We start from the raw sequence: 72,089 nt of genomic DNA on the forward strand, positions 1-72,089 counted from the left end.
TGCATACACGCCAAACAAGAGGAAACCAGAGAATGCCCAAGGAGGGGCGATCATATGTAAACATAGTCGTAATGAAAACTAATGACATGATAATTAAGGGTTGACATATCCTACAAAGGAGAGGAACAAAAAATACAAATTTGGTGTAATCATTGTTCATCTAAATATGGAAGTTTTCATGCTCTGTGGTAGCCTCCTTCATGCAAAGCCAAAACTTGTACCTGAGGCCGGGTTTGCTAAAATCCCACATAGCTCAGTATTCTACTCAAAAGGTGCTTCCTTCAATCCTTGCTACTGATGCGTTACAAGATTCAAAATCCCTTCTCTGTTAGTTTTACAGTGGGAGATACTTATGGGGATATCCAACACTGCATAAACTCCACAACCAAGTTCTTCTTAATAGCCTCGAAACCAAGCTTCTAAGCTTGTACCTTACCAACTCGTGTTCCCAAGAACCAGCACTGTAACCAAGCTCTACATCCACTCTCGTTACCCCAAGGGCTCGTAACTCTTTGAAATTCCAATTCTAAAACCTTATGGGATTCTGGCCTCCAGACTATGGCTGAACTTCCAATAGCGTCACTCCTTAATAGTCCTTCCTTTATAAAATCTTCCCTGGGTACCTTTTTACGTTATAACTGGAAATATTTACATTTATTCCTTTCTCCTTATGGGCCCCTTCAAGTACCCTGACTTGCTATTTAAATGAATCCAACACAGTTCTGAGGTTTCGACCTTCGAGATTTTTCTTCCCCGCAATCTCAAATCCTGACGCTCTATTTAAATTCAAATTCACAAATGGTTACAGGCTTACAATCATTTGGAACTTCTAAGCTTCTAGGACTTTTGACCTTCCAACTTGAAAAACTTAGGTAACGGGAAAATCCCTGTCACTTGACACTTTGTTAACTAACAATCCCTAGTCCCTAACGCTCTTTGTCTTCCTTCTCAACACTATCAATGCTCAATTTGTTTCCTCTCAACTTAGATCTGAGTTTGCACTGTTCCTTCTAAGCCTTGGGTTCTGAAAGTCAATCTAATTTAGCTCTCCTCCTCTATAGAATGCCTTTTTGTCTCCTCTTGCTCCTATTGTGCTCTATTTGTGGCCCTCTAGAAATATTTCCAATGTCTTTGCGTGACCCTTCTATCATTAATTAATCATTGATCCTTGTTGATAAACGATCAACACATATCTCTCGAGAGATTTAATTATCGCAAATTCACCACTATTCAGATTCAACTCTCTCGTGAATATGAAGACATATATTCCTCTTCAGTTTGGTTTCCTTTGCAACGATTATAAAATATAAGAGCATACAAGTTAATATGTTAGAAATATATATATATATATCTCTGTGTGTGTGTGCGTGATTTGCAGAAGGCCCTTTCTACCCTGATTTACATCACTGGGCCAATTCTGGCACTAAGCCAAGTTTTGGCTTCAACCGTCTCACTTCTAGACTTTGTCTCTACTTTATCGCACCCTTCCATCTCTATTCTAACTATTATTTACATAAAAGTGGATTTTGAACTGATTTAGTTTTGATCCAAAGAATCTTCACCTGAACCTCTAATATAAGACTCTTAGTTTAGATCCAAACAATCCTCACTTGAACCTCTAATATAAGACTCTTAGATCCACAAATCTCTCATTATCTAAATTCCCTCATTTTTCTCTAACTCTCACAAATATTCCTAAGATTTATCCTCGGAATAGATCTGATTACAATTTCTATACATATTCTCTAAAATATTCTTACAAACTTAGAAAAATACAATAATTAAATTAATTACACTCAATTACATAAATTAAGGAACTAACTCCCTTGGTAAATGAAACAACCCCTAAGTCTAGACAAAAAAAGTTTGTCTTGGAGGCAAGATGCTCCGGCATCACTCCTACTTGCAATTCAAGGGGTCAATCCATGCCATTATAATTGATCATCATTTCCCTATAATCCAAAGCCATGTGAGTGTACCTTCCCACTAAATCCATTAATTCCCACAGACTATGAGGAGTTATCATATTGTACTTGTGCATTGAGACGCGCATGTGACAGGTGACTAGAATCGCCATTCAAGTTGATCATTGGCATGCCATTTGGCATGTACTTGCACCTGCTTTGGGGGACAAATTTCACATAGATTATTATCTTATATTGCCATGAGATGAAGTATTGTGTAAATTAAAATATCCAAGGTTCAAATTTCCTAGAGTAATCTAGTCTATGTAGAGGAAGACTACTAAATTTGACTCGGTATCATGCAAGTACAAGACTGACCAAATTGCTAATTTCTACAGTGTATATATATAATTTATAAACTAAACTAGATTTATAAATAGTTTAAATTTATAAATAAATTTTAAATTACTAATTTCTTCGCTTTAAATGTATAATATCATGTTTGAAATAGCATAACCTAATAAGAGGCAAGTTAGAGTTAAATTTATAAATTCAAACCATTACACAAATTTAAACATAATTATAAAATTAAGTTAGCTAAAAAGAAAATGCATATACATAATTGTGAGAATGAACATAAAACATGTAATAACTAAAAATAAAAACTATAGATAAATGTGTAATTCAAAGAATCACACAAACTTAAATAAAATTTTGAAATTAACTTAAGTAAAGAGAAAATGCCTATACATAATTTTGAAAATGAACATATAAAAACATTTAAAAGCCAAAAATAAAAGCCTCAAACCATTTTATACTCTAAATTTTTATTTTTATAAATTTTTTATTTAAAAAAATAATAATAATATTAATAATTTATTTTTTAATTTCATAAATAATCCAAATAACTTCTCTAAAAAAGCACTTGTCAGGAATAATCATACCTACTACTCATATGAAAAATGAATGGTAGATTATGTATCGCATATATCTGCATGATACCTGAAACGTCACGAACTATCGTTTCGAATCCTTCTAATAAAAGCTGGGTATAGACAATGCTATCGTGTCATACGAACGTGGTCGGCATTTCTGAATAGATTTCAGGGTCACATGGTCGGACGAGTGTGACAATTAACATTTTAATTGCCATTATCCCATTAACATTTTAATTGTCATTTTCCCTAGCAGCGCACCACTTCACAGCTATGTGTCGTGGTTATTTATATGGGAGGCAGAGGAATTGTTTAGAGGTTAAAAGTTAGTTGGAATCTAAAAAACAAATTCAAAATTCAAAAAGTTTGTAATAGAAGCTTTTGAATCATGTTTTTAATGGTGGAAATGGATTCAGCACCATTAAAATTTTTGCGATACCCAAAATATTGAAGTTTAACAGTTTTAATTTGAATTTAAAAAAATTTCTACCAAATTTTATAAAATATGACCAAAATTTACATAATTTTTAAAGAAAAAAACAGTTTAACAGTTTAACTAAACAATTTGAATAATGAACTCACTACTTTTTTTATTCTTATTAAGTCATGATTGGTTTAATAATGAATGATGGACTCACTAGTTTTCTTTCATTCTGTTAATTGAATTATTGACTAAAAAGTACTAAATATTTATTCTCATTAAAAATTGTTATTTTATCTGCCGGTCACATAATTTTATTTTTTTCCACTATCATTGACTGTGACGTATGAACGCAGTTAAAATGTCATAATAGGTTGCTTCTTCTCAACCGAATTTGATAGATTTGGATTAATTGAAGACTCAATAAAGTGGATTTGGATTATTTGAAGAACTCTCAAGCTTATCTGATTATATAGATTTGAATTATTGAAGCCCAGCGAAGTTTATTTGGATTATTTCAAACCTCTCAACGACCTCTCTATCTGATTTGACTATGGTTTTGGATTATTTAAATAACCAACAAAGACAATAATCAAACGTTGTTGTTAAACCTTTTCGTTAAGCCCTTCAATGACTCATATTGACTCAAATTTACACATCCTTAAGTTTTCTGGTTAAGCCCATACACTTCTAATCTTTAGAATTAAATTGAAAATAACATTTATCAACCTGGAATGGAGTTTTCTGTGTTGATGCAGGGTACAAACGAGTTAGAATTCAGAATCGTAACAAAACGTCAAATCAAATGAAGGTCTTTTTCAACGGAATCTAATCTCCTTTTGAATGGTGCAAAATATTTGTTTTCCTCAAAATACTTGAATGGGCCAAAAGAATTTTTTTCCTCAAATTGATTTATTTACAAAGGCATTTTCATATTTTTTTTGTCTAGGCTTTATTTTTCTCTCGGTAAGAAAATGAATTAATAGATTAATCAACTTATTTGATTTGTAGTGTCAACAATGTTTATTTTAGGGGTTAAAATATTTATCCTAGGGTTTATAATTATTATTTATTTACAAAATTTATGGTTTTTTAGTTTGGATTTATTATTCTTTGGGTTTATTTTTTGTTGAGTTTATTAATCCATTGGGATTATTATCTCTTGGGTTTATATTCCTATGGTATAATATTGTTCATAATATTTCTAATTAATATTCATCGCTAGGGTTTAATATTATTCCCTTGGTTTTAAAGTTTGTTGGGTTTTTAGTATTAATCCATTGCATTTATTATGCCTTGGGTTAATCTTAATCCCTTCGATTAATATTATTCCCTTGGGTTTATAATTCTTTGTGGTTTTAGTATATAACTATTAGGGTAATTCATCCCTATGCTTCTATTTTGTTCCCTTGAGTTTATAGTTTTTTGGTTTTTCGTTTTAATCCATTGGGTTTATTATTCCATGGGTTTATTTTCCCTTGGGTTTATTAATGCATTGGGTTTATTACCACTTTGGTTCATATTCCTAGTGTATAGTATTGTTCATAGGATTTGGAATTAATACTCATCCCTACGGTTGAATATTATTCTATTGGGTTTATAGTTCATTGAGTTTTCAGTATTAATGAAATTAGCGAGCGTCAATGTAGGTCAACAATGTCTTTTTTAGGGGTTAAATATTTATCTTTGAGTTTCTATATCTTGGGTTTATTGTTCCTTTTGGTTTACAATATCAATTCATTGGGTTTATTAATGTTAGGGTTCTTATTCCTAGGGTTTATTATTATTCCGTTATATTTATCAATTCCTTGAGTTTTTTAATCCAGTGGTTCATAATATTCATAGCTTTTGCAATTAAAATTCATCCCAAGAGTTGAATATTGTTCCCTTAGGTTTATAGTTCTTTTTGTATTTGGTTTTAACCCATTGGGTTTAATATTGTTCATAAGGTTTGCAATCAATTCTCACCCCTACGGTTCAATATTATTCGCTTGGGTTTGTAATTCATTGGGTTTTTAGTATTAATGCAATCACCCATGTTGAACGTTGGTTAACCATGTTTTTCTAGGGGTTAAAAAATTGATCTTTGGTTTTCTATACCTTGGGTTTATAACTTTTTTCCCTTGGCTTTATTGTTCCTTTTGGTTTATAGTATCAAGTCCTTGGGTTTACTAATGTTAGGGTTTACATTCCTATGGTTTATTATTATTCCATTATGTTTATCAATTTCTTGGGTTTATTAATCTAAGGGTTCATATTCCTAGGGTGTAATATTATTCATAGGGTTTGCAATTAATATTCATCCCTAGGGTTTAATATTGTTCCCTTGGGTTTATAGTCTTTTAGGTTTTTAGTATTAATCCATTGGGTTTATTATTCCATGGGTTTATTTTCCCTTGCGTTTATTAATGGATTGGATTTATTATCCATTGGGTTCATATTCGTAGGGTATAATATTGTTCATAGGCTTTGCAATTAATACTCATCCCTATGGCTTAATATTATTCCCTTGAGTTTATAGTTCATTATGGTAGTAGTGTATATTAGTATAGATTAATGTACATTTTTCAGTTTACATTATTGTATGTTAATATGCATTGTTATACATCAATGTACATTAATTAATATACATTAATGTGCCTTTAATGAACATTGACATGTGTTGATATAGACTAAAGTGTGTTAATGCATAAAAATGTACATTTAAGTTGATAAATGTGGTTATTTACATTTAAATAAATTCATATATCATTATGCACAATAATATACATTTCATATATATATATGCACATTATTATATATGAATGTTCATGTAAATATATAGTAATGTAAATTTATAAATGTTGTTGATATACGCCCATCAACATATATAAACCACATATAATAATGTGGTTGTGCTAGTAAACTTATTTGATTTATGCTATCTTTTCATATTTCATTTGTTTTAATATATATATATATATATATATATTATTATCTGTTATTAAGTTTTATTACAAAATTATTTTCTTATTTTCTAATTAATATAAATATTATTTGATTTATGGATTCTTGTTCCTACTTCATTTATTTTCAACAAAGGAAATATATTTTTTTGGCTAGGTTTTATTTTCATTTGGTATGAAAACGGATTAATAAATAAATTATTTTTAAATTTATGGGAATTTTTTAATTAATACACGCGTAGGATTTAAAACATATTTCTTTCAACACTATTAATAATTTATTTCAATTAACTATAATTTAGCTTTTGTGTAAATATGATTATTTAACCCTTAAAATAAAAAAATATTAATAAAAAATAATTAGATTATATTTTGAAATTAATTAAATAAAATATCCTTATAAACGTTTTAAATTTTTATAATTTAAATTATCTTCTAAAATCAATTAAATATAATATTGTTATAAAAGTTTTAAATTTTTATAATTAAATATTTACTAGAATTAGATTTACAAACAATAAATATATTTCAACGATAGATTTCATGTAAATTTACAACTTTAAATATTAATAAAATAATTGAACATATTACAAATATTATAAATTTATATATATTTTTATTTCGTAGGTTTACGTATGTCATATCCCTCTCGTAAATAACCCAAGGTAAAATCAAAAGTTATGAATAAGTTATAAAATTGATTCTTGATATTTGTAAAACTAATTAAGGGAAATCATGGAAGGGATCTTGGTAAAAGAGGAAACACTTCTTTGATGGGGTGTCAAGTAAATTCGGGGCAACTCAATGCTATCACTGCCGGAGTGAAGGGTCAATCCACTGTATTTCTGGGTGATTTTTCCACCCAAGTTGCAACATTCATATTGTTTTTCATGGTTTGCACAGTTCATTCTTTTGCCGCTTGGTTCTGCCAACGGTTTCGATCTTGTCGCCTCTTCAAGTCTTTGAAAGGTTTGGAATGCTTAACGGTACGGGTATCAAGCTTCACTGCTGGGAGAAAGCAGTGACTCTGGACTGAAGTCTTGAGGACAGAATCTTAGTTTTAGAAATTACGAAACCATGTAGTTTCACGTCTATTGATCTTGTTGCAACTACTATAATGGTTAGTGGTTTAAACATATAAATTACTGAAGGTTCTTACCCTCGGCGTGGTTGCCACTTGAAGGATTACTTCCACCGAGGTTTCGAATGGAAACTTCTAGGTTTCGATATCCAACCTTCCAGGCTCTTCTTTAACCTCCCTTGCCATTTGGCAGACTCCAAATAAAGTCAGGTCGCACAGCTATATAAGTATATAGCTTCCCCAGAGTTACATAGAGCCAATCTTGATATAACTTGTATCATATCTGCCCTATTATTCATATTGGCAGAGTAGCTCTTCGCTGCAGCCGAGCTATCACCACCATTATGTTCCGTGTTGAAAACTCTAGGCCGTCATTCAATTATGTTGACCGCACTCAGAAAGCGCTGCCAAGAGCCGGAGGCTCTTCCAGACTCCTCTGATGTCCGGGAGTCCAAATGCTCTTTCAATGGCATTGTGAAGAAACGGATCTGTTTCGGCATTTGCCACTGTTAGACAAAACCGTAGCAGAAAATCAAGAACTTACTGTTTTAGGCTGCATTGCCTTCACTGTTGGATGCTCAATCCCATGAAGAGATAAGTATCTATGCCAAATCTTGGAAAATATAGGAGTTTGTGTTAGTATTTGAAATGAATATATGTTTATTTTGACATAGAAATAGCTATTTTGGGTAAGGATAACCCATATTCAAACAATAGTTATTGCATTTATGGAAAAGAGAATGCATATAAAAGAAATAGTAGTTAAGTTGGATTTTATTGAAAAGGGGTACATGCTTTATTGCAATGGGATGCTAGCTAATTTCTAAGCTTCTTGTGAAATATTTATGCATTACATGCATGATAGAAATAGCTAATGATGTGCTTCTAGGCACATAGATATTCATTCCTACGGTTTCTTTTTAGAAAAAGAGTGCATTCTTCATGCATGAAAATAATGACTTTATGCAAGATTTCTTGAAAACAAAGATAGAGATTCTTTCCTTAAAAGACACATATGAATAGTGTTCATAAAAGAACTAGAATCCATATTTGTTTCATGAAAAGACTATGTGCAATGAAGTAAAAGTAATTGTGTTAGGAAAAACACATGTTGCTTAGGGGTAGCTATTGTGACATTGAAAGTATGGTTTTGGGTGTACGTAGAGAAAGTATTATGTTGACTTTCTTGGAAATAGTACTCGATGTTAACTTTCTTGAAAATATTAATCTCTTGACAAGATTGTCTTGCTCGATGAGTTGGGTCGTTTTCTTGATTCTGGTGCATAAATGGGTAAGTTAACCTTGTTATTGTTTCTTTATTCTTTAAGCATAAAGATGGGTATCAATAACATTTTCTTGAAAAGGAAGCATGAGGAACTTACATATAGGAAGATAGAGAAATGAGGTTATAATGACTTCCTTTAAGAAAGAAGTATGTGATACGTTACATGAAATGATGGTAGTATTCTAGTGAAGGGAATATGTGTTGCATACATTAAAGAAGGGCTATTATGATAAGATATTGTATGCACAAGAATAGTCATTGTGATATAGATTTATGTTCTTTGTATGTTAGAGAAACTATGTTGAGTTCTCGAAAAATAACTATGTGAAAAGAATGCATGTACATAAGCATAGAAACAACAGTTTATTACATGTATAAAGATATCACGACTGTGTTATACATTTTAGTAGAACTAATGGGTTAGATCTCTTAAAGAGAATTATGCATTAGTGTAAATAACATTGTGAAAGTAAAACAAGTATTTACTTGAACATATGTACTAGTTAATTAGTATGTCATGCTTACTCATGCACATGAGTAGATGTTAAAAGATCATTTTTAGAGGTTGATTATTGATTGATTAATAGTGTATGTAATCTTGTTGCCAAAGCCTACTGATGACAACATTGACAGGAAACGATGGCGGATGGTGCCAAAGAAAAGTGATGTTTAACATTGTGGCAGGAAAATGATTAATGGTCCATGCAGATGGGTACGAGTTGCGGAATCATACATTGATGGAACAATCATGCCACAAGGATGTTGCATGTGGCGATATGTAGCTAGAGATTTTCATGGAAAATGTAATAGCTTTTAGCTAGTTATGGGACATTTTGATGATATTTCATTGTAATAATTTATAGCAATGGATAAGGGATGGAATCCCTCATAAGCCATTGAGTGAGGGGTGAAAACCCTCACGAACATTTAATAATAAGATTAAACGTTTGCTGGTTTTCACCCTACGGGGTTTCTAGGGTATATCAGTGTTCAATGGTGTGATTGTCTTTTGTGTCAGTTGGATGATGTTGAATCCTTGATTATGATGTTTCTTTATTTGATGTGATAACCATAATGTCCTAGTATGTGATTATTTAATATGGTTAAGTAAAATCATAAAATGGACGAAAGGTTCATGAGACAGTTTATGTTATTACACTACCATAGTGGTGGTTAATCATTATGCAACTTACTATCTTCTATTGCAATTTACTTCATGTGCTAATGAACATTATATTTAATGGTTAATGAAGAATGTACAGTTTTGAATTGGATGATTACTTGTGGGTAATTTGTATAAAAAAATTCTAACTCCCTGCTTTTACATGTGAGGTTACCGAGGTACGTTACAAAGTATTAATAAAATAATTGAACATATTTTTTTTTTCTCGGTAAAGACTAATTCTATTAAGTGAAATATAGTACAATCAGGATAAGCAAAAAACCGGCAGACCGGAAATGATGGATCCATCAACCTCGGTCCCGGAGGAAAGATTCAAACTCATAGCTACATCAGATGACAAGATATCACAGACTACCTAATTACCCCATAGGGCCAGAGATTACAACACATTGTTTTTTCCCTTTCTTTTTGTTGACGTTTGTCCAGCCATCATGGGGAGAATGAGCTAGGACAACTTGGAGACTAGAATTCCCTTCCATCTGGAAATCCTTTTCTGATTCAGAGGAGGTCTCATGGGCGCGTTTTTGGGCTATCGCTGAGTCATGGGTGCCCCCCATAGGGTCCGTAGGCGGATCCATCGGCTGAGGTGCCTGGTCCGAATCTGAATCGCTTTCCCCTTTCTCCGAACTGGGGGGGCTGGATCTTCGAGCTGGCTGCTAAGTACAGGGAGCCCAACGCTTGGGTTTGGGTTTTGCGAAGGTTCCCTTTTTCGATCTTGCTGGCAGCGAAGGGCATGAGGACTGTAGATGCCCTGTTAGGTGACAATGGCGGCATCGGAAGGCAGTGTTTTCGTAATCTAGAAACTGGGTCCAAACAGTGTCATTAATCTTGAGATTGATTTGCTCTGGCAAACCCTTGCTTAGATCTAGCTCTACACAAATTCTGGCATAAGTGTAGAGACCTTGTATTTCCCTCACGTAATCTCCCATTAGAAAGCAGCCCAAAGCGTTGCCTATTTGCCTGTATACTTCTGTGCACCATAGATTTATTGGGAGATTTGGAAGTCTGATCCATACAGGGGCTTTTGTGATAACTGCGGAGGCTGGGTCAAAGTCTGGGAACCATGGAGTTAGGAAGAGGCCTGCCTCTCCCATAAACCAAGGGCCTTCCTCTAAGGCGTCTTCGTAGTGCTCGAGGTTGTCGAACAACACTATGAAATATCCCTTTGCACAGAAGTAGATCTTGCAGCTGCGCGTCCAGTTATCATAGATCCAGTCCATAAGATCTTTTGTACGCGGCCAGAGTCCATTGAATCTACATATGATGGCTCTTTCAGCGAATTTTTGTGTGTCGTCTGCCAGGTTTGAGTAGGAGATCTCCACAGAGGGAATCTCCTCCACTTTGTCAACCAGGAAAGGCTTGGGTGAAGCCTGAACTGGTGGAGCTGTCTTTTCAGGCTTCTTGGCATGGACGGCATCTTTATATGAAAAAGCATTAGCTGAGGATGGCTCTCCCACAACTCCTCCTCTCAAACGAAGGGTTAAAATGATAGTTGCATCTTTCTTAATTCCATAATAAGAAATAGGAAAGAGATCCTCAAGTTGTTTACCTTCGTAGAGAAGCCGTTGAGCTGCAGAGGGGATCCCCAGTTTGATGTCCAGTGCATGCGTGAGATTCTGCACTAGATCCGTCTGGCTTACCCATTGAAGCATGGTTTTGCCTGTAATGAGCTTTATTTGTACCTGGAATGGTGAAGAAGATTCTGAAAGCCCCTTTCCCCTGCAGATCAGTGGAGAGGGTAGGCATATGCCTAGATTGTTATTCGATTCCTGGATTTGTCTCATGAGCAGGAGAGGCGCACAGTTATTCGGTGCCTGCCCTTCCTTTCCGGAAGCTATGGTCGGAGGGAAAGCTAAGGGATCTGAATGATCGTCCTTGGCCTCTGCGCCGTCAATCTGAAGAGGGTTGTAAACGCGCTCTGTGGAAGCAGGGGGACGGGGCCAAGCTTCCCCTGAGCTCTCGGCGACGAGGTTTACAGGAGCTTTTGAGTCTGCGGCGCCAGTTTTCTTGGCGTGACCATCTTTCGCACTTGCAGCTGAGAGACAAATACTTAATCCTTGCCCCGATCTTTCTAGCCCCTTCGCAGCCGGATCGATCAGAGACCCAACGGCGATCGGGGGCATGGAGGCCGCAGCAATAGGGTTCGAGCCGGAGTTCTTGGCATGGCTATCTCGCGGACCTGCGGCTGAGAGCCGGGGCCTTAATCTTTGCCCTGATTTATCGAGCCCCTGCGCAGCCAAAGCGATCTGAGACCCGACTTTGGCCGAGGGCATGGGGACGGCGGAACTAGGGTTCATTCTTGGAGCCGAAGGAGCCAGAAATCGCATCTTCGTTTGTTGGCTCTATTAACAAACAAGCCACTTGGCTAATTAAAATAATTGAACATATTACAAATATTATAAATCTATATATATTTTCGTTTCGCGATTTTAAGTACTAATAAAATAATTGAACATATTACAAATATATATATATATATATATATATATATATATATATATATATATATATATATATATATTATTTTCCATTTTGCAAGGTTTATGTAATTGAGATTGATAATAAAATGTGGTTTGTAATGTATGTTGCTTTTAGAAACAAATGGATTTCTTGGCATAACGTAGAAAACAAGTTGAATAAAGTGAAAGAAGAGACAATGAGATAGTGACCCGTGAGCATTCGCTACTTTATTAGAGTGTGAAATAGCCACTCTCGAGCATTCACTATGCTACACTATTTATGCAATTTAAATTTATATATTTTTATTTCACAGGTTTATGTAATTGAGATTAATAATAAAATGTGGTCTGTAATGTATGTTGTTTTTAAAAGCAAATATATTTCTTAGCATAATCTAGAAAACAATTTGAATAAAGTGAAAGAAGAGATAATGAGATAGTGACCCGTTAGCATTCCCTACTCTAATAAAATTAAAGTGTGCAATAGTCACTCTCGAGCATTCACTATACTATTTATGCAATTTAAATTGATAATAAAATGTGTTTTATGCAGTGCCATATAAATGTTAAACAAATTAGAAAGTTTGTAATATATATTGTTTTAGAAAAAAATATATTTCTATGGGAGATAGTTACCTCTTCACTATAAAATTTAAAGAATTATTCTTTAAAAATGCATTTATAAAATTAGGAATAATAAGATGTTAGAGTTAATCGCAGGAATGCATTGTGCCAATCTATTTTTTTATATTAATTTAATTAATGTTGTTAGTTTGTAGTATTAATTTATAGTTATATCATCATTATCTTTTATGTTGATACCATTGTCATAAAACGATACTCAATTATGTGGTATATGTATGTGCTCCAATTAATAAAATCTCTTAGTTGCATACTTATTCTATTTCTCTATGTTGTATTTGCTTTTCTTGTTTTGTTAGAGGTGGCGTGACATGTGAGAAACAATATTGAAGCATTGTCCATTGGAGGTTGTGCAAGTTGGACTTTCTATGTTATAGCCATAGGTTCATAGGATCTACTGCATGAAGTACAGGACCAACATATGAGGCAAGTTATGTATGTTGCTACATGGAATGGTTTTAGAAAGCTCATCTAGTGCTTCCTACAACTCCTACAGCTACATGGAGTACTTGGTGATAGTACTATTGTAGCCATTAAGAAATTATCCTCCACGTATATCTTTACGCATTTCCCCGCTTTCTCTTTTAGATCTAGGAGATTTATGAGGAAATCTAGATTACATATCAACTTGAAATCTGCAACCAAATTATATAGCTCATAGTGAACGATCTACTCTTGAATCTCTATTTCCAATTCTATCTGATGGGGAAAATAATCAATGAGGGAATTAATTTCTTTTGCATTAATCAACAAGGATTAATTTGTAATGGGGATCATGAGATTCTCATCCCGCAAAGGGATTGCATCACACTAAAAATCAACCCTAGTGTAGAACTTGTAATGGGGATCGACACACAGACCGATGGGTGAGCTATCATTCTTAGCTCCGAGATAATTTATTGTTATTTTGTTAAGATTTTTGGTTGATTATGATCATCAATTAGTCAATACTCCTGGAGCTAGTTTCCATGTGGTAGGCCTTAACATGGAGGGTTGTAATTCTCATGATTTGAAATTCTAGATTTGTTTTATTAGCATTATGGTTTTCATCTTCGATTTTGCCTCTACAAAATTAGGACTTTGTGGAGTTTTAATAGATTTAGGAGTGATAACTCCATAATCACAGGTGTCAATATCAAATTTTGGGCTCCTAATTTCTAATTTTAGTATCCTCCTAGGGGTTGCAAGTTGAGTTATTGATTGCATCCAATTGGAATCAGATGTTTGAGTGCCAATTCATTTATTTGAATATTTCCTTGATTGAGTGATTATGTCGAATCTTTTCGTGAGAAAATTTTGATATATTATATCTAATAAATCTATTTCCTTAAGAGAGCTTGTATTTTTCGTGATTTTCAATATCTCCCCAAGTAGAAAAACCCATACCAAAATTTGTGTGGCATAATTTGCTAAGGAGGTTGAAGGGGAAATGTGGAGCTAAGTTAATATGGTCAAAGGAGAATGAGGTGCCACAACATTCATTGCTTTTGAAGATACGTGAAAGAAGAGAAGATGTGGAGGGTTACAATAGGTTTAACATTGAGATAAACACATGTGGATATCGGAACTGAGATAAACAATTGTGGATATATTTAAGAGAGAATGAGGTGCCACAACATTCATTTCTTTTAAAGGTCCCTAAAAGAGGAGAAGTTTTGGCAATGTCAATATATGTAAGAAAATGGATTAGTAGATTAATTATTACTATAAATATTATTAGTCCCTTCCTTCGCGAGCGGTAGTTTTAGCCTCTTGGTCTAACCCCGATTAATTTCAAACATTTTCATATGCAGTATCAAAATTTTCAGAATTTTTTTAGTTATTTCTTTTGTTAAATTATTAAAACAATTTTATAAGGTCTAAAAAATGTATTTCTCATTTTCTGATTGGCATAGAGGACTTTGATGGGACTTAACAAGCCTGGTGGTGTTCATTTTTATTTTCTTGTGTGTCAGTCCTGAACAAATAATTTTAAAATAAAAAAAGACTAATTTTGCAAATGTCCATTCCAACATTGAGTACTCTAACACTAACATTGTATGTCTATTTCTCTACCCAATGATGCTAAAAACTCCTACAACAATTCCAAAACCTCCTCCTCACATATTCCAGCAATACCTCATCGATTGGCAGTGTGGCTAGTCTAATGATGGCATGGAAGCTTGCATGCATAGAAATAAAGAGAATATGTTTGCTTATTTTTTATACTGCTTTGAATCTCTGTGCTATAAAATTACTGAATTCAACTCTCACAAAAACGACACCTACCCTTACCCCCATGAAAGCATACCAGTGCCATGAAAGATAGCAGTTGAGTTAGTTTCGTAACTTCTAATAGCAGTTTATATGCGAAAGTTTGAAACTTCATTATACAATGCCATGGAAAGTGCCAATTTCACTAACATGACCTTTATCTTTCGAAAATATTTATAATATGGATGATTTTATATTTTGCAATACCGGTAATTCACATAATTCGAACAAGCTCCTTATTTTTGGAGGTGTATTTTGCACCATCTTTTGTGACTAAGGGTTTTTTCGACATCGATATTTCTAGCACCATTTATATCCCTAACATTGACTACATATTTCATATGCAATTACAGTAATTTTCTTATGAAGCCTTCCCCACCAAAATTCTTTAGATTATAGGGAAGCATTTCCACCCAAATTCTCCATAGAAGAATTTCCACGCAAATGTGAATGAAATCACCCAATAGTTGGGAGGAAGAGCATATTTCAACGCTCGTGATATTTAAAAAAAAAAAAAACAAAGTATGATTAGAGATGCTAAAGAGTCTCTCAGGTTAAAGAATAACAACTTGATCTTGGTTTTTAACTTTTTAATTGATTTATATCATACAATCAAATTATATATATATATATATATATATATATATATATATATATATATATATATATATATATATATATATATATATATATTTTATCAAGCCGATACAAAATTCTTATTAATAGAAAGATTTTACGTTAAGTACACGGTGACAAAAAAACACTCATTTATGTAAGTAGCATCAAATTTTCAAAGATTCAATAAAACTATCTTGATCATCCTTTAACATTGTTTTACAAAACATTGACCAGAGTTACATCAATGTTTTAAAACAAAAGAACAAAAATAATGACATCTAGTGCATTAAGACTAGAGCCTAATGAAGTTCGATCCTGAGTTTGCAAGGTTGATGCCATTATCCATTGAAGTCATTAGTATGCTTCAGGAGAGATGCCAAAATGAAAAACATTGCACCCAGGACAATACCTTCACTTGGAGATGATCACTGGAGAAAGGGGAGCTCCATTAGCTACTGGAGCATTGTGGGGTGCAGTGTTCAAATTTTAACACATCACAACCCTTCTGAAGCCCTCCACCACGTCAGAAAAGTGCTCAACAAAATTTACCTATGAAAATAAATTTAAATTTTGATTTTTACAAGTTAAAAAAAAAAATTAAAATAATATTATAAAATGCCCAATGAAGGGCTACCTATCCGTAGGCTGATGTAACACTCTAAAGTTTGCAGGAGGTTCTGACAACACTCAAGAAAGTGCAATGGGACGTAATGGAGGTTGTTCATCCATTCCCAGACCATCAGTCATAATGGCAGCACTGATAGAGTTAGATGAGGTTTATGTTTGCATTCGTTGATAAAAGTTTCTTTTCTCATTCATTGATAGCATAGGAGAAGTAGCTATGTATTGGTATCTATGAATCAACATATTTTGAAGGTATCAAAGATTTAGAGAAACAAATGACAAAAGACAGAATTAACGATGACTGAGGTAGATTACTCTGAGCCTGTGAATCTTGCTTGCATTGATTTTTCCAATCCCAACCTTATGGCGAGTGTAGCACAAGTTCGCAAGGTATTTTAACTCTCAGTTATAATTTTCAACTTTCATTTTCCTGGCCTTTCATTCAGTTCATTGATTTAGGTGGAACCAATTAAAATTATTATGTATGGAATGGTTGATTGATCTTTATATAGTCATGTGTAGCACAAGTTCGCAAGGTATTTTAACTCTCAATTTTAATTATATATGTATGGAATGGTTGATTGATCTTTATATAGTCAAGTGTAGACTTAGTATTTTTTTTTATATTGTCCATCATGTCATCGATGAAGATTTTTTGGACTAAGCCTTTGAGCAAAATCGATGGCTTTTTTCCCTTCCTAAGGAGGAAACGATGAAATTGTTGTAGAATGAGAACCATCAAGGTTATACTCCATATCAAGCAGAATATCTTAATCTTTCCATTCAACTCGAAGGTTTGATGTAGATTTCTGTCTCCTTATATTTACTTCTTCTTGTAATTACATCTTGCTCTGCTCAACTCTGAAAAATCAATCCATTGAAGTATTTCACTTCATATTTTTTCATATATTCGTTTTTCCAGGGGATTGGAAGGGGAGTTATGAAGCTTCTGAAGATTCGATAAAGGCAAGTGATTTCACGGTCCCAATCAATGGCCTTCAACAGGTATGCAGTTCAACATTTGAAACGATATTTTTCATACTTGTCCAGCGCTTAAAAATAGATTAAAGTGACAATATTGACATTTTTACATCATAACCACATACTACATTTTTTGTGGTATCTCCATTTTCTTTAATTTGTAAAATTTTATTCTTTCTTGTCAACTCACCATTAACACAAGATTGTTCAATTATGAGATTACCTGATTAGACTTACTGATTCACAATTTTTTTTTTTCATCTTGTAAATAACTACTACCATCTACTACATCTTCAAGGATGCCGAACATATTCAAGTACTGATCATGCTGAATATATCCGAGTACTGATCATCCTATTGCTATGAAAACATCTTCCGTACTACCTTTATGAGGAAATATTCATGACATTACTTTGATGTTCCACATAGATATCTTGACATAGTATAATAAGGCCGATAGGGTTCCTTACATTTTCCATGAAGACATCATTACTTTGAAACTCTAATGTTCGACATGGAAATCTTGAGATAGCATAATAAGACCGACCAGGTTCTTTATTTAGGGTTTCTTTTTGGAGAAAATCAGTTTATAGACAAATTAATCTCTTTACTAATTTGAATTCTTATTTTATAGTAATAAATGAAATAAATTAGTTAAAGATGTAATTTTATCGTGTTTAAAAATAGATTAAAGTGATAATATTGATGTTTTTACATCATAACCACATTTTCTGTTGTATCTTTATTTTCTTTCCTAATTTGCAAATTTTTCTTTCTTTCTTGTCAACCAACCATTCAGACAAGATTGTTCAATTTTGACAACCATTAAGACAAGATTTTTCAATTATGAAATTACCCCATTAGATGGTGATAACTACACTTGGTGATTCAAACATTTTTTATATTCTTGTAAATAACTACTACCATCTCTTTTCTATTTTTAGATGATTCCGTGACTGACAAACATAATTCTTACAAAAGGCTAGCATTGCTTCCATTTGAACTTACTGTAACCAAGCTTAATATTAAGCCTAGAATTTGTAAAATCAAACTTCATTTAAAACCCCGTATTTCTTCTCTTATCTTAAAAAGCCTTTTTCTTTATTAACTCTCTATTTTTGAAAACACAGAAATTAATGCTATAAAAAAAATTGATTAATAATAAGTGTGCTTCCCATAAAATTATGTAGAGTTTTTAACCAACGAGAAGTGTTAAAATGAAACTCCATGGCTCTATTAATAACCACACAACATAATATTGGTGTGCCTACACGGCTACAACTTAATTTTCTTTTTCCGGTTGGTCTTCCCAAAAGATATAGAATGCCAATAGCTATCCATACAACTACTATTGTGTGTCTCCTGCTTCATTTTCTCCATTCAACATCAAGGAAATAAGTTGTGTGTGTGGGTGTCCATGTAGTCGCTGCTATGAAGGGTTTTTAAGTTGATGTTGAAATCATAGAAAAATTAAATGACATTGTTAATGAAAAGAAACCATATTATTAGAAAAAGACATCAACGAAAAGAAACCGCATTATAAGAAAAAGATATCAACAAAACTTGAATTCATTGTAAGGACCAAATTTGAAAATCATTCTTAAACAACAAAAAAACGACCAATCAAGCCATACAACAACAACATTGCAAATGTGTATTACATATTACAATATTTCCCTATTAGATGTGGAAAACTTTCCTTTTAATTACATAAATTTTTGAATCTATAAAGCTTGAAGTTTTTAATGGAGATGAAAGTCTATTGATAGTGTTCTTTGATTGAGAGATGTTAAGAGAAAAGTTCAATTCCCTTGGTTGTTGAAGGTATATATTTATTTTTTTGGTTTGCTTTAAATTGTTTCAAGCTAAACAAAACAGATAGTATAAATTAGAAACAAATGAAACTAAAAAAACTTTTTCCATTGTGCAAATAGATTTATATTTTCAATGATGTAAATTCAAATATTTTTGAAGATTATCTAGTGAATAGAAGAAACATATGGTTCCCTTTTTTAAATAGAATTTGAGAAAAATGTTTGCCTATTTACTAAATTCTATTAAGGTTTTATAGTGTTTTAATGTAGCCACTTTCTAAATTTTAAAGATTTAGGACACCATTTCATTTTGGCAATTTCTTTTTATAAAGAGTTTATTTGATATACACTTGTTAATTGAAGTATATTTTTTTTATAACTTTTCATCTTTGAAGGGTTAGATAAATATATGCCCTTCCAAATAAAATTAGGACCAGCCCTTCAAATTTGATCACTGATGGGGTGGTGAAGCTATATTATAGTTTGAACGTCGATCATTGCATGAGTGTTAGTGAGGTTCTCAGAATCATAAACAGAATCTGAAACAACATACTTTTCCACCTTTTGCAGGCGTATTAGTATGTCATCTAGGCAGTGGCAGATACTCGTGGTATGTCATCTACACCGTGGAAGTTACTTGTTAAGAGGCGTTTTAGGTCTTCTTTACCGGAAAACACTTTATAAGTATCCACCTATTTATTTGAGAGCAACATACGGAAAAAGGTGTCCAGTTACTAGTAACCTGCACAAAGTATAAGAAATGCAATTTCCTTCATCTAATTTTCCCAAGATTGGGAATACATTTGAAATCATGATTACCCATCAGAGTAAGCTTTGTCACCAAACTCATGAGATTAAAAGTGTCAAATCTCCTTTCTAACTTGCTTAAGAACCAATTCAAACAAAATTTCCACTGAGTTCCATCCAAATAAACGCCTAGATTGAAAAATAGAATTACTGACGACGCCTCGGTATGACTGGCCATTCTCTATCGATGTGGCATAATCACTCGAGAGAGTACGCAAGACTCACACTAAGATGATTTTAGCCAAAACTAATCTCAAGACTTAAAAACAAACCGAGAAAGAAAATAGCAAGAAGTTTCCCCAACAAAACTAAGTCATCCTCAAAACCCACAAATCCCCATGTTATATTGTATATTAAATTATAATGTAACTCTGAAATATTAGTAAAATTGAGTGATTATAATATACATCATGTTAGAGAGATTGGTATATGTTAATATCATTGATTCTAGTGATACTTATAATAATGGAGGTATTTTATTGTTTTTTCCAGACGTTTTAAAAAGAGTTTAGCTATATAATGAATATAATGATACGTAAAGGTATAATTAAAAGATGCAAATACATATTGGTTGTGCTATTAATTTATAAAATAAATATATTAATCAATTTTATTACACTTAATTAAATATTAAATTTTAATTAAATTATAAAATTTATATCAACTTTGTTCTCTTTTATTATGAATTAATATTTTAATTATATTTTATTTATTATGAATTCAAATTTTAATTATATTTTAAAATTTTAAGTTAAATAATATTAATTTTTTTTTCTTTTGAAATTAAGTGTTTTGAATTGATATCAAATTAACTAAATTTCATATATATTAAATATTTGGTAAAATTGAGTAATCATAGTATACGTCATGGTAAGTAGTGGTTATAGGTTAACATCATTGATTCTATTAATATTTATAGTAATAATATTTATAACTAGCATTTGCATTAGATGTTGCAAAGGAAACGCCGTAAGGCATAAATTGAATAACACAAATACAACAAAAGAATACTTTGATAAAGAATAAAAATATATTGAACGCTCAAATCAATGCCACATTAACTGGAACCACTTAGTAGACAGATCTATCAACATTAGGATTATACACAATGATCAAGAAATTTCCCATATACAAACAACACCTTCCACAACAACCTTTTGTCACATCCACATTCTAAAAAATGCCTTGGAACGTAATTGGAATCTCCCATATTGCCTTTTTCATTATGTAGATAAATCTTCCATATTGCTATTTTCATCATGAATATTGTTAGTTCATTGTTGTAAAGTGTTAGTGTGTTAAATTCAATACTATAAGTTTGACAAGCGAAAAACATTCTTCAAATAGCATAATATGCATTATTCTCTCACCGTGTATTTTTCAGTCAAAGAGCACAAGTAACATATTAACATGTATTTTCCCTTCATTATTTTCATCACAGAGCCAAGAAATCTATGCCTTATCTATAAAGTAACAAAAACATTTTGGAATAAGTTTCATATTTCAAACTAGTGTCTAACCTATAAAGTAACAAAAACTTTTTGAAATAAATTTAATATTTTAAGCAATTGACTAACCTAATTTAATAATTGAAAAATTCTCAAAGATGAATTATACTCCATAATAAGAGAGCCAACATTGAAGCCCATACTTTCACTAAAACCAAAAGTAACACAACCACTTGTTAAGAAGAAATTCAAGTAATAATAATAAAACAAAAATAATAAACATTAAAGTATAAAATGGTATTTCTGTAGCAGTATCAGTTGATACTTCTCGTCTAACTCTTTGGCTTTGCTTTAAGTATCTTTTCCTAAGGTATAACCTTTTGATAGCATTGTTGTAACCACTTTTACTGCCTGGTCAACAAAATGGAACAAAATAAAACAAAAATAATAAACATTAAAGTATAAAATGGTATTTCTGCAGCAGTGTCCATCACTTGATACTTCTCGTCTAACTCTTTGGCTTTGCTTTAAGTATCTTTTCCTAAGGTATAACCTTTTGATAGCATTGTTGTAACCACTTTCACTGTCTGGTTAGCAAAATGGAACAAAAAAACTCGGTTGCTTATCAAGGACTTCAAACTGTCCAATAACAACAATGTTAATATCCTCAGAATATCATAGGCTAGTTGAGAAAATCATTTTTCAGTCTAAGAAGTATGACTTTCTAAATTTTGATGTAATATCTAAATTTTACTTTTCTCCATTGGTAAGGTAGGTGGCCTTTTTAAGCTACTTCTATTCTACAAAACTACAGGAATAAGTAGAATTTGAAGGGTAGGATCTTCCTTCTTTGCAAATAGTTAAGTAGAATTTAAAGGGTAGGATCTTCCTTCTTTGCAAATAGTTATTTACAGACAATTTGTAAAGCAAGATTACATTTAAGACTTTTTCTTACAAAACAGTCAAAATAAATGAAATTTGTTTTTCATTATTTTCCTTTCCTTTCACAACTAAAATCTTATTCTAGGTTACTCTCAATATCCTTGACCAAAATGGCCTTTGAGGTAATCTACATGATCCAATCTTGATCTTGGAACTATACAACAGGAAAAAAGTATTGTCGTTTACCCATGAATGGTATTCATTTATCAAAGACCTCAAAACAAAATTGAAGGATCATACATTTAAACACATATACAGAGACCATAAAATTGATTTGATATAAGAACGACTATGGCAGGGTAAGCAAGGTCTAGATCTAAGTGCAGTATTAATGCTATTTTGAGGAAACAGATTTCTTCTTAAATTTATTTGAACATTGTTCCTCCACATATAAAAATAAATAAAAAATATAAAAGAGTAAAAATAAGTAAATGAAAATACTCCTAATGCGTTGCCCTCTTCATGAAATTTTATCATTTGCTTTTCCCACTGATTAACTGCCTCCTATGATCCTCCCCATGGCACTATATACACCTCCTAATTTAGGATTGTTGCTCCCTGGTTCAAAAAATGCCAAAAACATCAGAAACCTACAATTTTTTTCACTTTTTGTATTTTTACCAGAAAACCAAAACTATATTCAGAATGCCATGTCAATCTAAATGTGACTATCAGTAAAGTTACATCTTGAATTCCATCTCTTTATAGCAAATTCAAATCCCAACCCAAATCCACTTGTAACAAAATCACAGTAGAGAATTTACCCTTTAAACCTTACAATTGCAAACACTGATAAACTAAGAAAACCATGCTTACACTAAGAAGGATAGCAGCTTCTAAAGCATGGGGCTCCTTGATAGTCACTAAAGCAACTTGTGTCCACTACCCCGTCCTATCACCACCCAAAAAATATAATCAGGCACTGGTTTTGGCCGGTTAAGGTCTGCTGTTACACAGACCTTAAGTATGTATATCAATGCAAATCCTCTAGTGTTATCCAGTTTTATCAGGAAAAATACACACCAGGGCTACTGCCTGGCTTGATATTTCCTGAGTCATTGATGTCAAGTCTTACTACATCCAACAAGTTTTCCATGAATCACTTCTCTAATTTTGATAACACAAAAATAATATTGTGACTGCGCTCTATTTCTCAACCAATTCTTAATAGAACACTTCTCTGCAACTCTGATAAAACACAAGTTGACAACTATTATGCTCAATAGATATTGCAACACAAAAATAATATTGTGACTGCACTCTATTTCTCAACATATTCTTAATAGAACACTTCTCTGCAACTCTGATAATACACAAGTTGACAACTATTATGCTCAAAAGATATTGCAGAAATTGGAAATCAACACTTTTACATAAAACTCAGTCAAGAAATCCAACACCCACCTCTCTAATTTTACGTTCTTTACTATGCCACAGTATGAGAAAAACTGCTTAACGTCCTTAACTGTTGCTTTGGTAGACAAATTACAGACCTGGACTGTGTAACCATCTGTAATGGCCATTGACAACACTTAGAAGTATCTGTTATGCTATGATTCACAATGTTCTTCTCAAAATTTTAAGTGAATAGCAAACACACGGATATGACATATACTGTGACACTAAATAGTAACCAAAGGAAGATTGATTAAATTAAAATTAGTTGTTTTATTCATTATCAAAAGTTTTGATTCAATGCAGTATTGGGCCTCCAAATCTTTTTTTTCCTCAGTCGAAGTGTATCCATCGATCACTGTGCAATCTTTGCAGATGCGTTGTTGAATGTCATCGTTCAAAATGGAAAGTGCAAAGCATCACAGCATCATAGTGAGCTACTTTTTTTGCAGCGTATGATAGGGAAATGGATAAATATTATTTATATTGGTTGGCGGTAAGAGGGAAATTATGAAATTGTGTGTTTAGAATACGGTTGTGTTTTGATAGATGAATCCATAGAGGCGATATTTGCACCGTAACGATGTTTTATTTTCCTTGTTTCTTAAATTTCATTTCCATAACATATATTTGAAACCAATTTATCTAATAAATTTCATTTACACTACCTAAATAATTTAAAGAGAATGCTTAATCTATGTGATCTTGCCATTTGAACCATCCTTATTTATGTATTTTGAAAATCATTTTACGGGAATGAGGTTGAATTAGCATGTTTGGTTAATCGAGATGATGAGGTTGAAGCGGATTTTGTGAGGGAATAACATGAATTAACCTGTTTGGTTAATGGGGAAGAAAGGATTGAAAGATATCTTGTTGGGGATGAGCTTGAATCACCCTGTTTGGTTAATGGGGAAGAAAGTATTGAAAGAGATCTTGTGGAGGACAAGCTTGAATCCCCCAGTTTGGTTAACGGGAAAGAAAGTATTGAAAGGGATCTTGTGGGGGACAATCCTGAATCACCCTGTTCCATTAATAAAGATGGAGTTGAAAGGAATTTTGTGGGAAGCAATGAATTGGAGCAGAGATCACCTCTAGTTGCGGAGGTTCAGGAGATCAATTCACCAGAGGTAATGACAAGGAATGATGAGAAGTATGTGTAGTGTTTGTCAAGTGGAGATTTTTTGGAGAACAATGAATTGGAGCAGGGATCACAGCCGGTTGCTGAGCCCCGAGAGATCAATTCAAATGGACAGAATCTAGCCTGTGATTATGAGTTCTAGTGTTTAATTGATAAAAACCGTGAGTTTGAATCTGAGAGCATTTTAGTGGAGCAACAGAAGCTGGAATTGCCAGCGTTAGATGGTAAACTTGAAGAAATAGAGTCTGTGGTGAGTGAGGACAACAAGCCAGAGCAGAATAGTGAATCTAGATGCCAGAACTTGGAAAATGAGGACGATGCATGTGGCCATATAATAGATGAGGAGAAGCAATCTGAACCTGCAAACAAGGGGCAGAATGATGAGATTGAAATGGACTGTTTGCCAAATGGGGACAGTGAGCTGGAACCTCGTTTTCATTTAAATGATGACAATGAGCTTGAATCAGGGTGTTTTGATAATGAGGATAATGGTATTCTCACTGAAGACACGGATGGACAACAGGTTGATGAGGTGCATCATGGGAAAGATGAAATATATGATCCAGAGTCAAGTGACTGCAATGTGTCTAACAGTGGTGGGTCTTCTGACGTGGTAGATAAAAATTCTGGAGGCTACAATCACACAGTGCAACCAGACATGCAAGAGGGTGTTGTTGTTAGTGCCTCTGATTTGGTATCTACAGGTGTTCTTGCTGGTCCAAATGGTCTATTTACTCATGTTTCAGAGAATGAGCAAAAGCTTGAAGCAGAGGTCACTAAGAAGAAGCTCCCGTGCTTAGTGAAAATACCAATGCACTTGGACAACAAAATTAGAACTCAAATTCGACTTGCGCAGCTACATTTGGATGAGAAAACCCAAATCAAGGACTTCATCAAAGCAGCCATATAGATGAAGCGGGTAACATGCTTATATATCTTCGCAAGTCTTTTAATTGAATATTCTTTGCTGTTTTGAGCATCTAGTACATCTGCTTTAGTCTTTTGAAAATTGTTTCTTCTTCTTACTCTGCTATATTTCATATGGGCTTTTGTGTAGTCCAACAAAGAACAAATGATAGAGAGGTTGAGAGCTGCAAGGCAGGAAGAGAGGGCATTTCGTGAGGCAATCAAGTCCATTGAGAAAAAATTTGGTGCCTTGAACTCTGATTTGAGGCAATTGCAAGATGAATGGAATGATGCAGATTCTGTTCGGCAAGAAGCCTATGAAGCATTGAAGGCTCTAAAAAAACAGGAGTATGAGCGGGTAAGAAAATCACACTCTTTTACATTAGTTGACTAAACTTTGTAAGATAGTGTTAACTACTGTCAGACTTTTTTTTTCTACTCATTTTTATTGTTGTGCAAAAAACAAATCAGATCAGAAAAAAATTCATCATTTGTATATTCTTTCTTTTGGTTATAATGGAAAATTATGTCCACGCTATATCGAAATGTATGAATTTTGAAATCCCTGCTGTCGTGTTCTTTTACCTATTGAAATAAGGTTATATATTCAATGTATTTCTTCCAGTTCTGACCAACAGATATCAAGATTTGAAACTACTAGGAATCTTGATGATAGGTGTAGGCTTTTGAAGAATTAATGGTGACGGCTGTTCTAATGGTCTCCAATAATCTTTGAATAGTTGACATAGTTTTGGCTATTCTTGAAGAAGTTAACAAATATCTCCATGTTCAGAGGTTTTTAGGTTTGGTTGGGCGGCCATTTATTTAGGGAAATGGCTCAAGCTATCTGTCATGAGCATGGCATCTGTAGCAAAGGGCATTGCAACGCTTTTATTTTCATTCAAATTGTCTTTTATGATAGGCTCCATCATTTATCATATAATACACTGTGCACATTTATCATATAATACACTGATTTATGTGCAAAATAAGAGTTGGAGAGTTTCTAGTCCTGAACATTGAAAACATGGTAGCCATTTATATCAAGGTCATTGGTAATATCTTAAGGTGCCAAATTTACTGTAAGGTTAATAGGTAGCTTGGTCATCTAATACTGGAATCCTCATTTATTTCTTTTTGGCAGTTAATAATTTAATGGCCTTTCAGTTTATGGTCATCCCCAAAACCACTAGATTTAAAGAGCAGATTGAGCCATTGGAAGTTGTACTTCATCTCTCTGCATAATCATTACGAACACCCCTTCTGATTAAAGGGGGGGTTGATAGACACCTGATCCTTAAGAATTTGGTAATTTGTAAATATTTAAAATAGGGGAAATCTGAACAGTTATAATAGGAAGAGACATGGCACCTTGGAAGACAAAACCAAAGGTCATGAAATCTTGTATATATGAATGTTTGAGTAATGGAAAATCAATGTAACTTGGGGTTAATTTCTCTGTCCAACAGTTACAATAGAATTCTAACACTAACATGTGATTTCTAATTAAATAAATGTATATATGATTAGGGAAAATAAGAAATTCAAATAGTTCCTATATGAAATAGGAAATTCACATTCCATTATAATCTAGCAAGCAAAAGAAAAGGCTATACAATTTCAAGTAAGTGACACAAGTGGGTGACACAACTATAGTATGTAAGGCTTAAGTAGATCTACCATTTCCAATTTCCACTCTTTGAGGAAGTTGCTTCTTCTTCTTCTTTCTTCACTGATTCTTCTTTTTGGCGTGACCTTTGCATAAACTGTTTCACCAAAACATTACGAATAGGAAAGGCATGAGATTGCAGTCAAACTTTCTCAAACAGTAAAATTCCAACATAGTACAGTAACACCTCCTTCACAATCAACACCGTAAGGTGGAAGACAGAAGTTTCTCATAATGGGAAAAACACTTCCACACTTTAGGATCCTTACCGGTTAGTCTTTGAAAGTGGGAAAAAGACATCCACACTTTAGGATCCTTCCCAATTCTCTGAAAGTGGTCCCCAGATGTATGGACAATGTGCAAACATAGCATGATTCAAAAACATTGAAAATATGTCAAATGGTCCATCTTTACCTGTCTCATGGTCTATACATACTAAAAAAGTCAAAGCAATTAAAAGTTCAAGAAACAATCTGCCTCCATTAGAAAAAACAGTTAGAAGGAAAAAAAAAAACCCTGTGATGCTGCATTGTTACACTTTCACGAAGTCAGAGCAATTAAAAGTTCAAGAAAAACCCTCTGTGTTCCTGCATTGCAACACCTTCATATACAGGAAAAAAGAAATAATGTTCCAATGACATGGGTTACTTGTCAAACACCTCCTTGGTTTGGTGTTTTGGTTAAGGATCCGTATCCATGGTAAAAAGTTCTGAGTTCCAATCCCCTCGGTGGTGCTGCATCATTACATCTACATGTACAGGAAAAAAGAAAATGGGGTTCTAGTGATGTCAAACACCTTAGTTTGATGTTATGGATCCATATCCACAGGTAAAAGGTTCTGAATTCAGGAGTAATATAAGCCAATCCAATCAGTAGAAAGAGGATTGAAAAAGAAGGGACTTCCACTCTTTGAGGAAGTTGCTTCTTCTTCTTCTTTCTTCACTGATTCTTCTTTTTGGCGTGACCTTTGCATAAACTGTTTCACCAAAACATTACGAATAGGAAAGGCATGAGATTGCAGTCAAACTTTCTCAAACAGTAAAATTCCAACATAGTATAGTAACACCTCCTTTACAATCAACACCGTAAGCTGGAAGACAGAAGTTTCTCATAATGGGAAAAACACTTCCACACATTAGGATCCTTCCCGGTTAGTCTCTGAAAGTGGGAAAAAGACATCCACACTTTAGGATCCTTCCCAATTCTCCGAAAGTGGTCCCTAGATGTATGGACAATGTGCAAACATAGCATGATTCAAAAACATTGGAAATATGTCAAATGGTCCATTTTTACCTGTCTCATGGTCTATACATACTAAAAAAGTCAAAGCAATTAAAAGTTCAAGAAACAATCTGCCTCCATTAGAAAAAATAGTTAGAAGGAAAAAAAAACCCTGTGATGCTGCATTGTTACACTTTCATGAAGTCAGAACAATTAAAAGTTCAAGAAAAACCCTCTATGTTCCTGCATTGCTACACCTTCATATACAGGAAAAAAGAAATAATGTTCCAATGACATGGGTTACTTGTCAAACACCTCCTTAGTTTGGTGTTTTGGTTAAGGATTCGTATCCATGGGTAAAAAGTTTTGAGTTCCAATCCCCTCGGTGGTGCTACATCATTACATCTACATGTACAGGAAAAAATAAAATGGGGTTCTAGTGATGTCAAACACCTTAGTTTGATGTTATGGATCCATATCCACAGGTAAAAGGTTCTGAATTCAGGAGTAATATAAGCCAATCCAATCAATAGAAAGAGGATTGAAAAAAAAGGGATATCCACAGGGAAAAGGTTCGGAATACAGAAGTAATATAAGCCAATCCAAATAGTAGAAAAAGGATTGAAAAATAAGGGATTGATCTAGTAGCCTGAAAAGGCTTCACATAATGGTTGTTATTTGACACAATCTCGCCCTCTCCTTAAACAACCCCCACATCCGAATAGAGGATTACAACCACAATGCAATTCCTTAACACCTGGACAATGTGTCAACTACAAAAGGAATGTTTCTGAGTGAGTTATCAAGAGGTAAAGGAAACAGTCTTTGGCTGGTTTGCTCAGTGTCCAAGTCGGCACAACAAAGAAAGAATCATATTAATCTCCACTATTGAACAATGTCTCAAAGGAATTTCTAAGAATTCTCCAATCTAAAAACAAATAAGTGTGAGAAAAGCTAACAGTGTTATAGAACAGACATATATGAGATTCCCTCTTAACTGTGAGTAAAACTGCTGCAAGACGCAAATATCAACCTTACTCATCAATCACATAGGACATTCTCAATGCTGCAACCTAGCAAAATTGCAAACAAGTTGAACGTCAGAATGTGGTCTAGCAGCAAGTTTAAGCGGTTGGAGAAGTGATGACCAAAATTTAAATCCAGGCAGCACATTCTCCGTGTTGGCACTGTTGTTTACGCATATAAGAAGACAGATGCAAGTCCTCGAGGACTTTGATAGAATAGACAATTCTCAGTTGCAGCTCCTAGACAAAGGTAGGGCTGATTGTAAAGCAGATGTTGCATGGAGATTCATACTCTCTTCCATCCAAAAATCGGGACATTTGATGTTAAATTCCCAAAAAATATCAGCAAACAGTTTTTCAAACACTGTAGGCACACAGTTTGAGAAATTTTCCCCTGTTCCTATAGTCTGATTCTTCTAAGTTTTGGTCAATTTTGCTCAAAATTCGGTAGATATTTGTTACAATTACATATTTGAGTTGTGTAACCTGCATAATGCAGGTGTTCCAAGATTGTCTCAAGTGTTTAATCCATTTATGGAATCAATAATATATTTCAAACAATCGAAGATGGCAATCTCACTCACAATTGTATCGCTAGATTCCGGCCATAAAAGCTAAAATATTTGATGCTTCCATTTGGAGTTGATTACATCATTTAGATTTATCATGACCAGAATATAATGTGAGTGCCAAATGTGCAGGATGGAGAAAGTAGACGTTATGTGTATTCGCCGCAGAGCCAAAATTCTGGGAACTGTAATTTGTGTGGGTGGAGCAATGGCTATGAGTTTTCTTCAAGGTCCTACTCTAGCCCAACTCTGGCCTCTGTAGGGACAATCAACATCAGTTTCCAACACTAATACAGTACACCTAGTGGAAACCATTCTACACGAGGGAGATTCATGCAACCAGATTAGAGGGTGTATTTACCTTATCTCAGTAGTGATAATGTTATCCACTACCATGATATTGCAGGTCTCCCTACCACCTTGCATATTAAATTGATACCTAATTATAACCCTTTTCTATATTTAGAAGTTTCAGGGCTCCCCACCCAATCAAATGTATGATTATAATTTCATGTGCAGGTTGAGACATTGAAGAAGTTTCCAGCCACACTATCCCTTACATCAATTACTGCCATTCTAGGCTCCATACAAAATGCTCTCCTAATAACCATTCTTGACAGAGGCATCATTCTAACATCATGGATACTGGATAGGGCTGGGATTTTGACTGCGGTCATTGCAATAAGTCTACATACATGAATGATGTTCTTCCTCAATTTTCCCAGCCATGAATAACTTAAATTTTTGTTAGGTGGTTAAGCTGATTTGTGGAAGATTAATTCAATTTGGCAGGGAATCATATTCAATGCAATGGCATTTCCATTACAGTTATGGTGTTTGGAGAAACACGGGCCAGTATTCGTTACAGTATTCAGCCCAGTGTCTACCGTGTGCTCAACAATTTTATCATCTATAGTTCTGGGAGACACGCTACGTTTGGGAAGGTGTCTGTCATTCTGCCTACAGATTTACAAAATTAATTAACTAAAATGATTGATTTTCCTGCACTGGAACAGTTTGATGGGCGTGATTCTTATATTCATTGGTCTCTACCTTTTTTTGTGGGGCAAAAGCCAAGACGATGCTACCTAGATCAAAATATCTTCTGACAAAGAAGCAGATATAGCCATAGCAACAGAAGGAGAAGAAAATCAGCACCCACCTCCTGCTTCTGAAGTAGTGGATGTGAAAACACCTTTACTACACTAACATTCTTGACATTTTGTTGAAAAATTGCAATGTTTGTAATAAACACTTAGTCATTAACACAGTAGAACTGCTTCTGAAGTAGTGGATGTGAAAACACCTTTACTACACTAACATTCTTGACATTTTGTTGAAAAATTGCAATGTTTGTAATAAACACTTAGTCATTAACACAGTAGAATCGCCGAGAATTCCAACACTATAACACTATTGTGTATTATTCTCGGTTGTTCAATGCTAACAAGATTCATAGGTAATGTGGTTACCTGACAAATTAGACAAAAACTTATTGCACAGTTTGAAAAAAAACAGTACATATAAACTATGAAAATGTACATTCTGAAATCTTCTTGAATCCTTACATTATCATTTGTATGATGTATAGTCAGTGAATGCTCACAACTCACCAGCTGCTGGTAAGTGGGAATTTGTAAAGCATTAACTACATTCTGAAATCTTTTTAATATTATCATTTGAATCATTTCTGATGGATGTTGCTCACCACTTTATCAGGGTTCTACATGGATTAATTTCGATAAAGAGTTGGTTGCACCGATTTTGAATGGTGCCAGTAGGATCCTTTTCCACGAGCTGTATCCTCAAAATTTCGATTAATTTGATCTTTCACACAGAAGGTATGAATAAAATAGCGTTTTCTAAGAAACATTCGACAAAATAGTTCCCCTGAAGGTGCTTGGCTCTACCGTAAGGGGTGTCTCCAATCGGGACCTTGTACAGAGCATGAAAAGGATTAGTTTTCTCCTGTGTTTTCAGGAAGCCGATTGGATTTGCCTGAGCAGAAGTAGGGAACGCGTTGTCCTGCTCATAGCACCGGCTAACGCGAGGGTTTCTGGAAGAAAATGGAGAAGACTCAGCTTCGATTATCATTTCCTTTGGTTTTACAGTCTATTTCACCGAAATGTGCAAAAGGTTCCTGTGCTAGGAGTTCTATGCATAGTAAACGCTTGTTTTCCTAAACAATTTTAGCATCAGTAGTTGACCATTAGAAATCAAACACCTTATGCTTTGCTTTTCTAGAACAGAGAATATAAATTCCGAACTAAAATTCACAAAACTGTCTGAAATCTGTAACACCAAATAATATGAACTTAAACGCGTTCAGATTAGGGCATTTAAGGAATCTCCTAGAGTCTTCAGCTAAGAAAAATTCAGTGGATAAGCACAAATTTCGAAAAATACCTGTGGTCATTCGGCTCCGAATTAAATTGAGACCTTTTGGAAATCTAGATCTGAGACGGATTCAGCGACGAATTTGTAACCATTAGACCAGTGTGCAAACCGTTTCAGCAACTAATTTTCAGAGACAGATTCAACAACGAATTTGTAACCATTAGACCAGTGCGCAAACCGTTTCAGCTTCTAATCTAATGGCTGAAACCTTTGCAATCGTCTAACATATAATCTTATGGCGTATAAAGATGACAGGTAGGTAGAGAGCGGAGTTGATTTCAGAGGGAAACGCCTTACGGCGTAACTAGTAATCGATATTTTTGCTTGCTATTTGCTAGCAATTTTTGGGACAATGATCCATTCATTTCTTTGTTTGGAGAAAAGTTAACTAGTAATTGATGTTTTTGCTTGCTATTTTCCAGCAAGTTTTGGGACAATGATCCATACATTTCTTTGTTTGGAGAAAATTTAACTGGTAATCAATGTTTTTGCTTGCTATTTGCCAGCAAGTTTTGGGACAATGATCCATACATTTCTTTGTTTGGAGAAAATTTGAAAGAAATATTGTTCTGATCTTCTGAGAAAATTTGAAAAATATATTATTCTGATCTTCTGACATGGCTTTCACCAATCACTTTTAACTCTCTGAATTTTGGAAGTTTTCAACATCAACATAAATGTATCTTAACCCTAAATTAAGTAAGCACCGATAGGAATTAAAAATTGAAGGTGTAAACAATGAGATCGCAATGCTTTTATGATATTTTAAGACAAGTAACATATGAAGGTTAAGATAGATTTAAGTTTATCCAACTTGTTAAGCTTTGTGCATGAATCTTATCTAAAAGTTCCACAACGATAGGACCCATCTTTCCTGGGGGATCCATTTGTTACAAGTCCTGTCGAGGTTCCCCTAAATATCACAATCTTGGTTAATATATAGACTGTTGCAAGGAATACTGAGATGTATTTTTTGTAAATTACTTCCTTTCAATGATGAATCCACTTTTATTTTCCACTTAAATGCTTGACTCTGTTTTAGCCTAAATCATATCAAAACCAGCAAGGAGAATATGGACTTCACTTGACGTTGGCACTGAAATCTGTCAGTGACAAGGATGAAATTGCAGAGATGACTACTAGTGACTTTGATGTCGTTGTTTCAGTCGTAGATGATGCATAAGCAGTTAATTTCATAAAGTATTCTGCAGTGACAGATGCATGAAGAAGCCAAAATAAGCTGAGCCTTTCCTTTATCATTCATTCTCACATTTTAGTAGCTTTCACATTCTTTCCAAAGGGCAGGGGAAATCTTTCTGGAGGTTTCCCAACTTATTGTTGGTATCAACAAGAGATTTATTAGATTGAGATAATGGTTCAGAAAGTATTTGCAACGTTAAGAAATTTGTATATTACTGCTCTTGATAGCAAATCCAAAAGAAAAATAATACGACTACATAAAGGAGAAAATCATTGCCAAGCATTTTATTTCTCTGCAGTTTGCGCTGTCTAGTTATGATTACATTAGACATGGTCATTTCACACTGCCTGTTATTAGGAGGCATTTTCAATGGAATATGGGCAATTAAGAGTAGAGTTTTGTACTACAATAATGGGTAAAGAAGTCAACTAATTCCCACTAATAATGGTGCGTTCTTCTTCTAAGGATGACTGCTTTGAAGCCTACCACCCAATTATTATATAAAATTTGAGTATAACAACAAAAAAGTTTGACACTCAGGAATCTACATAAAACCTAAAGTGACCGGCATGAAAAGCAAATTCCAGGCCTGCTCCTTACTAAATTCAGATTTGCTAGTTAGCCTTTTGGCTTATCGATTATTGGGATTTTATAAACAGAAGACATACTCTAATTTGACAAGCAATCGAACACTCTGGTGTAAACTATAGGAATTTTTTGTTCGAAAGATGCCTAGCCTGTAGATGTTAGAACTCGCCTGTAAATGAAATGAAGATCCAGCTTGACTTTCAATAAGGCTATCCGCTAGAGAAAGGTGCGCTATTTACGAGGGTCCGATAGAGAGAAAGCCTCGCCCTGCAACAATTCCATGATTTCAAACACCGAGTAAATTGCAAGAAGCTTTTCCTAAAACAACGTCTACCTAAGGGCAGTATGAAGAGGAGCCTCATCGTCCTGTTGCAATTTGTCTCCATGTTTGCAGAAGATAGGACTGAGCGCCGCGAAGAGATGTCTGTATGGCCACGTGGTAAAGGCTCCTTCAATTCGACTGTCTTGCAGCCGCATTCTTCATCTGTTGTCCGCAAGCTGTCCACTAGGGTTCATTTATAGCTAGGTACACGCCGCCTGAGTCCAAGAAAAGGATCAGGTCAGGTTCAAGTCATGGGCAATTTTTGAGGAATAGAGACCCCTAAAACCTGACTTCTAAGCTGAAACGAGTCTGTTCTTCATGGTGCAACCCTCGACATGGTTCTTGAAGCACTTCCAACAAACGAATAAAACAGTTCTACACAGGCCTGGTAAGCCAAAAGCATCCTTGATCTGCCTGATTGATGCCAAAGTGGCACTGGTTCACTGGTGAGATCAACAGAGTGCCGAGAGAAACAAGGTCATTCAAAATCCCGGGTAGGGGTGAAGTGATGCAATAAATCCAGACGGTGCATTGCGTGGATCAAAGATGGACATTAATTCAAACCCGGGTATGATATGCAACTCGAGTTTCCGAATCTCGAACATGCATAATTTAGCTTCACACAAATGGCCGAGGCATCAGATGTGGGAACTGGAAGTATGCAACTTCATACTTACGAACCTGGAAGGTGCATATCAGGCCCCGGGATTAAATGAAACTGTGTTAATTTAAATTCCAATTGATGAAATTGGTTTCATTTTTCATTTCAAATACCTTGACGGACATCATTCAAATGTGCTGGAAATGGGTGAAATATGAGGGGAGAGTTGCAGAGAAATATATACTTACATCTCTGTGGGATTTCTTCTTCGAGGCCTGACGAGTGATTTCTCCCTCCACATCATCTTCCTCGTCATCTTGGAAACCGGGAGGGGGTGGACAAGGCGGTCTCGTGGGCTTCTTGGGCTGAATAGGCGTTCTCAATTGCAGGCCATACTTTCCACTTCGAATCATCGTTAAACTAAAGGTTGAATAATGGAAAATGAGAATGGAGCAGTGCGCAAACCGTTTCAGCTTCTAATCTAACGGTTGAAACCTTTGCAATTGTCTAACATATAATCCTACGGTCTATAAAGATGCCAGGTAAGCAGAGAGGGGAGTTGATTTCAGAGGGAAACGCCTTACGGTGTAATAATTAATATACAATATTTATAATAATAAATATAGGTTAAAGGATATCAAAGTTATTTAGATTTTATTGTTTCTCCATGTTCTAAAAATAGTTTGTTATATAATATTTTAAATATAGCTAGTCATATAATGATATGTATAGCTATAATTAAATGTCGTAAAGTGGTAAATATATATTGATTAATTTTATTAATTTTAAAAAATAAATATATTAAATATTTTTATTATATTTAATTAAAAGAGAAATTTTGAAATTTACATTAATTTTCATTAATATTTTTGAAATTTACATTAATCTATTTCTTATTATCTCTGTCTACATTACCCAACAGGTAATACATTCACTCTATATTAATTTAGTCACCTACCAAATATTTTTTGAATGAATTAAAGTAAAACTTTAACAAATTAAATTTTTATTTTTTGCTAATTATTTTATTTAGATTTATTTATCATTCAATTGGTTGTTTATTTGTAAATATTATTGCCAAATGCCTCGATTGGCACACCTTCTGCAGCAGTACAGGTTCCCAAGAATTCATAATACCAGGTTGTACAGTATTGCCATCTCATATATATATCAGACTTGGGATGTACAATACTCCAATCTCATATATATATTAGACTTGTTTATGGAAAAAATCGTTCAAAAATCTTTCCATGAATTATTTTCTATAATGTTTTCTAGAAAATCAAACTTTAATCATTAATGAAAACCTCCAATTTACTTTCTTAAATAAATACATCTCAAACACACTTATTTTTATGAACAAAGAATTAATCGCCCAAAAAAAGGACACGTTAGTTGATAGATCGTATAAAATTGGCAATGTGCTTGGTATATAACTAGCATAACCACATTTACTACTATGGTTGATATACAATGATAGGTGTATATCAAGTATATTTACAACCACATTAGTAAATGTGGTTGATATATGCTGATAGGCTTACATAAACCACATTAATAATGATTAGGTGTATAATGTAAAGGTGACTATTAAAAATTAAATATTTTTAATTGTTAATAAAGATATAAATAATAATATGGTTATTATATCAATATTATACTATATATTAATATAATACTATGTTTTTATATAATGTAATATTAATAGTTATATTTCAAATTATAACATAATGAACATAATATTCTAAACCAAGGGATTATAAACCGATGGGAATAATATTAAACACAAGGAATTAATATTATAAACTTAAGAGATTTAAACCCTAAAATAAAAATTACACTCTAAGATTAATATTATAAACCTTAGGATTAACATCATAGACATATGCTATTAAGAAACCTAAGGGATTTTAAACCCACGGAAATAGCATTAAACCTTAGGATGAATATTAAACCTTAGGAACATAAACCCTAAGATTAATAAACCCAAAGGATTAACACTATAAACCCAAAGGATTATAAACTTAGGGGGTTAATATTAAACTCTAAGATTAATATCATAAAATCAAGGGATTAATAAACTCATTGACTTAAAATTAAAAACACGAGGGATTATAAACCCAAGGGAATAACATTAGACCCTAGGATTAATATTAAACCCTAATAATATAAACCATATGATTAATATTATAAAAATTAGGATTGATATTATAAACCCAAGGGAATAACATTATGCCCCTCGATTAACATTAAACCCTAGGAATATAAAACATATGATTAATATTATAAACCCAAGGGATTAATACTAAAAAACCGAGGGATTATAAGCCCAAGGGACTAATATTAAACCCAAGAGATTAATATTATAAAACAAAGGGATATAGATGCTAAGATAAATATTATAAACCCTAAAATAAACATTAAACCCAAAGAATAATACCATGAACCTTATGATTAATGTTATAAACTCAATGGATTAAGAAACCCAATGGATTAATATTAAAAACCCAAGGGATTGTAAAATCAAGGGAATAACATTAAACCATAGGAAGAATATTAAACCATATGAATATCAAATCGAAAATTAATAAACCCATGAGATTAATATTGTAAACTCTAGGATTGATATTATAAACCCAATTCAATAATAAAAACAAGGGATTAATACTAAAACTGAAAAACACAAAGGATTAATATTGTAAAGCCAAGGTATATAAACCTTAAGATAAATATTATAAACCCTGAAACAAACTTAGTTGACATGGTTGGTTTTCATATTGAGACAATATTTGTCATAATACGATGTTGGATGATGGTTGACCATGATTGATTTTCGTGTTGAGAGAATCTTTGTCACAATTTGATGTTGGACCATGGTTGAGCATGGTTGACCATGATTGACCTTGGTCGGACATGGTTTATTTTCAAATTGACAGTGTTTGTCACAATGCAATGTTGGACCATGTTTGACCATTGATGACAATAGCTGTGACAATGTGACGTTGGACCATGAGACAATCTTTATCATAAGGTGACCATGGATATTGATTATTATTGACCATGATTGACCATGGCTGATTTTCATATTGAGACAAACTTTGTCACAATGCAACATTGGACCATGGTTGGTAATGATTGACCATGGTTGACAATGGTTGATTTTCATATCGAGACAAAACTTGTCACAATGTGACGTTGGAGCATGGTTGACAATGATTGACCATGATTGGTTTTCATTTTGAGATAATCTTTGTCAAAATGCGACATTTGACCATGGTCAACCATTATTAAAGATGGTTGATCATGGTTTATTTTCATATTAAGACAATATTTGTTATAATGTGATGTTGGACCATGGTTGACCATGAATGACCATCGTTGACGATGGTTAACAATGGTTGAAAATGGGTGATTTTCATATTGAGACAATCTTTGTCACAATATGACATTGGACTTTGGTTGATCATGGTTGACCATGATTACAAACCAAATGAATTTATATTAAATCCTAGGCTTAATATTATAAACTCTACGAATAATATCATACGCTAGGAATATGAACCCTTAGATTAATAAACCCTAGGGATTGATATTATAATCCAAAGGGACTAATAAACACAACTGATTAACACTAACAACTCTAGGGATTATAAACCCAAAGAGAATAATATTAAACCCAATGATCTAATATTAAAAACCCAATGCATATAAACCCCAAGAAAAATATTATAAACCCTAAAGTAAACATGGTTGACCATCGTTGAAGATGGTTGATTTTCATATTGAAACAATATTATAAACCCAATATATTTAAATTAAAATCTAGGATTAATATTATAAACCTTGTGAATAATATTATACCTTAGGAATATGAGCCCTTAGATTAATAAACCTAAAGTATTTGTAACACCCCTTCCTTGTGTACTAAATTATTATAAACCTAAGCTAAGTTAAAGCTAGGTGTGATATCCTCCCTTGTGTGTTAAATGTTTGTAAACTTAAGCCGAGGAAAGCTAGTTTTGATCCCCTCCTTTATGGGTTAAACTATTTTAAACCTAAGATGAGGAAAGTTAGGTGATATGTAATATGAAAATCAAATGGGTTATGAAATAAATTAAAAAAATAAATCACTTGGAGGGTGGAGCACCAAGAGAGAGGAGATGCTTGTGAAATCCCATGAGGAATGGGATAGAGATGAATCTTTCATGATAAAGCTTCTAGATGTGATTCTAGATAACCTTGGATGGACTTCAGATCCATCAGATGGATGGAAGATAAAGGTCCATGAGACATAAAAGCTTTGCGGGAGATAAAGGCAAGCTTTTATGAGGAAACGCCTCGTGCGAGATAAAGACGAGCTTTTCTAGAAATGACCTAGGCAAATGGAAAAATCCATAAAAGAGGGATGCCGCTAATGGTAACTAAATCATGAAAGAGGGTATTAAATAGCCAGTGCATTGATCAATTGGGGATAGTTGATCCTTGGAAATATCTTTAGCTCGGGGGAATGAAAGGTGATTCATGGCTTGGTGGTGGTGCTCCTCCCTCCAAGTGAGGTTTTAGTTGGTTGCATATGCGGGAATTGTGTTGCATGTTGTCTCTTAACTCTAAATTTATTTTCCTACTTCTGAAATGGTTAGATCATTCAATTCAAGAGTATAGTAAGAAGTTACCTCCCTTAATTTAATCAAGGAAATAGTATGCTTTTAACATATGTGATCATTGTATAAGAGAATGGTAACTATACTTGATTAATGATTTTGGTTCTAAGTCTGTAATCATGAAGCCAGATCATCCTATTATTTAATCCATGCATTAAGGTGCTATAAGATGAGTTGTTTTCCTTCATGTATTCCACTTCTGTACTTGCATGGCATAACATATCTATTGATGTTTCTATCTATATCCTTGTAATTAGTCACATTTTATGCATGTGGATGTGTGTAATATCTAATGAATCTAAAGGTAATCATCATTTTAACATATTGAAGTATGTATATAAGCTATATAAAGACTCTAGTTAACATGGCAGATAGTGGTGGCTGCATGCAAATCAGATGGTATAATGCCTTTAATGGAATAGTCTATGATGGTCAAAATATCTATGGTATGCATACTCAATAAGGTTGATCTTCATTCTTTTTGTTTCTTAAGAGTAATCTTTATGATGAAAATGATGGATTCTTATCATGCATATGTTCTTATTGTATTACGATGTAGCAATAGAACATATTAAGTGCATGAAAACGTAAGTGGTTGATTGAATTATAAACTCTGAAAAATGGATCCAAATGCCCTCATGCTGGTGTTGGTTAGGGACGGTGTAGGTATTCTTGCATGTGCATAACGGATGAGACAGTAGTAGCTTTGATTATTCTTTAAGTAAGATGCATGCCCATGTTATCAGAAATAGATGTAGGGAAATGTTCTATTAATGTTTCATGGAATATTGCATGAAGACATTAAATTAGTTGTAAGGGTTTCATGTCAGGAGAGCATGTGATATTATTCCCAGGGTATAAGATTCTCTTCCTTGATATTATACCGTGGTTATAATCCTTGGTTCACCCGACTCGTGATGACTGTGAAATCTTAATTGTAATCAAGACAAAAATTTCAAAATTTATGGGGCCCAGTGGTTATTTCCCGGGGTACGCTAAGGAGGTTCATTACAAATGGTATCAGAGCATAGGTTCAAAAACTGAGGCCTATGGACTCATCCACCTCTGTAAATTTTCGCTGAAAAAATAACCCAAAATTATAAAGGGAGAAGTTAAATATTGAAACATAGAACATGATTTCTTGTCATCCAAGAAAGTTAGATTCATTAATGATGAATTCAAATATTAACCAGGTTATTGAAGAGTCAATAATATATAAAGGTTTAAATAACATATTATTTCAGTGAGGTTTTTATATAGTCCTTATAAATTGATTAATCATGCTGAAATAAAAACCGAATTGGGTTTAGTGCATTATGCTTATTGGGAAATGAGGAAGCTGACATTTCTATCCACTCCATATAAAATAATATGATGACATAAAACTACTTGAAATCTTCCTTATACGAAACTAATAATTTAAAAAAAAAAAATTAATGGGGTTATATGTAGTCCAAAGGATATTTGGTTTTAATCTTATCTCTCTCTATATATATATATGTATGTATGTATGTATATATATATATGTGTGTGTGTGTGTATGGAAGATTATGTGACATCCAGTATTTTAGAAATTCAACCAATTTTACTTTAAAAGATATCAAGGAAAACATACGTGGAATTTTTTAAAAGTGAAATTCATGAACTTGAAGGAATATTCTAGGCTAAACATGCATTGTAAAGTATGGTAACAACAAATGGTTGCAATTCATTAATGTTTATTCAATGACGAAGATGGAAGGCGGTTTTTACAGGGTAATCAGCTCGCTACCCCGGCATTGCAGTCACTTTTCCCTTCATCTACATTTTGCGTTGCAACTACGAAAGGGTGTAATTCTTTTTGTAATTAGAAATTCTCTGTTATAACGTTTCTTTTAATAATAGCTAATGAATCTTTGCTTCCTTTGAAGGTTCGAGAAAGATTCCATCATGTTTCTATGTATTGCAGTGTTTCCTTTTATAAACAACTAGTATCTATAACTACTTACGAAGAAAGAGCTTGGCGAGACGATGTTGTGAGTTTTGTTATAGTTATTATCTAGCCTAATATTCATCATGAACAAGTTTCCAATTTTCTCTCATGCTCATACTGATACCTATAAAATTCCTTTATAGGTCATTCTCTTATGCATATCCTATGGGAAACCCATCTTCAGCCTTCAACCAAAAAATTTCGCGAAGATATTGGTTGTTTGATCAGCCACTGCCACCAACTACTGATAACGTTGTCCTATAGGAATACACCAGCAGTCAATTTAGATTCATACCTGATGAAACATGTGATTCACCATGACTGGACCTATCATGACTATTGTGCTCTTTTTAGAGCGTTATCCAAGATAACACCACGTAACCATCGTTGAGCATGACGATAACAGGAGTAGTGTGGAGCTACAGCAAATGTCGAGGCACTCAACATGGCCACCATGAAAGAGATAGTAAAATCAAACAAACCTGCGATGTGAAGGGTTCGAAACTAGTTAAAAGCATGTCGCTAGATAGGAACAAAAAAAAGATGTGGAGGCTTCGAGTGACTTTAAAGATGGTATATATATATATATATATATATATATATATATATATATATATATATATATATATATATATATATATATATATATATACAAAAAGACAATCATAACGTTCCATGTTCCTATCCAATAGATAGATTGGGAGAGTAATTATAGTAATTACTATCCCAATCTATCTATTGGATAGGAACATGGAACGTTATGGTTGTCTTTTTATATATATATATATATATATATATAAAGACAACCATAACGTTATATATATAAAGAGAACCATAACGTTCCATGTTCCTATCCAATAGATAGATTGGGATAGTAATTATCCTTATCACCGCCTTTTATCCGGATTAATTTACTCATAAATCATTATCTTTCCTTCCAAAAATTATGATATATACTCACAGAAAGAAGCGATTTCTTTTACAATTAGAAGGTACGTTGGTTGGGATGTTTTAGGACATGTTTTATAGTTCAAACAACATGCATGCAAATTAATGGTGGAAGGGAATCATGACCGTGGTTTCCGTTTTTAAAAAGGTGGCCTAGATGAGAGTTAGCATCAAATCTAACAATGCTATAAACCTTTAGGAAGGATTCTGATAACGATCAATAGTTTGATTTAAGAAATGTTTTAAAATAAGAAGGATAAGGTTATCTGATGCAAAGGATAAAAGCTAAATATAATGCATATTCCATTCTTTTAGTGCTTTATCCATCAATGAATGCAGACAAAATATGTTGTTCGATCAATATATATGGACAGATCTTGTCTGAACAGAATGCAGAAGTTCGCACTGATCTTACCATTGATTTGAGGTTCGAATAAGTCCCCAGTATTACCAAATAGGGATAACACAGAAATACTCACCGATAGCATGAATTCAACATGAAAGATCCCTGTAGCGTTGGCGCAGCACAATCCAACTCCTCCACTAGGATCCACATGCCACCCCCCCATTTAGGAAGGTATACTGCAAATCACGTTCCAAACTTTCATTGAAGGCATGGATATTTAAATTAAACATGAAATGGATGATATATAAATTTGTTTTGTAGTTTCAGAGGAATGGCCAGCCAAGCGGTCGCGGCTATAGAGGAAAAAATGATGATAAGAAGTGGGATGATGAAGGTTCCTTCCCTGCAAGTCCGTGTCTGTGTTACATCAGAATATGGAACTCCGAGTTCGAATATTTCCCCAGAATATGTCTCTCTATTCATTTTTGGGGTTCCCAAATTGTTCTAGGCATCTGTTTATACTTAGCATGGTTTGGTTCTGTTCTTTGTTTTAAATTATGTGCAATCTCAGGTGGCCATTGGGTGACTCTATTTGTATTTGTGAACACTTCCATAAGGTTGTCCTAGAATTAGTGCTTATGACTTCTATATAACAAGATTGCCAGGATTTGGAAGGGTTGTATGTCTCTGTGTCATACAAAATCTTGGTTACTTTGCTTTCTGCTTCTATAATGTTTTTTTTTAGTATTCATTTCAAGAACTGAAGATTTCTTTTTGTATTGCGCAATATTTCATATTTAATGTTAGATAAACGCCTATGACCTCCGTATAGTTAGAATACTACGGTATAGATCGGTGAGGAAGACAATCATGCCTATGACAAGCGGGTTTTTGAAAATCTCTTTTTCTAAAGATCGAGAATGTTCAAGCCTCCAATGGAATTTGAGAGGGGAAGACGTAACCAAGCAGAGGATTATGTGCGTATTTAATTAACCAAATACAATCATGTGTGGAACTGCTTCAAATTATCGTATGTATTGTATATTGTTTGAATTATCATGCTTAGTATATATAGTTATGTCTAAAATGGTGTTTAAAAAACCCTGTCTTTTAGTCACACAAACCTTCTACTTAAAAACGCACACTTATGCAGATCTGAGAAACATATACGAGTGGGAAATGGGTATGCTGAGACTTTTCGTTAATTAGAAAAATAAAACTCTTTATTTGAGTCTCACAAACTCTCTACTTAAAAACGCACACATTGAGAAATGTAGGATGATACAAGCACATTTGTCAACATGATTATAGATTGTAATATGATATGTAAGTGCATATAATTATATGAAATGGAAGAATTAGTAAAATGGGCAAGTGAGTAAACTCTAAAGTGGAAAAACCATTTTTTTTATACTCAAAGTGATGCCTGAAACAATCTCAACTTTATAGTATTATTCACGGTGATATGGGAAAGTTGAAAAAAAAAAACAATTGAGTCAAAAAGTTATCATGTTATGAAAAACTATTGGAAATTATTTTACATCAAGTTATGAAGTTGGGAATGTATCAAATTATGAATTTGTGGATGTAAAAGAATTATTAAAAATGGTCAACCCCCAAATCCAATCATATAATATTTCATTGCCTGTAAGATTTTCAAATGCTCTTTTTTGTCAGTAAGTTACGATCAAACTTATCCACACTCCGGTGCAAACATAGCTACACTCACCACACCATGATATCACCATACACCACAACAAAATACAACTTTACAATGTAGCTCTCAAAAATATCTATTTGGATGTTGCCCAGCTAGATCCTTCATATTTACAGGTTTAAAAAAAATAAATTGATATTATTTTTCCCTAGTATGGTTAATCATGTAAAACATGAAGAATTTGTTTCTAAAAATGTTTTCTTTGTAAGGGAAAATTCTGCATAAAGCTCGATGAATGAATTTATTAATTGTTTAATGGTATATCACAATTTAGAATTGTTGAAAAGAAAACTCTTTTAGCAAGACTTGGAAATCCTACATGGAAAAAAATAGTTTGCATGAGCTTGAGAAAATAACTGCTTATTTTAAATTGCATAAAAGAGTCAAATCCTTATGTGTAATGATTGATGTATATGATCAAAGGTAGTTTTCTACCTGCAATTATAGTTATTTTAGTGGTTTGATTTCTTTCATGTAAATCTTCAAATAGTCATGCTTGAGCATGTGGAGATTGTGGTATCGGAAGTGAAGATAAAATACATATATATGCATGATAGCAACTAGATGTACATGAAAGGAAACTTGGGAAAAATTGGTATTATGAATGACAAAGAGAAATTAGAAAGTTTTGCTTAAAACCTCTAACAAAATTTTTACCATTGGATCAACATTCCAAATCATGACATAAACTGGTTGATGAACTATGTGGGAAACTATATTGGAATTGAATGTTCCAATAGGTAAGGGATTTAAATGGTGATTGGTACAAATGCAGTATAGATGCATGGCTAAATAAAATCACCTAACCCTGGAAAAGAAACTTAGATAATAAAGAAAAACATGGTTGTATCATTGATGTATTGTTGTGTAATGATACATATACCCATGCATTGTCATGAATTGTATGTGTTACCATAGTCTCGCTGAGTGGTCATTCAGATAAAAATGTTTTAAAAAGGATCCTGCTTAATATCCATGCATAGTAATGAGTTATATGAATCTTCCATGTAAGCACTTCCTAATGAATTCTAGTATTGATAGTCTCTTACATGTTGAAAGAAAGTAAAAGTCATTGCTCAACAATCATAAAGATGTTGGTTACCCCAATGCCTATTAAAGGGGAGTATGTTCTGTAGAAGGAAAGAGCGTGATTGACCTAATGATTATATTGGTAAAGTAGTGTTTCTTAGATGTTAGGCATAGTAGTGTTGAGAAAGGATTTTTGGTTTGTTACTTGTAGAATCAATGTTATGCTGCTATCAATACTTACAAATATTCATAACATGTAGAAATTTGGTTTTTTTTCCATGCGTGGGATGTGGTTATGTGCCAATAGTAAATAGGCAAAGTATGCATGACTATGTTAAGATTCAGGCTGGACAAGGAAATTGAAGGTTATTAATCTTACTGACATGAAAAATCTTATAACTAAAGTTGTTATAGCATGCAATACAGAGTAAATTCCTTTAAAGTAATGTTGTTCGATTTTGTAATGCATATGGGAGGAAGATATCATTTCTCAAGTGGCACACTTACATATGTTGCCTTCATGAATGCAAGAATCACAATTCTCATAAAACTAGACTATGATTCTCGTCAGAGATTAAACTATGGTCATCATGCTATAAAAACAACTTATAAATGGTATAATTGCTATGAAAGTATTATACCAAAGTAAAGGATGGTGAGAACATGTTATAGTACAAGGTTATATAACCGACACAAATCGTCATTCAAATTAATATTTTGATTAATGCATCTACATACAATGTGATTTGTTCTTCGGTTGGAAGAAAGTATGGTTAAGGGGAAATTTAACTTAAACAGATTTCCAGGACATATGCATCTTTTGATGGATATGCATAATGGAACCTATAAGTGTCCTTGAGTACAAACCATAGTAATTGATGAAGTAGCACAAGCGGTATAGACCACTGGGTCAATCAAATTGTATCCAACAATCTATTTAAAACGGATCTATATCATATAAATAAAAAATGCATAATTTGTATCAAGCAATTTTGAGAGGTCCTCTTATTGGATTTCATTGATAAGGTGTCTGGATAGCATAAGGAAATGTTGCATAATTCAAACAAGAATCCATAAAACAAATAACTCATCTTTTGGTAAAGGGTGATTTAATGTTAAGGATGAGCTAACATGTAAATAGCCTAAGATCATAAACACTTACAACTAAAAGGATTGTAGGATTGAAACTAGTAAAATCTTTCATGTATAACTACACTGAATTATCCATGGCCAATAGGTTGTTGAGGCATACAAAGAGAAATAGTAAATCATATGGGATGAATTATGATCTAATAATCTGTCAGCTAATAGTCGGCTTTAGGACATTAAGCAGAAAGTATGATGAAAATATGCATGAATACAATACTATAATACTCATATTGTAACCAAATGAAATCTGGAAATGATTTACATTTGACAAAACCTTCTCTGATTTCATAAATGAACCATGCTCATACAAATCCCTTGTCAACTGAGTACAATTTTTTTATTTAAGGGAATGTTTGACATAATACTAACACAGTGGATAAAGTTATGTCATGCAGGTGATACCATGAGGATGGTATGAAGGGTTGTAGCACAAATGGTATTGTATGTATTGTCGTATTACATGTGTTACATGATTAAAAAAGTGATATGTGTATTGGTGCGTATAATATACCTTGTGTGCAGGTATGCATAAAGACATTGGGTAGATGTCTAGCCAGGAAACCAGACTGGAGGTTACACAGAAAAAGGAAATTAAGATTGGTATAACTAACCATGGTTAATTGTAGTTTGGTATACATATAATTACGATGAATATATATGATGAATATATATTGTTATGTGAACTAATTTATTATGACCTTGTAGGAATATTAATGTTGAAAATATGCTGACTAATGTATTGTAAGTAGAGAGACTGCAAGAAGCAGGTGTTAGGCAAGAACACAAAGGCTTGAAAGAATGCAACCAGTGAACATGCATTCTTTAGATAAAATAAATGATAAGAAATAATTTCTTTAATAATATTAAGTAACAGATTATGATATTTATCATAGTTAACCTTTTGCATCTATAAATTCTCAGAAATGATTTGAAAAAAAAAATGTTATAGGTAGCTATGAAAGGAGAGCACTCATTGAGATCGATGTAGATATGGATGGAGATGTGATGGGAGGAATCCTTGTGACCGATTTACATAAGAAAGAATTGCATTAGATGGCAGAGCCATGAGAACTATTGATTCAGAAACCAACTACCTGTGAATGGACATGATGTCGTGATACACCGAGGACGATGAAAAATTTAAGGGGAGAGTATGTAACACCCCTCCCTTGTGTACTAAATTATTGTAAACCTAAGCTAAGTTAATGCTAGGTGTGATATCCTCCCTTGTGTGTTAAATGTTTGTAAACCTAAGCTGAGGAAGCTAGGTTTGATACCCTCCTTTGGGGGTTAAGCTATCATAGACCCAAGTTGAGGAAATTTAAGTGATATGCAATATGAAAAGAAAATGTGTTATTAAATAAATTAATAAAATAAGTCACTTGGAGGGTGGAGGACCAAGAGAGAGGAGATGCTTGCCAAATCCCATGAGGAATGGGATAGAGATGAATCTTCCATGATAAAGCTTCTAGATGTGATCCTAGATAAGATTTGATGGATTGGAGATCCATCGGATGGATGGGAGATAAAGATGCATCAGACATAAAAGCTTTGCAGGAGATAAAGGAACAATTTTATGAGGAAAAGCCTTGTGGGATATAAAGACGAGATTTTCCAGAAAAGACCTAGGAAAACAGAAAAATCCATAAAAGAGGGACACCTCTAATGGTAACTAAATCATGAAAGAGGGTATTAGATACCCAGTGCAGTGATTAATTGAGGACAATTGATCCTTGGAAAAATCTTCCGCTCGGGGGGAATCAGAGGTGATTCATGGCTGGGTGGTGGTGCTCCTCCCTCCAAGTGAGGTTTTAGTTGGTTGAATATGCAAGAATTGTGTTGTATGTTGGCTCTTAACTCTAAATTTGTTTTCCTACTATTGAAATGGTTTGATCATTCAATTCAAAAGTATGGTATAAAGTTAGCTCGCTTAATTTAATGAAGGAAATAGTATGATTTTAATGTATGTGATCATTGTATAGGAGAATGGTAACTATACCTTATTAATGATTTTGGTTCTAAGTCTGTAATCGTGAAGCTAGATTATCCTGTTATTTAATCCATGCATTAAGGTACTATAAGCTGAGTTGTTTTTCTTGATGTATTCCACTTCTGTACTTGCATGACATAAGATATCTATTGATGCTTCTATCTGTATCCTTGTAATTAATCTCATTTTATGCATGTGGATGTGTGTAATATCCAATGAATCTAAAGGTAATCATCATTTTAATGGATCAGAGTATGTATATAGGTTATATAAAGACTCTAGTTAGCATAGAAGATAGCGGTGGCTGCATACAGATCATATGGTATAATGCCTTTAACAGAATAGTCTATGATGGTTAAAGGATCTATGGTATGTATACTCAATAAGGTCGATCTTCATTCTTTTTGTTGCTTAAGAGTAATCTTTATGATGAAAATGATGGATTGTTATCATGCATATGTTCTTATTGCATTATGATGTAGCATTAGAACCTCTTAAGTGGATGAAAACGTAAGTGGTTGATTGAAGTATAAAATCTAACAACTAGATCTAAACGCCCACATCCTCGTGTTGGTTACGGATGGTGTAGGTATTCGTGCATGTGCATAATAGATGAGACAATAGTAGCTTTGATTATGCTTGAAGTAAGATGCATGCCCATGCTATCGGAAATATATGTAGGGAAATGTTCTATTAATGTTGCATAAAATATTGCATGAAGACATTAAAGTAGTTGTAAGGGTTGCATGTCAGGAGAGCATATGATATTACGCATAGGGTATAATATTCTCTTCCTTGATATTTCACCGTGGTTATGATCCTTGGTTCATTGGAATCGTGATGACTGTGAAATATTAACTGTAATCAAGACAAAAATTTCAAAATTTATGGGGCCTACAGGCTATTTTCCGGGGTATGCTAAGGAGGTTTGTTACATTATTTATATAATGAACACAAGGGAATGATAAACCCATGGGAATAATATTAAACACAAGGAATTAATATTATAAACCGAAGCGATATAAACACTAAAATAAACATTAGACCCTAAGCTTAATATTACAACCCATAGGATTAACATTATAAATGTATGTGAATAAAAACCCATCAACAATATTAAAAACCCAAGGGAATAACATTAAACCATATGATTAATATTAAATAGTAGGAACATAAAACCTAAGATTAATAAACCGAAAGGATTAATACTATAAACCCAAGTAATTATAAACTTAAGGGATTAATATTAAACCCTAAGATTAATATTAAACTAAATGGATTAATAACCCCAATGGGTTAATATTAAAAACCTAAGGGATTAAAAACTCAAGGGAATAACATTAAACCCTAGGATGAATATTAAATCACAGGAATATAAACCCTAAAATTAATAAACCAAATGGATTAATATTGTAAACCATAGGATTAATAATATACCCTCGGAATATAAATCGTATGATTAATATTATAAACTTAAGTAATTTATATTACAATCCCAAAGGATTTATATTAAACCTTAGGATTAATGTTATAAACCCTATCAATAATATTATAGCCTAGGAATATGAACCCTCAGATTAATAAACCCAAGGGATTGATATTATAAACCCAAGGCAATAATAAAAACAAGGGATTAATACTAAAAATCCAAAAACACAAAGGATTAATATTGTAAACCTAAGGTATATAAACCCTAAGATAAAAATTATAAACCCTAAAACAAACTTGGTTTACCATCATTGATTTTCATATTGAAACAATATTTGTCACAATGAATTGTTGGACCGTGGTTGACCATGATTGATTTTCATATTGAGAGAATCTTTGTCACAATGTGACATTGGACCATGGTTAAGAATCGTTGAACATGGTTGACCATCATTGATCATGGTTGATTTTCATATTGACGGAATATTATAAACCCAAGATATTTAAATTAAACCCTATGATTAATATTATGAACCTTGTGAACAATATTATACCTTAGGAATATGAACCCTTAGATTAATAAACCTAAGGCATTTATATCATAAATGCAAGGGAATGATAAACCCATGGGAATAATATTAAACATAAGGAATTAATATTATAAACCAAAGCAATATAAACACTAAAATAAACATTAATCCTAAAGATTAATAGTATAACCCTTACGATTAACATTTAAACCCAAGTGACAATATAAAAAACCCAATGGAATAACATTAAACCTTAGGATTAATATTAAATCGTAGAAACATAAACCTTAGATTAATAAACCAAAAGGATTAATACTATAAACTCAAGGAATTATAAACTTAAGGGATTAATATTAAACCCTAAGATTAATATTATAAACCATAGGATTAATATTAAAACCTAGGAATATAAACCCTATCATTAATATTAGAAACCCTAGGATCAATATTATAAAACCAAGGGATTAATAAACCCATTGGATTAATATTAAAACCCCAAGGGACTATAAATCCAAAGCAATAACATGAGACCTAGGATTAATCTTAAACCCTAGGAATATATACCCTAAGATTAATATTATAAACTGTAGGATTAATATTATAATCCTAAGAGATCAATACTCTAAATCCAAGGAGTTAATAAAGTGAAGGAATTAATATTATAAACTCAATGTATTATAAACTGAGGGGGTTAATTTTAAACCCAAGGCATTAATATTATAAATCTAATGGATTGATAAACCCAAATGATTAATATTAAAAACCCAAGGGATTGATAAACCCAAGGGATTAATAGTAAACCCTAGGATATTAATATTAAATCATAGGAACATAAACCCTAAGATTAATAAACCCAAAGGATTAATAATATAAACCCAAAGAATTCTAAAGTTAAGGGATTGATATTATTAATTCAATAGATTATATAGTGAGCGGGGTAATTTTAAACATAAGGGATTAATATTATAAATCTAAGGCATTGATAAACCCAAAGGATTGATATTATTAATTCAATAGATTATATAGTGAGCGGGGTAATTTTAAATGTAAGGGATTAATATTATAAACCTAATGCATTGATAAACCCAAAGGATTAATATTAAAAACCCAAGGGATTAATAGTAAACCCTAATATTAACATTATAAACCCTAATACTACAAATTATAAACCCAATATTAAACTTTAATATTATAAACCTTGTATTAAATACAAGTTTTGTAATGTAACAATGCAACATTGAATAAGTTACAATGTATGGTGACATTGCGACAATGATTGTCAGACTTATTTTCATATTGAGACAATGTTTATCACAATATTATGTTGGATACATTTTTGTACCATTCCAAAGTGATAGTAATAAACCTTTGATATTATAAGCTCAAGGGACTAATAAACCCAAGTTATTAATACTAAATACCTAAGGGATTATAAACCCGAGCGAATAATATTAAACCAAAGGGGTTAATATTATAAACTAAAGGGATATAGACCCTATGATAAATATTATAAACCATAAACTAAACATTAAACCTAAAGATTCATATCATGAACCTTATGATTAATATTATAAACCTAATGAATTAATAAACCTAAGGGCTTAATATTAAAAACCTTAGGGATTATAAACACAAGGGAATAACATTAAACCTTAGGATGAATATTGAACCCTAGGAATATAAACCCTATAATTAATATTATGAACCCAGAAATTTTATATCACAAACCCAATGGATTATAAACCCTAGGATTGATATTATAAACCTTATTAAACACTAGGATTGATATTATAAACATTATTAAACAGTAGGATTGATATTACAAGCCTTATGAATAATGTTATACCTTAGTAATATGAACCCTTAGATTAATAAACCTAAGGGACTAATATTTAAAACCCAAGAGATTAATACTATTGTCTTAGATTAATAAACACATTGGATTAATATTAAAAAACCAAGGGATTATAAAGCCAAGGGAACAACATTAGACCTAGGATTAATATTAAACCCTAGGAATATAAAGCCTAAAATCAATATTATAAACCTTAGTATTAATATTATAAAATCAAGAGATTAATACTATAAATCCAAGGAATTAATAAACCGAAGGGATTAATATTATAAACTCAATGGATTATAAACTAAGGGGGGTAATTTTAAATCCAAGGGATTAATATTATAAACCTAAGAGATTGATAAACCCAAAATATTAATATTAGAAACCCAAGGGGTTGATAAACCCATGGATTAATAAACCCAAGTGATTAATAGTAAACCCTAAGATATAAAAATTAAAGTCATAGGGAACATAAACCCTAAGATTAATAAACCCAAAGAATTAATACTATAAACCCAAAGAATTGTATATTTAATGGATTGATATTAACCCCTAACATTAATATTATAAACCATAGCCTTAATATTAAAATCTATTAATATAGACCTTATGATTAATATTACAAACCTTAGAATATATATTATAAAACGAAGATATTAATAAACCCATTGGATTAATATTAAAAACCAAGGGATTATAAACCCAAGAGAATAACATTAGACCCTAGTATTAATATTAAACCCTATGAATATAAATGCTAAGATTATTCTTATAAACCTAAGAGATTAATACTATAAATCCATGGAACTAATAAACCTAATGGATTGATATTACAATGTCAATGGATTATATATTGAGGGGGATAATTTTAAATACAAGGGATTAATATTATAAACCTAAGGAATTGATAAACCCAAAAGATTAATATTAAAAACCTAAGGGATTGATAAACCCAAGGGATTAATGGTAAACCCTAAGATTAATATTATAAACCATAATACTACAAATTATAAACCCAATATTAAACTTTATTATTATAAACGAAATATTAAAAGGCCCTAATATTCTAACCATTGTATTAAATCCAAGTTTTCTATTGTAACAATGCGACAATGATTGTTAAACTTATTTTCATATTGAGACAATATTTGTCATAATATGATGTTGGATACATTTTTGTACCATTCCAATCTCACAGTAATAAACTATTGATATTATAAGCCCAAGGGACTAATAAACCTATGTTATTAATACTAAAAACCCAAGGGATTATAAACCCAAGAGAACAATATTAAACCCAAGGGATTAATATTATAAACTAAAGGGATATAGACCTTATGATAAATATTATAAACCATAAAATAAACATTAAACCTAAATATTCATATCATGGAAATTATGACTAATATTATAAACCTAATGGATTAATAAACCTAAGGGATTAATATTAAAAAACTAAGGGATTATAAACCCAAGTGAATAACATTAAACCCTAGGATGAATATTAAACCCTAGGAATATAAACCCTATAATTAATAAACTAAAGGGAGTGATATTGTAAACCCTAGGCTTAATATGAAACCTTAGGAATATAAACACTATAATTAATATTATGAACCCAAGAAACTTATATAACAAACCAATGGATTATAAATCCAAGGGATTTATATTAAACTCTAGGATTGATATTATAAACTTTATCAATAATATTATACCCTGGGAATATGAACCTTTAGATAAATAAACTCAAGGGATTAATATTAAAAACTCAAGAGATTAATACTATTGGAATAGATTAATGAACCCATTAGATCAATATTAAAAGCCCAAAGGGATTATAAACCGAAGAAAATAAAATTAGACCTAGGATTAATATTAAACCCTACAAATATAAACCCTCATATCAATATTATAAACCCAAGAGATTAATACTATAAATCCAAGGAATTAATAAACTGAAGAGATTAATATTATAAAATCAATTGATTATAAACTGAGGGGGATAATTTTAAACCCAAGGGATTAATATTATAAACCTAAGGGATTGATAAACCCAAAATATTTATATTAAAAACCCAAGGGATAGATAAATCAAAGGGATTAATAATAAACACTAAGATATTAATATTAAATTGTAGGAACATAACCCCTAAGATTAATAAATCCAAAGTATTAATACTATAAAACCAAAGAATTGTAAAATTATGGGATTGATATTAACCCCTAGGATTAATATTATAAATAATAGGTTTGATATTAAAACCTATGAATATCAACCCTATGATTAATATTAGAAAACTTAGGATCAATATTATAAAACCAAGATATATTATAAGTTTAATATATGAAACTCTAGGATTATAAACCCTAACATTAGTATTAGAAACCCAAGGGATTAATATTAAAAACTCACTGAATTAATAAATCCAAGGGATTAATATTATAAACCCAAGGGATTAAACCCTTAGGTCTATTAATCCCTTGGATTTATAATATTAATCCAATAAGAAAGATGTCTTTTGCTAATATTTAATATTATAAATACTGAATATTAAAATATTAAATATTTATAATATTAAATATTAAATATTTTTTTCAATTATCAATAATATTAATAAGGTGTTATTAACATTAATATTTAAATTTTATTACTAATACTAGTTTTTAAATGTTATTAATAATTTCAATGTTGTTGGTGTGTTAATAAAACTTAATGTTAATAATCTTTGAAAATAATTATGATTAATAATGTTATTAACAATTTTTTAAACATTGGATTGAGGTGCTTGAAGAGAGCGCTAGGCGTCCTCGGTGATCAGGCCTATGCTGCGAGCCTCGGCTCCTCTCGAGACCCGCCCCCTGCGGGCTCTAAGCCTGCGATCTCCTTGTTGTTCGCCGATCCTGCAACCTGCGGGCCTTCTTGAATTAGATCTGATCGGATCTAAGGCATTCAGCTGTTCTTCTGGCTAGGGTGTGGCCTATGCTGCACTGCCCGTGTGGCGGCCGACATCAAACCTGATGGAGTCTCAGGGCCAAGATCCACCCTCCAATCCTGCTGTAGAAGCATTTAATCAACTCCTGGCAGGTCTGCCTTCGAAAAAAAGAAACGATGCCTCCAAATTCGTCAAGAAGCTAGATGAAATTCCAGAGATCTCCTTGCCTCCGGAGACTCCCATGCAAGTAGCTTTGTCATTGGCGGATCGGGGTCTTATTGGCCAATTCACGGGACTTTGGCCCTCCCCGAAAACTACAGAGCAATGGGTTAACAGGAACTGGGCGCCTCTGATCAGTCAAAGCGTTACCTCTTACTTTCTAGGAAGAGGGTTTTTCCTTTTTGAATTTACCTCCAGAGAGGACAAAGACCTGATCTTTCGAAATGGACCGTATTTCATGGGTCCTCAGGGTCTCTACCTAAACAAATGGACTGCGGATTTCGATCCAGCAGTAGATGTTCCAAGGCTATTCCAGTATGGGTTCGTTTACCAAATCTGTCGATTCACTGCTGGAACTGGGACTCCTTGTTGGCAACTCCCTCAGGAAATTCATAGATCGGGCAAGCAACAAGGATCAGTATGATTGTGCCAGGATCTGTGTGGAGGTAGATCTAGAGGAGGGTTTACCATAAGCAATTAAAATCAGAGTCAGTAGCTGGTCCCATGTGCAGATCTTGGATTATGAACAACTGCCATTCAAATGCAGGAAATGCTACGTGTATGGGCACTTCACTAGAAACTGCCCGACTAATCCAGAGCCAGAGAAAGGAAATGAAGAGGGATGGAATCAAGTAAAAAGAGCCAGAACCAACCACAGGGGACAGAAACAGAGTGGACCTTCCAGCAAAGGCAACTTTCAGGGTAATGCTCAGAAGCCTCCTACCAAAAAGGCGCAAGAAAACAAATTCGTCCTCTTAAGCCAACCGATAGAAGGCACTCCAGAGGTAGAGACCCAAAAGCCAGAATCCTCAAGGAAAAGCACACCTCCAGTTTCCCCCAAAGAAGTGGAAAATCTCAAAGCCACAGCCCAAGAGGATGAGGAAGAAGCTCCCTCGGCCTCTCTCAAAGGACCAAGCCCAAAAGGCATATTCATGGAAGAAGAAGAAGAAGAGCAAGAAACGGAAGAATCAAAAGAGGAAGGAGAAATAGGAGAATCCCACACCCCGGTAAGAAGATCAACAAGAGGCCGAAAAATAGATAGGGAAAAAAGGGAACAGGAGACTTACAAAGAAAAAATCCAGGGAAGCCAGCCAACCTTGGAAAAAATGCTAGCTTCAAAGCCAAAGATATTGAAAAACCCGCCCCAAGGCTCCAAGGGAGCTCACCTGAAGCATAAATAATGAAGGTCATCTCTTGGAACTGCAGAGGGATGGGGAGCAAAATGAAGGAAGAAGCCACCAGAAGTCTAATCAGGACAGAAACCCCAGATCTACTTCTCGTCCAGGAGACAAAGCTGGAAGACATAGTCTTCCTCCAAACAAGCAAGAAAGTTTGGAATAAAAGTGAAGCAAGAGCAATCTCCGCCCGGGGCGCCTCAAGAGGAATAGGTACTCTCTGGAACCCCAATAAATTTACAGTTCTATTAGAGGCCAGGAATACCCATTGGTTGATGCTAAAAATGCAGAATCTGGATTCTAAGCAAACGTTCTGCCTCTTCAACGTTTACTCTCCAGTTAACGTTGGGGAAAAAAAGATTGTTGGGACTCTCTAAGACAGCAAGCAGATTTGACAGATTTGGAAAACATAATAATTGCTGGCGATTTCAATCTTACCTTACACCCTTCAGAAAAAAGGGGAGGCAACATAGTTAGAGACCCGGCTAGAGAATGGGTTGAGGACATAGTGCAAGACTGGGATTTGCTGGACATTAAACCCTCTTCAGGTAAGTACTCTTGGTCTAATAAAAGAATGGGCCCTGGCCACATTGCTGCCAGGTTAGATAGGTTTATCATTCAAAGTTCCTTTCTGCTGCTAGGATTAGAGCCTAGAATGCATATACTTGCCAACAACATCTCTGATCATAAGCCCATTATGTTAGACTTGTTAGCACATCATGATCTGGGCCCCATCCCATTTAGGTTCAGCCCTCTTTGGGTAAAGGAGAATGATTTCATGCAAATAGTCAAGGAATGTTGGAATTATCCGGTCAATGGATCGCCATTCTATATTTGGGAGGAAAAACTCAGAAGGATGAAAAGAGTCCTAAAAAGATGGGCCAAAACGCTGCCCAACCCAACCATAACAAGGAAAACCATTAAAGCAGCTCTTACTTCTCACCAAAATAGTATGGAAAACGCAATACTTACAAAGGACTCATTAGAACAAGAAACCCTTCTACAACAGCAATACCACAAGGCCTGTTTAGCTGAAGAAGAGTATTGGAGAATGAAATCTCGGAACCTCTGGCTCAAAGCAGGGGATAGGAACACTGCTTATTTCCATAAACAAGCCCAGGCAAGGAAATGCTTCAATACTATCTCAGAAATTAAAGAGGAGGGAGATATCCATAAGGACTTCGAGCATATAAAGAGAGCTGCGTTTACTCACTTTCAGAATTTATATAGTGAAGACAAGGATCCAAGTCATTCTCCGGAGATATTACATAATATACCCTCTATAATTTCTCAGCGAATCAATGAACTGTTGGAGACCAAAGTCACAAAAGAGGAGGTGAAAAAGGCGCTCTTCGACATGGATCCGAACAATGTCCCTGGGTTGGATGGTTTCTCAGCTAGATTCCTCCAAACGTGCTGGCCAATTATTGAAAATATCTTCTCAAAATGGTACAAAAATCCCAAAACACTCAGAAAATCGGAGGCAGTACAAATTCTGCGTTTTTAGCACTCATACCCAAAGAAAAAGGGGCCAACAACTTCAACAGATTTCGGCCGATTTCTCTATGTAATACAGGGTACAAGCTGATCACCAAAGTAATTGCAAATAGACTGAAGTTTATCCTCCCCAAAATAATTCCAGAGAACCAAGGAGGCTTCATCTATGGGAGGCAGATCGTGGACAATTTTCTACTGGTCCAGGAAGCAATACACTCGAGCCAACTCCGAAAAGAGCAAGGTATGGTGATCAAACTTGATTTAGCAAATGCTTTTGACCGTGTCAATCATAGCTTCCTCTTGAATGTCATGTGTAAGCTAGGTTTTGGAACAAACTTCATTAATTGGATCCGGGCTTGCATCTCGGAGCCTTGGATAGCTCCCCTTGTTAACGGAAGAGCCACTGACTTCTTTAAAGCCTCGAGAGGACTCAGGCAAGGGTGTCCTCTATCCCCCCTGCTCTTTGTCATGCAGGCCTCAGCCCTCAGCTTCCTACTTGATAAAAAGTTGCAGGATCAAGAGATCAATGGACTGCGCATTGCAAGAGGAACCAAAAATATCAATCATGCTTTATTTGCAGATGACACATTGCTGTTAGGTCCTGCCTCTGTTCCCTCTGCCACAAAGTTTAAAGAGGTGCTGGATGAATTTAGTGAAGCTTCAGGCAGTGTGGTAAACAAAAGCAAATGTCATATTTTCAATTGGAACACCTTGCCTAAACTGTTGTCTACCTTATCAAGATGCTTGGGTTTCGAAGCTTCCTCCACCTGGTCGACCTTCAAATACCTGGGCCTTCCAATATCTCAAAAGAGACCAACCAGCAAAGATTGTCTCCCACAGTTAGAAAAGTTCAAAGCAAAGATTCAAGCCTGGGGTTACTCTTGGTTGAATGCTGCAGGAAAAACAGTCTTAATTAAATCAGTTCTCAACAGCTTGCCCTTATTCCAATTTGCAGGTCTCCTCGCTCCGGCATCTATATTAAACAAAATGGAGGATTACATAAGGAGATTTTTTTGGAAAGGAGGGAAACAAAATCAAAAAAAGATCCCTCTTGTCAGCTGGGACATCATATCCAAGCCGTTGTGGGAAGGTGGCCTAAATTTTAAGAACCTTCGTCAACAAAATGTAGCAATGGCAGCAAAAATAGTGTGGAGGATCATCGCCCCCAATCCTGGCTGGGCTCAAAAGGTGATCTGGAAAAAATATTTCAGAGGACCAAGACTAAGATGCTTAAAAAATGTGATACGCCTGACTAATTCGACATTCCTCAAAATATATGACAGAGCCGCATCTCTAATCATCGATCACTCCTACTGGATACCAGGCAACGGTAAAAACATCAGTATTTGGTCGGACAGAATCATGAACAAAGAGCCAATTGAAGCCAGAGCCTCCATAAATTCGTTGCGCTGCTTGATGGACAGAGAAGGAATAAAATCTCTGTGGGATATTTCATGCTGGAACAATCTGATTTGGGTAGGCTGGAAACGATTAAATGTGCCAGACAATCTGAAAGCTGAGTGGAGCACGTTGTTAGACGCCCTCCAAGGACTGGCTCCCACGCAATCGAAGAAGAGAGACGAGATGGGCTGGGGATCAAAAATCAAAGGTTATGCAGTCGCACAGGGGTACGCCAAATTGATTGAGAAACCTCACGTCCCTCAGAATCCAGCTCCGTGGCAAAGCGTTTGGCATCAGCCCTCATGGCCCAAGGTCGATTTCTTCGCCTGGGTCTTCTGTCACGGGAAAATATTAACGTATGACAATCTGCAGAAAAAAGGCTTCCACGGCCCTTCCATGTGCCCTCTGTGTAATGAAAGCGTGGAGACAACAAACCATCTAATGCTAGAATGTAATTTCTCCAGGCAGATTTGGTCCCATTTTACTCACGACCTGGATCCAAATTTCGTTGTCCCTTGCTCCTCTTATGATCTTTTCGCTGAATGGTCAAACAGATTCCCAGGTCCTCCCTCCAAAAATCTGATTATCAAGGCAACATGGGCTGTCCTCCCAAAAATCATCTGTTGGCAGCTATGGATAGAACGTAACAAAAGAATCTTTAGAGACACAAAGCAGAATCACAAAGTCCTGGAAGCCAAGATAAAAAGCCATATAAAGGAATGCCTAATGGATATAAAAGATGACAATAACCTCAGACAGCAGGACATAGCATGGGGATCAATGCTAGAACTCCAATTTCAGCCAGCAATCAAAAAAGCCCTCATCTTCAAAGAATGGCAAATAAGAAAACCTGAAAATGAGTTTCAAGAGTGGCTAAAATCGCAAGCAAGGCACTTCCTTTTCTTTGATGGAGCAGCTAAGGGAAATCCGGGAAAAGTAGGTGTAGGAGGTGTTGTCGTAAATCAATCCGGGGAAAAAATTCACTCCTACGCCTGGGGACTAGACTACACTACCAGCATCCAAGTTGAAGCCTTGGCTCTCTTCCAAGGACTCAAGATACTCAAAGAACTGGACATAAATGAAGTAATTGTCATAGGTGACTCTCAAGTCATTATAAATGCAATGATTACCAACACCCCAGTACAGGACCTCAATCTTGCAAGGCTGATTATCAGGATCAAAGATATGGAAAAAAGCTTCCAGGATTTGAAATACTATCACGTGTTAAGAATCCATAATAAAAAGGCGAACATAGAAGCCAATAAAGTTGTCCTTCTTTCTGCTGGGACCAAAAAGATAGAGGATGAAGAATCATGGGAGCCCATTCCGTAAATAATCTGCTGTCATGTTCTACTGTCTGCTTCTAAATCAATTTGTTTGTATTTACAAGTGGGGGAAATCTCTGAAATCAACTCAGTGGGGGTCTACCGTAGGAAGAAAATTGTAAGCTTCAGCTACATCCTTAGCAAAGAAATGCAACAAGACAAAGAAGCTCAAAATGTAATCAGAATTTGGCATTCTGCCTAAGATTAATATAAAGCATCATAACCGTTCCTGTAAAAAAAAAAAAACAAATTTTTAAACATTATTAATATTTTATTAATGATGTTATTAATGATTTTTTTATTAATAATATGGTTGATAATATTCCCTCAATAATAATTTATAATATTAATTTAAATGTTATTGTTATTATTAATGATAATTTGTATTTATAAACTTAATGGATTAATAAAGGCAAGGGCTTAATATTAAAAACCCAAGGGAATAACATTAAACCCTACAATAACTATTAAATCGTAGGATTATAAACCCTATAAATAATATTATGAACCCAAGAAATTTACATTACAAACCCAATGGATTATAAGCTAAGGGGATTTATATTAAACCTGATTGATATTATAAACCTTATCAATAATATTATACTCTAGGAATATGAATCCTTACATTAATAAACTAAATGGATTAACATTGAAAACCCAAGATATTAATACTATTCGATTAGATTAATAAATCCATTGGATTAATATTAAAACCCAAGCCAATAGCATTAGACCTAGGATTAATATTAAACCCTATGAATATAAACCCTAAGTTCAATATTATAAACCTTAGGATTAATATTATAAACCCAATAGATTAATACTATAATCCAAGAAATTAATAAACCGAAGAGATTAATATTATAAACTCAATGGATTATAAACCTCGGGGATAATTTTAAACCTAATGGATTAATATTATAAACCTAAGGTATTGATAAACCCAAAGGATTAATATTAAAAACCCAAGGGATTCATAAACCCAAAGGATTAATACTATAAACCCAAATAATTATAAAGTTAAGGAATTGATATTAACCCCTAAGATTAATATTATAAACCATAGGCTTAATGTTAAAACCTATGAATATAAATCCAATGATTAATATTAGAAACCTTAGTATAAATATTATAAAACCAAGACATATTATAAGCTTAATATATGAAACTGAAGGATTATAAACCCTAATATTAGAATTAGAAATATAAGGGATTAATATTATAAACTTAATGGATTAATAAATCTAAAGCATTACTATTATAAACCTAAGAGATTAAACCCTTGTATTTATCATATTAATCCAATAAGAGAGATGTCTTTTACTAATATTTAATATTATAAATATTGAATACCATAAATATTGAATATTAAAATATTAAATATTTATAATATTAAATATTAAATAATTATTTATTATTATCAATATTATTAATAAGATGTTATTAACATTAATCTTTAAATGTTATTAATAATTTTAATGTTTTTATTGTGTTAATATAACTAAATGTTAATAATTTCTTAAAATAATTATGATTAATAATGTTATTAATAATTTTTTTAAACATTATTAATATTGTATTAATGACGTTATTAATAATTTTATGATTTATAATAATATTAATAATATGGTTTATGATATTAATCTAAATGTTATTGTGATTAATAATAATAATTTTTATTTATATTTATATTTTTTTTATGATAATATGTATTATAACATTTTAATAAATTATTTATTAATTAATATAAAAATTTCCAATAAACCATTTATAAAAGTAAAAAATTCAAAGTGATGAATTAATTAATTATTTTAAATATAATTTCATTTATGCCTTATCTTTATGTTATATTAAATTTATGTTATATTAATGTTATATTGGTGAAAATTGCTGCTATTGTTTTGTAATATCGTAATATGTGGTTATATTGTTTTGTAATATCGTAATATGTGGTTATATTGTTGCCATCATTAATGGCTAAAATCACACTAAGTACAATGCAACGTTACTTTTAATAACAAAAAAATAAATTTATTTTTACAAATATTACCTTTACTTTTTAAATCTTTGACAAAGTCTAATCAAGTCTAAGCTTATAAGATATGCATATGACTTGCAATTTTGTGTGTTAATAATTAATATTATTTTATAATGTTAACTATGAAATTCTTATTAAAATAAATTAGTTCAAATGAATGAATGAATTAATTATTTTAAATATAAATTAACGTATGCTTTATTTTTATGTTATATTAATTTTATGTTATCTTTGTGTTATATTAATTTTATATTCTAAAATTGTTATCATTTTTTGTAAAAGTAATATACGTTTTATAGCTATATCTAATCATTTGACATATTTATTTTACCATTGATGTTAATTACTAAGTACAATGCAAAGCTAATTTTAAATAACAAAGGCCACTTATTTTTGACAAAGGCTAAGTTTATATCCCATCATTTGACATATTTGCGTTACAATCATTAATGCGAGCATAATTATATTCAAATTCTGGGTGCAGGTCAGATTCACATTTAGCTAGAAGCAACATTGTCGGATTATGTTCAATAGTCTCTAGCTTTATATTTATTTATTAATTCCACTTTGGCTTTTCAAGGATAATATCAGTAATACTAAAAAGCATAAAGCAAGGGTGCTTTATTCTCTTCTCACATAGCAATAAAACATATTGAATTTTATAGCTAGTTGATTATCACCAATTGTCGAAGAACCAATAATAACCTGAATATTAAAGATATTTGGACTTCTACCCACTAATATATAATTGAGATGTATTGTAAACTTTTGCCCACCAATATATTACTGAGATATATTGTAATTATCAGTGTTCACATTTAATTTATTGATATGGCATAAATATGATGTTTGTATTCAACTTTGTATTAATTATTGTGTAAAACATTGCATCTTATTAATTATTGTGTAAAACATTGCAAGTTAACATATATTTGGTTCCAGATTCACTAAACTCTTTTGATCTAAATATATAAAATCTAAAGTTATAAATCCCTCTAATCTAAAATTATAAAACCTATAATTATGAAACTATAAACCATCAAATTTATCAACATGATCTTTAATCTTAAATTTTTTTTTTATCAACCCTCAATATAAACATTTAATACAAATGTCATATTTAATTTATTAAAAAGGTATTTTAACGTTTATCGTTAAATTCAAAATTGTTTAACAAAAAATAAATCAATACAAGAAATTAATAGTGCATTGGTGAATTAGTTGTAATAGGGAGAGTGAGCAGAGAATAATTAAATGTAGGAAATTAACCACCCATCAGTGAATTAATATGATGGTGAGAGAAAAAACAAAATCAATGGAACAAAAGAACTACATATTATTAAATATATTTAGATAATTAAGTCTCCAAATGAGTAATTTTCCCTCAAATCTAATATTTGATATTTACCGTGACTAATAAACATACCACTGATAAGTTGTACACAAAGATGATCCATTTTCACTAGAAAATCAACTAATATATCATATTTATTATTAGCTTTCACTTGATTAGATTGAAAGATGGATATGGGTGAACTTTGGATCCAGTCTAGATCCTCATCACCAATTAAAAAAAGAATCATAAAGTGCCAATTTTATGAGCACTCAAGCTAAAACAGATATTTGGAATAAATATCTCAGCACAAATATGTGAGTATTAAATATTAAATCCACCCAAACGGCAAAATAGAAAATACAGAAGCATGGAGCCTGTAGAAATGGAACAATGGTAAAGTGGATTTATTAACTGTTATAAATTTGTCTCGGCTCTTTTTTTCCTTTTAAATTTCTATGCCACTAAATACATGTACATCCCTTATTAAGAAACTCATGTACTTCAGAAAACTATTAGATTCCATACATGTACATTGCTCAATCTAAAGCGTTGCGGAAATATGTACAAAACATAACTCATCCCATATCAAAATGTCTAACACATGCCAACCACATCCCTTTTTCTTTGCATACTATGCATAGAAACTACAGACATATATTCTTATATCATTTGCCATTATTTATTTTCCTACAACTCCACATCCAAACAATACACACACCAAAATACCTTACGGTCTTAATCAGATTAATTCCAGGGAGTTTGATTGAGATTCTAATGTAACTAAACCTACAAAAATCAAAATCCATAATGCATACAAAGATAATTAATTTGAAAAAGAAATCAACCCTCCAATTTTAAAAATTAAGTTGAGTAATCAAACTTGGGCGATCGAAACATGAGGAATGAAAATGTTTGTCTTCGTAATCATAATTCCAGGGAGCTTCATTGAGATTCCAATGTAACTAAACCTGCAAAACTCAAAATCCATACAAAGATGAGTAATTTGAAAAAGAAATCAGACATCCAAATTTGAACATGAAGTTAAGTAATCAGAATTAGGTTGATCCAAACATGAGAAATGAAAACGTCTCTCTTGAGAATGTGAACGGGCAACACTTTTAGACTTACGTGGACACTACTGAGTTGGAAACGTTACAATATAAGCTTAATTATAAACAACAATGGACATGTGGTTGAAGTAGAATTTTCATAGTCTAATGGTCCTTTCAATAATGGACATGTGTTTCAAAATAGGTTATGCACCGAGTTTCAATCAAGGGAATCAAATTTGCATTAATCTCTATATGTGGTTAATAGTTAATGGAACAATAAATTTTTAATCATAATTTGGTAAAAAATTAATTTAAACAGGGTTTAATCATTTGATTTAGATATGCAAGGAAATTATCTTCATCCATTTCATCCATTGATGTAAAATATTCAAGAATATTTTATTTTCATCCATCTTATTAGAATCTATGATTAACAAAATGATTAAAATGTCCAATTGCAATAGGAGGGACGTCTATCGACTTAATTATTTACCAGTTATCAATTTGGCAGATCACTCTATAAGTAATAATTGAAAAATTATTTACTTTTAATAGGTATAACAATTAATTATAATGCTTACCTCTCTTTAAACAAAAGTCTTATTAAGTCAATTTCAAAAATAATTTATGCTTTATCAAGGAAGGCACCGAGTTTAAAATAAGGTACGAAGTTTAAATAATAACAATGATTTCTTTCACAGGAAGCCCTTTTCAGCTTGCTCATATTTATGATGTGTAGAGTTGTGATTAGTGTTAGATTTGATTCTGAAGATATTTTAAGAAATTGTTAAAATTATACTATCTTCTTTTATTATTAACGTAATTTAGATTAATTTTTAAAAACAATCATGTTTAGTTTAGATAAATATAATATAATTTAGAAGATAAATTATATTAATAATAAAAGAATATGGTAGAATTCTTAATCATGTTTATTTTATATAAATATAATTTAATTTAAATTAAATTAAATTATAATATATTAATATATTCTTAATTAAAATAAAAAAATTCTTTATATTTTTATTAATCATATATAAATTAATAGACATATCTTAATTAAATATATATGTGCATAAGTAATATCTCATAGCTCTTTTATTGTTTTCCACTTTAATTTACCTATACTTAAACTAAACAACAGGGAATAGCTACTATGTAGCACTTGTTTATTGCGAATTAAACTTTAATTAGATTTTAAAATTGACATCAACTTTAGAACTTACATAAAATTTATTTTAGTGAATTAATATTTCAAATGTATTGTAGCTTAATTAAAAAAAAACAATCAAAATATGAAATTTCTGAAATGTTTAATTGCATATTAAAATTTAGTGGGACACCATATTAATATTTAGATAATATTAGAATTTATAATTATAAAAATTATGTTAGACAATTTTATTTAAACCCTTTAACTTAGCATGAAAATGTGAAGATATCAAAGATTATAACTCTTAAATGGTAACATAATTTAAGATTAAATACAAATTTCACATAAAATAAAAAATAAAAAATTAAGCTTGACATTTCATTAGTCCAAGGAGATATGCAAAAGAGTATTTTATGTTTTACTAGTCTATTTGTAGGGAAGCTAGACCAGTAGGACAAGTAAATAAACATGAGGTTGTGAAGACCTAGGTTAATGAGATTATCATATAGAAAAATAAGTTTCCGGAAACATTGGCTTTGATGACCAATGATTGGCATACAAAACAACAAATTGAGCACGCAACTATTTAAATACTTCATTTGCTAAAAATAAAGATAATGTGCACAAGGTTGCACATTGATGTGGGAGCATGTGACTCAGAGGGGAAGAGTCTTCCAAATTATTCCAAAAATCCAAAAAAAATTACAGGCAAGGGAGTGGGGTCCTTTAGCCTGCAATCTCTATGCTTTCCTAGTTAAATTTAGAATAAATCTAGCAATAAATCATGCTAATTGTAACTGAGCTTTCAAGCTTTAAATCACCTGTAAAGCATGCTTTTCTTGTAGTGGATAAGGACGAGAGTGCCTATCTTTAATTATAAATAAAGTTGCAGAAAACCTCTCATCAGACATAGGAGAGGGGCGAGTGCCTTAGTTTCATTGTGGAAATTTTTGTTCTCTTGACGTCTCTGATTTAATGTCTCTGTGGAATGTTTGCATATTTTTATTTTAAGATGCATTGATATGGTTGAACGATGACCGGTTTCCTCACGCTGCCCATAGTTTATATGAATCATTGGAATCGAATTTCTTTTGTTTATGTATGTCCATGCTTGGATACGGATGCGCATATACCTCTGTCTATTCCCTGAATTCCAGCGATGCATAATTGATGACTGTAGCGGATTAAAGGTTTATTACCATACGCTCTCACATCGTGGTTGTGATATATATTGGCGTAAGAGATTTAGGAACCGGTGAGGCAGGCTCTGTTCATAAAAACCGAAGCGAGGGAGGATAGTGTAATAAAGGGGCGAGTTCCAATTTGGAACTGACACAATTATAAATTGTGTATACATAATTCGGGAAATCCGGCATCGCAGGGACAGCAAGGTTGCTAACTGTATCAACTGCGAAAAGGCGGAACTGGCGAAGTGTTAAACTTTGAGTATAGGTGTATCGGGTCCGGAGGTGCATAACTTAACCGACGTGCGACATGCGGAACTGGCGATGTATTAAGACTGCACAATAATGTGTCGGGTCCGGTAAGAACAATTCGTTTAAGCGGTCGCCGAATTATATAATTGACCACATATAAAGAGCGCAGGCCGAACTGGGGTTTGCATATCTAATTCGACTTTTAATTACAGCAACAGAGGTATATTTATATGTGAGGCCTTCGGTCCATGCTATAAGAGCTTCATCCATAACTAAAGCAACGCATCCATAGTGCGATATATTAATACTGTGGGGACATCTGCGTACACTCCGTAAGGTTGTTTATATATATATATATATACCTTCAAGCCTTTGTTGATAATAAAGTGCCGTGGATGTATATGTGTTGTGTGCGCCATCGGAACAGAGTATCTCTCTTAAGAGCCTCATAAGCCACGGCCTGATAATAAGGCTCTATAGTGGAGTTATTTGTCATGAAAATTCAGATTGATGACTGATGCGCCCAGTTCAGAGAGAAGGGAATTTGACGAAGACGTTGGAGAACTTATTGACAGATTGAGGGAACTGTCCCTAACGCCTGCAACCCCGCCATCATTAGTGGTATCAGAGCCCACAACTGACATTGAATTGAATCTCAGGAGCAGAAGAAGGATGGCTTTCAGAGTTGGAAGAGGACGAGGACGTGGTGGAAGAGGACGACCTGCTCCACATGCTAAATTATTTGAATCAGTGGAGGAGCTGCGAGCTAGAGTGGATGCTTTAACTACAGATCGAAATATAGATGAGGGAGATGTCAGTGAGCCTGAAATGGAAGCTGCGGAAGAAGAGGAAGCTGTGTAGGTTACTCCTGAGATGAGATTCTTCCAGTCAGTGTTAAAATCCACAGCCAGGCCATGGAACCAATTAGTACCAGTATATCAAGGAGGATTGAATCCAGAAGAATTGATTGACTGGATTAACAGCATGGAGAAATTCTTCGATTATGAAGAAACAGAGGATGAGAAGAAAGTGAAGTTTGCTGTCACCAAATTAAAAGGCCATGCAGCACTTTGGTGGGATGGTGTGTAGGCGGAAAGGAAGAGACTTGGTAAGCAGCCAATCAAGAACTGGAGCCGCATGGTAGCAAAATTAAGAGGTAAGTTCTTGCTAAGTAATTATCAGCAAACATTGTTTAGACAAATGCAAAATCTTAGACAGAGAGCTTTAACAGTAAAGGAGTATACAGAAGAGTTTTATAAAGTGAGTATAAGAGCTGGAGAAGCCCAAGACACAGATGAGAAGGTGGCTAGATATATGAATGGCCTCAGAATGGACATTCAGGATGAGATAAGCCTGCTGTCTCCTAAAACAGTAGAAGAAGCTTATCAGATAGCGCTGAAAGCAGAGGAAAAGCTCATAAGGAAGCAGTCTGCCAAAGGGAGAGGGACTTTCAGAGGAAGAGGAAGTCAAGGTGGTAGAGGTAGATCTACAGCACCTAGAGATGGAGCTAGCAGCAGCTCAACCCAACATGCACCCAAAGAAGGTGATGCAAGAGGCAGAGGGAGTTTTTCCAGAGGAAGAGGAGGCAGAGGAATAGGCAGAGAAATAAGATGTTACAGGTGTAACAAACTGGGACACAGAGCTTTTGAGTGCCCAGAGAATGCTGATACAAAGCAGAGAAATGAAATTGTTGCTCCAGCTGAAGTAGAAGCACCAGCGGCAGCGGTAGTAGAAGAAGAAAACACACCAGAAAGGGGAGAATCTCTGGTGGTAAATAAAGTTCTACTTAAGCCAGTGAAAGAGGTGGCTGCTGAACCACCACAAAGGAAAAATTTGTTCAGGACAGTGTGCAAAGTCCAAGGGAAATGTTACCAGATGATCATTGATAGTGGCAGCACTGATAATTTGGTTTCTACCGAGGTAGTGGAAAAATTGAAGCTGAAGACAATGAAGCATCCAACACCTTATAAGGTGTCATGGTTACAAAAGGGACATCAACTGTTGGTAAGTGAACAGTGTGAAGTGGAGTTTCAAGTGGGCAAGTACAAGGATAAAATTATTTGTGATGTGATGCCTATGGACGTATGCCACATATTGCTTGGGAGGCCTTGGCAATATGACAGAGGAGCCATGCATGATGGGAAGCGGAACACCTACAAGTTTGGAAAAGATGGTGTTAATCATACATTGTTGCCTTTGCAAGAAGAAGATGTACCGGGACTGAAGACTGATCCAAAAGCTCTGTTGCTTGGAGGGAAGGAATACTTGAAGCAGATTGAAGAAAATGAGGTAAATTTTGCTGTGATTTGCAAGCCCAAGCTAATATTGACTTCTACTAAAATTTCTGAATTACCCAATGAAATTCAAGAAACGTTGGAGAATTATTGTGATATTATTGTTGATGATTTGCCTAATGAATTACCGCCAATTCGAAAAATCAGTCACCATATAGACTTGATTCCTGGAGCAAGTCTACCTAACAAAGCAGCATATAGAATGACTCCTGCAGAGAATGAAGAAGTTAGGAAACAGGTGCAAGAATTGCTTGACAAGGGGTTGATTAAAGAAAGTCTGAGTCCTTGTGCAGTGCCAACAGTGCTGAGTCCGAAGAAAGATGGAGGCTGGAGAATGTGTACAGATTCAAGAGCCATTAATAAGATCACAATCAGGTACAGATTTCCATTACCCAGAATTGAAGATTTACTGGATTGTTTATCTGGTGCAAAATATTTTTCAAAGTTAGATCTTAAGAGTGGTTATCATCAGATAAGGATAAGAGAAGGGGATGAATGGAAAACCGCTTTTAAGACCAATGAAGGATTATATGAATGGAGAGTGATGCCTTTTGGGCTGTCCAATGCACCAAGTACATTCATGAGGCTTATGAATGAAGTCCTCAAAGAATTTATTGGTAAATTTGTAATCGTATATCTGGATGATATATTAGTCTATAGCAGATCCAAGGAAGAACACTTGAGGCATTTAAATTATGTTCTATAGAAGCTACAGCAAGAGAAATTATTGTTGAATCTGAAGAAATGCTTATTTTTGAAAGAGGAGCTGGTGTACTTGGGATTTGTCATCTCGACTGAAGGATTGAAGATGGATCCAGAAAAGATCAAAGCAATTATGGAGTGGCCTTCACCCAAGAGTATTTTTGAGGTAAGGAGTTTTCATGGTCTTGCTAGTTTTTACAGAAAATTTATTAAGAATTTTAGTAAGATTAATGCACCTATTATTGAGACCATAAAGAAGGACAAACAGCCATTCAAGTGGACTGCTGAAGCAGAGAGAAATTTTCAGCTGTTGAAGAGGAAAATAACTGAAAAGCCTGTTTTGGTTCTTCCTGATTTTAACAAGACTTTTCAAGTTAAGTGTGATGCCAGCGCAGAAGCAATTGGAGGAGTTTTAAGCCAAGAAGATAGACCAATAGCTTACTTCAGTGAAAAGCTAAATGAAGTAAAAATAAAATATTCTTCTTATGATAAAGAGTTTTATGCAGTGGTACAAGCACTAAAGAAGTGGAGACATTATTTA

This window comes from Pinus tabuliformis, chromosome 2_1 (genome assembly GCF_031772625.1).
Source record: "Pinus tabuliformis cultivar Carrire ecotype Pingquan chromosome 2_1, CPIR1, whole genome shotgun sequence".
Classification (NCBI taxonomy): Eukaryota; Viridiplantae; Streptophyta; class Pinopsida; order Pinales; family Pinaceae; genus Pinus; species Pinus tabuliformis.